At 44.4% G+C, this 72,089-nt stretch overlaps 1 long non-coding RNA gene and 1 pseudogene across 1 annotated transcript; one reads left to right on the forward strand and one right to left on the reverse strand.

Annotated features, from left to right (window-relative positions):
- The first annotated feature begins 13,246 nt into the window (after nucleotides 1-13,246).
- LOC123277816 (uncharacterized) lies at nucleotides 13,247-15,927 on the forward strand. Its single transcript, XR_006515030.2, has 3 exons — nucleotides 13,247-13,380; nucleotides 14,828-14,958; nucleotides 15,771-15,927. It is a non-coding gene; the product is annotated as an uncharacterized lncRNA (long non-coding RNA).
- A 16,272-nt stretch (nucleotides 15,928-32,199) lies between these two features.
- LOC139040859 (transcription factor AP-2-alpha pseudogene) lies at nucleotides 32,200-34,785 on the reverse strand (annotated as a pseudogene).
- Nucleotides 34,786-72,089: the final 37,304 nt, after the last annotated feature.

Below are 72,089 nucleotides of genomic sequence, written 5' to 3' on the forward strand. Positions count from 1 at the left end.
GATTCGCAACAGTTGTTGGCTCAGGTGCCAATCTTTAAGAAAAAAAAAAAGCTTGAAAACATGGACCCCAATATTGAAAGGTTTTTTTTTTTTTTTGAGGAAGACTGGCCCTGAGCTAACATATGTTGCCAATCTTCCTCTTTTTGCTTGAGGAAGATTAGCCCCGAGCCAACATCTGTTGCCAATCTTCCTCTTTTTGCATGTGGGATGCCACCACAGCATGGCTTGATGAACAGTGTGTAGGTCCACGCTTGGGATCTGAACCTGGGAACCCTGGGCTTCTGAAGCAGAGCATGTGCAGTTAACCACTACACTAACGGGCTGCCCCTGAAAGCTTTCAGTTAATAGAGAGGAATGTTCATGGTGCATTATCTGCTTACAAGCAAATCTATGATGAAGAAAAGAAACAAATCAAGCAAACCACCATGGACATTTCTGAAAAGAATGACACCTCCTTTAAAAGAACTTCAGGCAGGTTCTTCAGGAGGTGTTCCAGAAGAAGGCAGTGTTATCACAGGAGGTGACAGCTCTATGCATGTTATGGCCCCGAAGACGTTCCAGTGGGACAAGATGTGGAGTGGAAGACAGTGATATTGATGATCCTGACCCTGTGTAGGCCTAGGCTAATGTGTGTGTTTGTGCCTTAGATTTCTTTTTTCCTTTTTTTTTTAGTGAGGAAGATTAGCTCTGAAGTAACATCTGTTGCCAATCTTCCTCATTTTTTTTCTTTTTGCTTGAGGAGTATTTACCCTCAGCTAACATCTGTGCCAGTCTTCCTCGATTTTGTATGTGGGTCACCAGCACACCATGTCTTGACGAGCAGTGTAGGTCCACGCCCAGGATCTGAACCTGTGAACCTGGGCGCTGAAGTGGAGTGTGCTGCATTTAGTCACTTCGCCACGGGGCCGGCTCCTGGGTCTTAGTTTTTAACAAAAAAACCTTAAGAAGTAAAAAATAAAACACGAAATTTTAAAAATAGAAAAAAGCTTATAGAATAAGGATCTAAAGAAAGAGGATATTTTTGCACAGCTGTACAATATGTTTCTGTTTTAAGCAGTTTTATTACAAAAGAGTCAAAAAGTTAAAAAAATTAAAAAGTTTATAAAGTAAAAAAGTTACAGGAAGCTAAGGTTAATTTATTATTGAAGAAAGAAAAATATTTTTAATAAATTTAGTGTAGCCTAAGTGCACAGTGTTGATAAGGTCCAGAGCGGTGTCCAGTGATGTCCTGGCCCTCACATTCACTCACCGCTCTCTCACCGACTCCCCCGGAGCGACGTCCAGTCCTGCAAGCTCCATTTGTGGGAAGCACTCTATACAGAGGTGCCATTTTTTTTTTTTTTTTTACTTTTTAGTGAGATTATGATAGTTTACAACCTTGTGAAATTTCAGTTGTACATTATTATTTATCAGTCATATTGTAGGTACAGCACTTTGCCCCTTGTGCCCACCCCCCCCTTCCCCCTGAATCACTAATCTGTTCTCTTTGTCCATGTGTTTAATTTCCACCTATGAGTGGGGTCATACAGAGATTGTCTTTCTCTATCTGGCCTATTTCACTTATAATACCCTCAAGGTCCGTCCATGATGTTGTGAATGGCCCGATTTTATCCTTTTTTATGGCTGAGTAGTATTCCATTGTGTGTGTGTGTGTGTGTGTGTGTGTGTGTGTGTATATATATATATACACCCCATATCTTCTTTGTCCAATCCAGATGCACCATTTCTCAATCTTTTATCCCATATTTTTAGTGACATCTAGATATGTTTAGATACACAGCTGCTTACCATTGTGCTACAGTTGCCTACAGTATTCAGCACAGTAACATGCCGTACAGGTTTGTAGCCTAGGAGCAACAGGCTATAACACATAGGTGTGTAGCAGGCTATACCATCCAGGCTTGTGTATGTGCACACAACGATGAAATCGCCTAATGATGCATTTCTCAGAATGTATCCCCGTCATTAAGTGACACGAGCCTGTACTTACAGCTTCCTGTGTCTCAGCTCTGTGCTAAGCACTCAAGATACAAAAACAGTTAAAGAATGGTTCCTGTATTTAAGTAGCTGGAAGGACAGGCAAGTATAATGATAAATACATGCAATGTCATGCACGCAATGATACACATGTGTGCAGAAATAGTACACAAGAGGCCTCCAAGAATGCTTCGAAGTTTTCTAGCTCCAGGGACTTGGTGGCCGTCGATGTGTGTTTGGATCAGAGAGGAGAAACGGAAGAGGAGTAGGCTTCTCTCCAGGCATCGGTTTGATGTTCACGAAGCAGTTGGAACTTAAAGATATTCCAGCAACAGTCAGTCACACTCCAGCTCATCCTGGATTTGCAAGAGTTACAGAAAAAGGAGAAAGTAGTAGTTGTTTTTAAAAAACCAAGCTGGCATAATGTTTCTCCTTTTAAATGTTTTTGTTATGAATATAAAGAGAGAGAGACTATTAACTCCCTCTTTATCTCCCACAGTCCTAACTTGAGTTTTAAAAATTCATCCTGCACTAATTACAAGGGTTCTATCTATTCACTCTGAAAACTTCTGGTTCACTTCTTATTTTTTTAAAAATAGAAATTGCACTGAAGGCTAATCTTGTTTTTCAGGCAAGAGGATGATATCCTACGAGGGTCTCATGATCAGCTTCTAAAGGTCAGATGATGTTTACCTTACAGTGACCTCACCTAATGTGGATGCCACAGGGCTCCATGGGTAGAAGAGGTTTATGCAGAACCTTGCACAGTTCGCGAAGATTAATGAAAGAGGCAAGCGCAAATGCATTAACTTAACCAGCGCTCTGGAAAGCGAGTTTAACCGAAGGCAGAGATGAGCACAATATCAAAGCTAACTTAGAGACTATTCTGAAGTCTGTACTGTTCTTTTTTAAAAAAAGAATAGAAATTTCTTCTAGGGAGCTCAGAGGATTTGTCCAATGCTGTTCCAGTTTCAGCTCTCATCTGGAGCCTGTAACGTGCTGGTTCACTAGAGAACATTACCAGCCCTGATGTTAGGAATCAAGGATGATGTACTGTTATAGGTTTTCCATACAATAGTGGGAGAGAAGTTTTATGCATTGCCGTGTTGAGGGGGAAAGAGAGTGTAGCTTAGAAATGAGCATAAACAGATCTAGGACGTCGCTGTACGTGAGCATGAAGAAGGCGTGTGAAGCCAGCTGCCTTAGCATGGACCGGGGGTTCCACCCTTTTGGATCTCACTGACCTACTGAGTGCTGGGGTTTTGCAGGCAGGTAACCTTTTATTTTGCCAACACAAAAGCTAGCGTTTGCTCTTACTCTAATTTAGGAAAGGATGTTTTAACACGCAAGCGTGGGAAGGACTTTGTGGGTGATAGCCACGCACTCAACAAAAGCCACCGCTGGACTCCAGTTCCCAGCCTTGCAGTTGGATGGACCGTGGGGATGTGGCGGAAGTGAGGCTCACCTCTTGCTGTCCTGGCCCACAAAAGCCTCCCACAATCCTCCTCTCTTTTGTTCCCCAGGTAAGGAAGTGGTGCTCAGGTGACATTGATAGGCTTCGCAAAACAAAACAACCCCAAAAACATGAGCAAACGAACAAAACCCCAAAACAAGACCACAAAGGAGCATGTCTCTTATCCCCTCTCCAGCCTTGCAGTCTCCTTCTAGCACCTCCAACTGGCAGAACTTTCAGGAAACACTTGTCAAAGCTGAATGTGGTTTGCAGAATTCCAGTTCCAGCCCCATAAAGCTGGGTGTAAAAAGGTAGGTTTTTGAGAAGAGAGACAATAGCTTAATTACCAGCACAGTAAGAAGTATACTTTTATTGTATTGTATTGTATGTTACAGCAGCTAATCAAAACAGTGTCTCCAAATAAATTTAAATTGAATAAATTTAATTTCATGAAACCCAGTACATTTTCCTCTTTTTTTTCTTACTTCGTTGGGCATTTGGTGAAATCTTACCTGCGGGCACGGTGCACAGGGCGGTGTGCGGTAAGCACTGGTGCACATTTCTCTGCCCTCTCCTCCAAGCATTTGTTTCTATGCTCAGATGTTCGCAGAACTGTGGGAGAGGGAGAGGAAGGAAGGCTCGTGGCTGCGGGCAGGAGCAAGGCGGAGGGTGGAAGAGGAAATCATGATTTGGTGCCAGTTTCCTTTGGACTTCTTGGATTGGGTTTAAATTCCTCTGGTTAGAGGCGTAGGAGTGAAACTGACCTGATTCTTGTGAGAAATCTGATTGAGGGTGTGTGATCAGTAGCTGACAGAATTATTCAAGAGAAGCTTTGGGGTCCAGGTGACAGAGTGTGGCATAGAGCTGGGGAAGAGTTAATATTCTGTATGTATTTTGGCAATGATCTGGCAGCCAGCAATTGAGGGTTTTGAGTACATCCCAAGAAGGCACATGAGCTGGCCTCAGCTCTTCCCTTCTCCTCTCCCACTGCTCCAACTATACTGGTCTCCTAGATATTTCTGGGACAGGTTTGCTCCCACCTCAGGACATTTGCACCTGCTATTCCCTCTGCTTGGGATGGTCTGACTTCAGATTCTATCAGCTCATTCCTCACTTCCTTGAGGTCTCTGCTCAAAATTTATTAGGAAGTCCTTTCCTTATTGCTCTGTATAACCTCCCATCTTTCCTTTCCCACCCACACTCATCCTGGACTCTAGTTGCCATCTGACACATTATATATTTCTTTCTTTATGGACTGTATCTCCACACTAGAATATAGATGCTATGAGAGCAGGGGTTTTGTCTATTTTGTTCACTTCTTTATCCCTGGGACCTAGAACAGTTCCTGGCCCATAATAAGTCCTTAATAAATATTAGTTGAATTAATATTGTTGATGGCACTTCTGACATGGATATACTGCTCATTCCCATGACCTTTCTAAAATATGCCTCCTGTTTTGTCAGTCCCTTATTTAAAACTCCTCAGGCGGTTTCTCTTTGCTTTCAAAATAAATTTCAGGCTCCTTTCAATGGCCTGCAAACCTTCCTCAAGCTATGTCCCCTAATATCGCCAGTCCCACCTATGGCCACTCATCTCTTTCTACTCTACTCCTCTGCCGTATTGGAATACTTGCAGTGCCCAGTGGAGCCGTGGTCTCTCTGATCTCCTGAGTTTTGCACGTGGCCACTTTTCCTTTGAAGATACTTTCCACCCCTTTCATCCTTTAGGATTCAGCTTTAGACATCATTTCTTCTGGGAAGTCTTCTTACCCTCAAGGCCGGGTTAGTCCAACACTGCCCGATGTCTAGCTTCATCATGGCACCCATCGTGGTGCATTTTGATGGCCCACTTTATTATCGTTTAGCATAAGACCGTCTCAGACCGCTCAGGCTGCCATAACAAAATATCATAGACTGGGGGGCGTAAACAACAAAAATTTATTTCTCACAGTTCTGGACGCTGGAAGTCTGGGATCAGGGTGCCAGCAGGGTTGGTTCTGGTGAGAACTCTCTTCCTGGCTTGCAGATGGCCGCCTTCTCTCTGTATGCTCACATGGCCTGTCCTCTGTGTGTGTGTGTGTGCATGGAGAGAGAGAGAAAGAAATATCTCTCTTCCTCTTATGAGGCCGCTGATCCGGTTGGATCAGGACCCCACCCTTATGACCTCTCTTAACCTGAAGTGCTTCCTAAAAGCCGCGTCTCCAGATGCAGTCATGTTGGGGAGTTAGGGCTTCAACATAATATGAACTTTGTGGGGGATACAATTCAGTCCATAGCAAAGACCCGACTTCGAATTGCATCAGTGTAAACATCAAACATCCATAAAGCAGGGACTAATATAAGTATTTCTAGAAGAAGGGATTTGAGAATGAAATGGGGGAGAAAGACAGATGAAGCTGATCAGGAACCCAGGGGAGAAACAGAGGTTCTGTCCAGCATATCTGCCCAGTGGGATGCTTGGGTCTTACAGGACTCTCCACCCAGGTCACAGTGAATGAGGGCAAGGCTCAGGGTGTGACGGCTGTGGCCATCTTTGGCATGTTTCAGACAGCGTTTGATATTGGAAAGACAAGTCTAGAATAGCGATAGCCCAGGATCCCATCAATTAACAAACAAGGAAATAAACAAGACCAGGGGGCCATCAGCACTGAGATCTACGAGGAGGGGCAAGATCCAGCCCTCGGAGGTTGGGACCAGGGGGTTCAGGACTGTGGAACCACCCTTTTACTAAGGTGTTGGGCAGGGAAACAGAGAATCTGGGTCTCTTGTACCAAACACTTTGTTCCCGGGTACTTGGTTTGGTAACGGGGAATCAGAGGAGAAGCTCAGCTAGGAAGGCCCAGGGGTGCTGTGTGCCATGGGTTACGAGGACACTCCTGGGAATCCGTCGCTGTGGGAGCCTAGCAGCTGTGGCTGGCTCACTGGACCCCGGGATTGGAAACCTCACTTAACTCCTCGGGTTATTCCTATAGTCCTAAGGGCCTTCTTCCTTATGGTCATGGCATGCTGGAGTTTGCAGAGTAACCTACAAAAAGACAAAGAAAAAGCCATTTCATAAGAACTGGCAATCTTATGGTCATCAGGATGTCAAGAGCCTCCAGGGCAGAGAGCTGTGCACCCAGGGTTACAGTGATCACAGAAGTCTCTTCTCAGGAGAAACCCCTTTTCTCCAATAGGAGGGAAGACTTCTGATGTCAAAACTTATGACAATCAAGGCAAATAGTATGTCCAGATTCCTACTGCCTCAGGCCTTCTACAGTCAAGACCCGCACTGGGCTTCTGAGTATCTAATTGACTAACTTTTACAAACCATAGGGGAACATGAGGGGTTGTCAGGATGTCTTAACAGAGCTGTCTGTCCTAACAGAAGCAAGCAAGCGTTTATCTGTGGATTCGTAGGGCAATGAAATACTTCTGCCTCATTAACTACCAAATCCCAAGCAGTGGAAGGGATATGGGTAAGATTTCAAGATTGTTCCGAAATCGCTGTATGATTTGTTCCTACTCACTTTGTGGTTTCTGTCATTCTGATTTACTCCTCACAGCCGAGGCGCTCGTAGATCATGATGAAGTTACATTATTCTGCAGGCAGCAGGGTGGCACAGAGATTAGGAGTCCTGGGTCTGTGACATTTGGACTTACGCTCTTGAAGTCTCAACTTTCTTGTCTGGAGAATGAGTTTAATAAGATGTGTCCGTTATAGGATTGTTAATAAGACGATGCATGTCCATGGCCACATAGTAAACCATCCAATAAATGAGAGCTATTATCACATTCACGTCTCCCGTACTGGAGCCTACGCTCCATGAGGACAAGAGATATACTTATTATCTCCTGGTCATCACACATTCTGTAGCACACATCATGTGGCCAGTGACTGTGCAATGGAAAAGGAAATATTGAACTTCCTGGACGACCTCAGGCCACACCTGTTCCTTAGCTCTCTGCTAAAAGGTGGAGATTTGGGGATCTCTCTTCAGTGACAATAACATGCATTCTAAAATATCTTAAAGTTGTGCAAGTGCAACCTAAAATTTTAGTACACCATGATATTTCTTAGCATATACTACTGGTACGTAAACACTGAACTACTCTTTTGTTTTGTTTTGTTTTGGTGAGGAAGATGGTCCCTGAGCTAACATCTGTTGCCAATCTTCTTCTTTTTGCTTGAGGAAGAGTGTCACTGAGCTAACATCTGTGCCACTCCTCCTCTATTTTGTATGTGTGGTGGTGCCGCAGCATGGCCTGATGAGTGGTGTGTAGGTCTGCACCTGAGATCTGCACCCGTGAACCCTGGGCTGCCAAAGCAGAGCACGTGAACTTAACCACTACACCACTACTGTTCACTACCTGAACTACTGTTTTTAATGATCTCAAACATTTTTAATCTTAGCAATAATTTAATTATTTTGACTTGTCTGTGCACAGCGGTTACCTGATATACTTGTTAAGATGCAGAATCCTGGGGCCCATCACTAGAGATTTTGGTTCATTGGCCGGAAGTGGAGCCAGGAATGTGTATATTTCAAGAGTTCCCCAGGTATTTCGGATATAGGAGGGACTTGGACTAAACTTTGAGAATTACTGCTGAGTTCTCTCACACTCTGAACCACGCATGGGAAAAGCCATCCCCTCTGTGTCTGCTGTGGTTCAGCGGGGACAACAGAGCTGCGAAGAGTAGTGAGAACAAGAAGTGACTCTAGCAATTGGAACTTACACGGGTGGGAGGAGCTGAGGGAGTGAGTCTGGCAAGGGGTGGAGACCTGTGTCATTGCACATGACAGCCTGAAGCACTGGTGGTGAGAAGGTCATGAACGGCCGGAAGTCCCACAGCCTGGGTGGGGCCGGCTGCTGAAGTGGCCCTGCAGGGGAGATCTGCTTGTGGACTTACTGACAGAGAAATCTGGGGAGCTGCTGCCTCTGGAAGTCAGCCTGGGGCTGTTCTTGTTGGTGGGGCCAGCGTCAGAAAGAGGAGCCCGCCACTCACATCTGCGTCTGTCTGTCACCACGCCTGCCCACTGTGATCCGAGAATAGTGACTTCTTCATTTCTCCCACAAGTTCCTCTTTTTGTCCCCTCTAACCCAGATCTGTACAGGGAAGAATCTTCTGGAGAACATAGTTTCCATCTTTAGTCACATGAACATAGCACACTGCGACACCTCATTAGGATGCCCTAAAAATGAAGCATATGGCTCCCTTTCCATCCTGCTGCTTCAGGCCTCTGAGCGCTGGGGGTTCACGCCTTCTCTCGAGTTTCTGTGTATTTCAAGAGCACCGTGGAGAGAATTCCAACGTCTTTATTAGGGAGAACTTGCCACTCTTTGCAAACCTGAGTAAATTGGGCTTGTTGGAAGCATATGCACACTGAGCTGCATCCTTGAGCCAGCCTGCTGGTGATAAGTAATTTAAAGATGACAGATGTAGGTGTGACACCAGTGGAAGATGTTTAGAGTCATATCATCAGGAAAGTTAGCATTTTAGCATTCAGCCAGGCATATTTGCAAACAGGGAAACTCGTATGTTAGGTGTCTCTCACGACGGGCATCCCGCACCGCCTCAGAGGTGGTCTTTGTGAGTGGACAGCTCCAGGGCTGGGGGAAGCCTGTTTGCCCAGCGAAGGTGAAGGATGCCTCTAGTGGGCTGAGTAATAGCCCTTAGCATACCAGATCCTAATCCTTGGAACGTGTAAATGTTACCTTAGGGTCACAGATGGAATATGTTATAAAATTTTGTAATTTTTTATATTTGTAAAATATGTTACAGATGGAAAAACGATCTTTGCAGATGTGATAAAGTTGAGGATCTGGAGATGGGGAGATTATCTTGGCTTACTGGGTGGCTCCAAATGCCATCATGGGTGTTGGTAAGAGAGAGGCAGAGGGAGAATTGACAGAGAAGGGGAGGAGGCAACGTGATCACGGAGGCAGAGACTGGAGTGATGCGGCCAGAAGTCAAGGAATGGAGCAGGCACCAGGAGCTGGAAGAGCCGAGGGACCCATGCTCCCCTAGAGCCACCAAAGGGAGCGTGGCCCTGCTGGTCCTTTCTCTTCAGCCAGTGATACTCACTTTGAACTTCTGGCCTCCAGTACCATGAGAGAACACATTTTTTATTGTTCTAAACCACCAAGTTTGTGGTAATTTGTCACAACAGGCACAGGAAACTGATATAACATCTCTTTTCCATCCTCGCCTTCCCGTGCCCGGCCCCTTTGAATGGAACTCCCTTCTTGCTGCAATGGTGGGGCTGGCGGTGCAGGGGGACAGCCAGACTCCTGAGCCCAGAGCAGAGCAGCCACGACCTGCTCTTCATTCCCAAGGCATTTGACAGAGCACGAGCTGAGGCTGCATCCTGTTTGGTGGCTTTACTGCCCATAGACCCTGGGATTTTGGGTTAGTTTGCTTAGGCTGCTGTAACAAAGTACCACACGCTGGTTAGTGCAAACAACAGGTCTGGAGGCCACAAGTCTCAGATCAAGGTGCAGGCAGGGCTGGTTTCTCCTGAGACCTCTCTCCTTGCTTGTGGATGGCCATCTTCTCACGGTGTCTTCACATGGTCTTCCCTCTGGATCTGTCTCTGTCTTAATTCCCCTTTTCACTAGTCATGTGGGATTAGGTCCCACTCTAATGACCTCTTTCTAACTCAATTACCTCTTTAAAGGCTTATTTCCAGACACAGTCACATTCTGGGGTCCTGGGGGTTAGGACTTCAACATACGAACTCGAAGGGCACACAGTTCAGCCCCTAACAGAGCTCATCTTCTTGTGCTGAGGTAGTTCTTGTGAAGGGCTCAGGGCTGTGTTGGGCACATAGTAAACGCTATATAAACAGTGAGTTATTCAATTATAGCACAATCATTTCTGTTCTCTCATGCAGCTACAAACCACCGCATTTGTATGTACGAGACGCGTCTATTATACATCTATAAATATGTGCACATTTCTGTGTCACCTTCCTTGGTAAAATTTTAGTGATTTCATTCAGGTAGTATTTCTGGGTGGTTTGTCTTCAGTTTCTGAGAATCCTTGGAGATATCTAAAATGTATGGCAAACCCTCTAAATTGTCATTGATTCATCAAAAATTTATTGAGAGTACTGTGCTGGCCTCTAGGCTACGATGTTGATCAACACTGGGCAGGTACAATTCAGTTAAAGGTCATGGTGAAGCAAGTACAATGTCCCAGAGGAGGCTGGAGGAAGGGTCTTGCCCTGGAATAAGCTTGTCTGCAAACTCTTTAACTTTCCCACCCATTGAGCAGGAAATGTCCGTGTCCTCTCCCCTCGAGTCTGGCCTGGTGCTGAGACTGAGTTGACCAGTAGAAGGTGGCAGACGTGATGTCTCACCCAGGAGTGCTAGCTCTAGGGGAAACAGCTGCCGTGTCCTGGGTCTGGCTGTTCCGACACTGCCATGCTGTGAGCAAGCTCAAGCCAGCTGTGTGGAGAGGCTGTGGGAAGACAGAGGCCCCATGAGCTCAGGTCATTCAGCCATCCCAGGGGATGCCAACATCTGAGTGAAGGAGCCATCTTAGATATTGCAACCCCAGCTTCACAGTGTAGAGAAGAACTAGGAATTCAACGGGAATCCAGAACCAAGGCCTCAGACATGTGGCCCCATCAAGTTGGCCCAGCCACCTCCAGTTATTCAGCCATCTCATAGTCATTGCAGCTCTGGTGTGCGCAAAGTCTTCACTTGCAAAATTGTAAGCTTCATAAAATAGTGGCTATATTACTACTTAGTTTCCGGGTGATATGTTACATAGCAATAGGTAACTGGAGCAGGACCCTAATCTAGACTTGGAAGATAATTAAGAAATCCTATATATCAGAAATCCAACATTAAAGTGCAGAACACCCATAGACACAGAATCTTCAGAGGATGCCTGCCTGCAAAATCCAGTCTCTTTCTTTCAGTGTGAAGGCTCGAGGTGAGTGCCTCTTTAGGCCTCAGGTCTTAGGGTCCTTGCTCTGTTGATGAACTCTGTGGAAAGTGCTGATTTAGTTTCTTATATAAACTGCTACCTGTGTGGGGCCCGCTGGTCTCCTGGGGGCTGGTGCTGCAGTTTGCTACAGTGGCCACCTCCAGCTGCTCTGCGGGTCATTCCTGCGGGCTGCTTGTTCAGCCTTTCCTCCACGCGTGCTTCCGTGCCGCGGAATGCTACCTAATTCTGCTACCTAACCTGCTTCGCTAGAGGTCCTGCCCTTCCCTCTCTTGCTAATTATTTTTCTCTATCCAGAGCTCCTTTTTTTCTTTACTGGGTCCAAAGAGCCCTCGAACCTTCATTCCTCCAACTCGCCGTCATGCTACGTTGCAGAAAAGCAGCATGACAGAGAGATTCAGGCGCCGGCCCTGGAGTTAGACTGCCTGAGTCTGAAGCCTGATTCCGCCTCTTACGGAATGACCTTGCAGTGCCTGAGTCTGAAGCCTGGTTCTGCCTCTTACGGAATGACCTTGCAGTCTCTGTGCTGCCATTATTCTCAACTACAAAGTGAGGGAAACGGCAGTGCCTGCCTCATAGTGTTGGTGTGAGGATAAAAGAGAGCATTCATGGAAGATGCGCAGAACAGTGTCTGGCCTGGAGCAAGTCCCCAATAAATGCTGTTGACCTTTATTATTAATAACACGCATCTTGCAGTATGGTAGTAACGTGCCTATTTATGGGTCTGCTCACTCGATTCTCAATTCCTTGAGGACAGATAGCATCTTGAGCACTGTCGCCTCCCTAACGCCCTGCACAAAGTGTGACATAGGTTAGGCGCTCAACAACTGCTTCTTGAATGGGCGAAAGCCACAAAGACGATCGGAAGACTGTGTTCTGTCAGTGGAAGGCCAACAATATCCTCATAAGAGAGAGGCAGCAGACGGTGGACGGCAGCTTGATTCTGTAGAACGTACTCCACGTCCTTCTAAGAATCGAAAGGACAGAACACTGATTGGGAGGGTGAGTGTGAAACAACCGGATTCTCTGTGGGTTCCCGTGCATGGTTCACTGTTATGACCGTGTGCTTAAGGCGCCTGAAAACGTGAGGCTGTAATGACCAAGTTCCTGAAGAAGTTGGGTGTAGGGGTCTTGGACCTTTAACCCCTTGATTGTTCTTGAAAAGGCTGCATAAATGATTGGGAAACTATTTATTTTTGCATAGGACCCACCTTGTTTAAGAAAGAATTTAAAGCACATCCAGAGAATCTTGTAATAGCTCAGTGGGATAAAATAAAGGGAGGAAATTGAGTCCTAAGAAGAATGTAGATGAAAAAGCTGGATGAAGTGGGAGTGAGGTTTGCTCCCGAAATGCTTGCTGTGCAGTCCTATACATTTTCCAGAGGTGGGTCACAAATTTGAAGCTGAACTTGTGACTGGTTTTTACGTGAAAACCATAAAATAACTAATTACATGAGTCACACTTTGGAATCATAATGCTAACAGCCAGCGTTTATCAAGTGCTTATTGGTGCCAGCGGCGGCTCTCAGCGCTTTGCGTGTGTTAATTCAGTCCTCGCAGCAATCATAGGGGGTAGGCATTGGCCCAACTCAGGCAGCCGGTTCACAGTTTTGAAAGGAGGCCGACCAAGAGTTGAAACCAGGCACCTTGGTTCCATGCTTTAAAAATCTACTGATTGTTTAAAACAAGAACAACTAAATCTCATATTAAGAACCTGGAAGAAATTCTTTCTGGTCCTTGAATTTCCCTGGGAATCGTATCTGAGAAGCATAAGAGACACTGCAATCAAAAAGGAAATGGAGTGCACGCCCATCTATGGCAGTTCTCCAAGCTGACCCCAGATTAGCAGCACGAGTCTCGCCTGGGCACTGGTTAGACACGCAAATTCTCTCCATGTCTCTTTCCAGGTCGACTGCATCAGAAGCTCTGGGCTGGGGCTCAGCAGTCTGCATTTGAACAGGCCTTCCAGGGGCTTCTGATGGCTGCTCAAGTTTGAGAACTGCTGCTCTAAGGGGTAAGAGGCTTCCGGTGTGGAAGGAAATGTCTGGCTTCTCATGACCTTGGTGAGGAGCTTCGGGAGGTAGAAAGCTCATGAAATCATGGTGACAGCCTCAGAGACCAGAGGGTTGAAAGCTAGGAGGTGCCATAAAAACCAGTGACTCTGTTTCTGGCTAACCCATCAGGCTGTAGGGAGGGAATGTGGTAGTAACAGTAATGCCTCCTCATGCGAGTTAGAAACAGAGTTTGACAAAGTGCTGTCCTTGTATTTTCCCTTAAGAGTCTTATACCACCAGTGTGAATTAGAGATTTTCATGTTGAGAAGATGTTACAGGGGAAGAATTAGAAGCTGGGGGAGTTTGGTTTATTCAGGGTTGTACAACTGACACATCTCAGAGCCAGGACTTGAGTCCAATCTCTTCTACTTCTGACTATTTCTCAACGCTTTTCTCTTCTTTCCACCTCCCGCCGTGCCCGCTGTCTTTCACCGGCATTGTTAAGTAGCGTCCTTACTGGTCTCCCTCCATTTACTCTCATCCTTCTCCATCCATTCTTCTGAGTCACTCATTTAACATTTACCTTTGGAACACCTTCTACCTGCCAGGTGCTGTTCTCAGTGCTGAATTACAGCAGTGATCAAACTCTCGGAGCTGGTTCTCACAGAGCTGGCATAGCAGCCACAGAGATCCTCGTGAGTTAACGTAGATCGTGTAGCTTCTGTGTTTAAAATTGTGTGTGGGCTTCCCATTGTATTTAGAGCACAATTCAAATATCTTGCCATGGCCCACAAGGTCTTCCTGATCCGTCCCTGGCTTTCTCGCCTACCTCATCTTCAGCTCTCCCCCTTGTCCCTCATGCTTCTCAGCTCCTTGAACACCCCCAAGAACCTCTCTAACCCTAGATTTTTGAACATCCCTTTCCATTGCCTGGAATACTCTTCCACTTGGTCCTTGTTTGTCAAAATCCTTCTCATCCTTTTGGTCTCAAACTAAATGCCACCTCTTCAGAGAGGCCTTCTCCATCTGCCTTTGTCCATTTGGGCCACTATAACAAAATATCACAGACTGGTTGGCTTATAAACAGAAATTTATTTCGCACAGTTCTAGAGGCTGGAAGTGCAAGATCAGAGTGTCAGCATGGTTGAGAGAGGGTCCTCGTCCTGGTTCATAGCTGGTGACTTCTTGCTGTGTCCTGACTTGGTGGAAGGGGTGAGAGGTCTCTGCGAGGTCTCTTTTATAAGAACAGTGATCCTATGTACAGGGCTCTACCCTCATCACCTAAGCATCTCCCAAAGGCCATCACATTGGGCATTATTTCAACATATGCATTTTGGGGAGACCCAAATATTCAGACCAAAGCATCATCCAACATGAAATATCCAAGATGGCTTCTTTACTCAAGTGTTGTCACCTGGCTGGAATGGCTGAATAACCAGAGCTCCCTGGGCCTCTCTCTCCCCACAGCCTCTCCACACAGCTGGCTTGACCTTGCTTACAGCATGGCAGTGTCGGAACAGCCAGACTCAGGACATGGCAGCTGGTTTCCCCTAGAGGACCATTCGAGGAGAGGATGCTGCTACTTCTTTAAAGCCTTGGTAAAGTGTTACTTCTGCCATATTCTACTGGTCAACACAGTCCCAGAACCAGGCCAGATCCAAGGGGAGGGGACGTAGACATCTCCTGTCAGTGTGTGGGGGCAATGTCAAAGAATTTGTAGACAGGCTTATTCCATCACAGGGCCCTTCCTACAGCATCTACTGGCAGACTGCCTGCTTCACCATGACATTTAATCTGAATTGTAGCTACCCAGTCTTAGTCACATTGTAACCCCAGAGGCCAGCACAGCACCCTCAGTAAATCTGTGTTGAATGAGTGAATGAAAATTAAGAGGGTTTGCCCTATATTTTAGATATCCTCAAGGGTTCTGGGAAACAGGAAACAAGACATGAAACCCCATGAAGGACCACGTCTGTCTTGTTCGCTGTTGATCGCTCTGTGGGTGACACAGTCCCTGGTGCCTGTTTTAGGGTACCCCGCAGCTGTGTGTGGAATGAATGCGTGCCTGCGTGCATGCATGTGTGAGCCCAGTTCCACTGCTCTTTCAGTGGCACTAAAGCTGATTGTGTGTGAACCTCAAGGTGTTTTTTCTGCAAAGCTGCAGAGCCCCCTCCAGGTCTGCCCTTCCTGGTCTCTTACCCTCCAGCCCCAGGGAGCTCGATAGCGCCACATCCCCCAGCACCTTGCACTGTACTTCACACACGTGTTCTCCGATTCTTGAAGCAGGAGCAGGAGTGGAGCATTGTGAGTTTTAAAACATACTCAGCTCAGAAAAAACAGCCTTCAAAGCCAGGAGGTCTCTCAGCTGTGATGTTTAGACTTCTGGAGCCTATGCAGCCTTCTCTTGCAGGGCGCACCGGAAAAGAGGAAATTGGAGAAGGCTTTGGAGAAGGACGTGGAAAAAGTCCTGCGTGTGTGAAGCTCTTTTCTCCGTGCCCGGAGGAAATGCGAAAGGGGACCGTGTGAACATCTGGGGGAGCTTCTGAGAGGCTCAGGATTAGCGTCAATGCCGGTTATGATATTCTGCCTTTCAGCTCAATAAAATGATTTTTTGTGAGGCTTTTTCCTTTGGTCAGTTTACTTTGAGTATTTTGGATTCAGGGTTTGCTTACAAGGGACCAGGGCAATTGCTTGTGAAGTAAGAGCTTCTTCTGAATCTTTATCTTTGGTTTAGACTTCCTCTCTGAGCTTTAGGCCCGTATATCAGACTGCCTGCCATCGATCTCACCTGGATATCCCACAGCTGTGTCAAACTCCACTTACCCAAAATAGAATAAATTCTCTGTCCCCAGAAATGAGTTCTTCCTGCCATAGATCCTCTGAGGATCAAAGGCACCACCCTCTGTGCAGCCAGTCCCTTGAGAGAAGCGTGGACCTCATCCTCCAAGCTTCCCTAATATTGACGGCAATGGATACTGTTGACTGACAGCTTCCTGTTTTCAGGGCCTGTGCTAAGTGTTTTGTGGGCATTAACTCTCTTGGTCATCACTGCAGCCTACGACTAAGATGATGTTGCTATCTCCGTTTTACAGATGAGGAAACTGAGATGATTGCAAAAGGATCTTCTTGCCTGCAGTCCCTTTCCAGCCACAGTCTCTATTCACCAGAAGGCAGCCTGACTCCTTTTAAAAATGCAGATCTGGGGCCGGCCCCGTGGCCAAGTGGTTAAGTTCGTGCACTCCGCTTCGGCAGCCCGGGGTTTCACCGGTTCGAATCCTGGGTGCGGACATGGCACCGCTCATCAAGCCATGCTGAGGCGGTGTCCCACATGCCACAACTAGAAGGACCCACAACTAAAAATACACAGCTATGTACCCAGGGGCTTTGGGAGAAAAAGGAAAAAAAAAAATGCAGATCTGATTGTGTCCTTCCCTTCCTTAACAACCTTCACTGGCTCCCCGATGTCCTCAGAATACAATCCACACCCTTAGCCAGGAGTACAGGGCTCTTCCTGACCTGGTCATTGAGCATCCGGTCATTTCTAGCTGCTCCTACCTGCCCCTCGCCCCCCCATGCACTGGCCATGCCGAATGCCTGCAACCTCTTGAAATAGGCATGTTTTCCCCTGGCTTCATTCAATTCTTTGTTCATTCTACAAATCCTCTTGGGGAACCCACCTTGTGCCAGGCCTGGTCTAGGACTGGCGATGAAGCTGTGAACAAAACAGATCAAGCCCCCGCCCTCACGGTGCTTGGATCCTAGTGGAGCTGTCAGATAATACACAGGCGAATAGCTAAATATGTAACGTGCAGTCATAGTCCTGAGTGCTGTGTGGAGAAACAAGGCAGCGCGAGGGGCCGGAGGGTTCCGTTGTTTGTAGGATTGTCAGAGAAGGTGCTGTGCAAAGGCCCTGAGGTGGGAGCTTGCCTGGAATCTTTGAAGAACATGGAGGAGGTCAGTGTGGCTGAAATGGTGAACCCGGGGAAGGTGAAAGGGAGGAAGTCTCTGATACAGCACGGATCTGTCACGTGTGTCCTTAGCCACAGCGAGTGCTTGGGGTTTTATTCCAGGTGTGATACAGAGCTACTGGAAATTTGAGACCAGGGAGAGATGGAATCTGACATTTTAGTAGGATCACGCCCAACAGCCTGGCGTGGGGCCCGAGGGGGAGCAAGAAGCTGACGCAGGAGGCCCTTGTGTGCCTCTCGCTGCCATTTCAGTATCCATTCCCCACCCCGCTTCATCTTTGTCTGGTGACCACTATCGAGCTCCCCATACCAATCTCGAGTGTCTCCGTGCAAAAACGTCCTCAGTTCTCTTCTCTCTCCTCCCGACACAGACTTGTATCTTTCTTCGTAGTGCTGAACCTCACTGTTTTGCATTAATTTAGGTCTGCGTAATGTCCAAGGTATGTACGAGTGTGTGTCTGACTTTCTGACTGGCTCTGAGCTCTGTAGCGCGGACCTATTCTTCTGTTTCCTTGTGTTTCCAGCTCCATGGCGTGGCACCTGATACTTGAGAGCTCTCAACGTGGGTTTGATGAATAAATGAATGAACACATGAGAGTTTGGGTAACACTAGACATTCAAGTGCTTAATTGACTGAACAAAGGAAGGTTTTAAATAATGCGATTCAGTCAAAATGGACTATGTATGTACAGGGCAGCTTTAGATATAAGGGGCAGAGGTAAGGGCATCAGGGTTCAGAAATGGTTGTGCAAACCTGACTTGTGGAGACATGGAGTGGACCCTTCGATTACAGTGCCGTCTGCTGGGAAGAGCTCCAGGCTGTTCGCTCACCCACTGGCCTCGGTTCACGATTTCCATCACAGCTCATAGTGGGCCAGGGCCAGCAGACTTACATGCAGCCAGCATCAGCCAAACAGAACCAGAAATGTGTTTTTTTGTTTAGGTTGTCAAAGACTTCTGCAAAACTCACTTCAGCTTCCTGAGGGTGAAGGATGTGACTCGAGGGGTTCTCATAATGCATATGTCAAACAGCTTTCCATTGGTTTTCTGTATGTCGGTGCCTCCCGTAAAATAAACCTGATATAAGAAAATCTTTTTTTTTAAAAGATTTTATTTTTCTCCTTTTTCTCCCCAAAGCCCCCCGGTACATAGTTGTATGTTCTTCGTTGTGGCTCCTTCTAGTTGTGGCATGTGGGACGCTGCCTCAGCGTGCCGTGTCCGCGCCCAGGACTCGAACCAACGAAACACTGGGCCGCCTGCAGCGGAGTGCGCGGACTTAACCACTCGGCCACAGGGCCAGCCCCGAGAAAATCTTTTTTTTTTTTTTTTTTTAATACAAATGACTGAAAGGTGATTTATTTGATGAATGAATCAAATCATGATGGGATTCCTTTAACTAACAAGGTTCGTTAATGCATTTAGAGTGATGCTAGTTCTTAAAGAAAAACATTTACATGCAATTTCCAAGGGTCCTCCTGCAAGCAGCTTTGAGCGGTCCTAACCTGGAGAGTGTCCGTCAGCAGCCCTCCCTGGGCGTTCCCAGCAGGCTTCTCTGCTGGCGTGCAGGGGCTCCCAGAGGGTAGAAGACACCAGATCCTGGCTCTCAGTCCAGACCTGCTGCGTCTGAAGCGTAGCGCTAGTCCTATGTAGCTATTGAGCACTTGAAACGTGGCTAATGCAGCTGAAGAACTGAATTTTTAATTTAGTTTAACTTAATTTAATTATAATTAATTAAAATTTAAAAAGTGAAACTTGATTCAGCTACTGGAAAATTTCTAAGTCTGTTTGGAAACAACGTGGGTACATGGATTTGCTTTTTCAGCTATAAATTTTTATGAACTCTAAATACAGATCAAGTATTTCTGATGAAACTTTAATGTACCAGTTAAGATGTATTTTATACACATTATAAAGTCTGTATTAAAGTCTGAAGACTTTAGTACAAAAGGATATAAAATATCTCATTATTGCTTTTTTATCCTGATTACATGTTGAAATAATATTTTGGATATATTGGGTTAAAATACACTAAAACTAATTTCACTAGTTTGTTTTTACTTTTTAAAAATGACTATTGGAAATTTCTAAACTATACACCTGGTCCACATTATATTTCTACCGAACAGCACTGGCAGTCTGTTAGGAGCACCCACCACCTCCTCACCACCCACGTCCTGGTCCATGTGAGACCACACAGCCTGAACGAGACAGTCCAGGGCGCCAATCACCCCAGCGCTGTAATCCCGTCTGATTAGACGAGGGTTGGACATCAGCGCTGAGGACCAATGTTATAGTATTTGGTACTTGCGGGATCCCTGATGTGGGTCCTGTCTCTATGGATATAAAGAAAATATCAGAAATGTTCCACCATTCCTCCTAGAAAGTCCTTCAAGCTGGGCCAACTGAATTCTCTCACCTCGGATTTTGGAATCAAGACTTGCTAGCACGAAGCTGTTGGATGTGGAACTCTGAGGTGCGCCAGAGATAGACTCACGGAAACAAGCCTTCCTTGGGAGAGCGGGGGCCTTGCAGACTCCAGGACACCGTGTGGAGAGCTGACCCCCGTGCAGAGCCGTGAAGTCTGGGAGGAAACACAGCGGGGGCCTAGCTGGACCCCCACGTGGGGTTTTGTGAGACTCTGTTGTATTTTTACCATAAATCTCCCTTGGTTTAACCTAGCTTGAGTGGATTTCTGTTTCTTAAAGCTAATGATTTTCGTACACACACGATTAGGGAAACATGTCGGACATTTGTAAAAATAAAAAGGGCATCAAAATTGTGGTGATCATTTTGCAATATATGCGTATATTGAATCAATATGTTGTACACCTGCGACTAAGGTAATGTTATATGTCAATTATATCCCAATAAATTTAAAAAATAAATATAAACACCAAAATTAGAGAAATGAGCATGTGTATGAAGGAGGGAATGAGGTCTGAGGGGGGACCAGAAGGGGTCTTCAAAGTGCAGCCTGGAGATTACTGGGGGAGCCTGAAGACACTTTTAAGGGGGTCTCCATAAAGCCAAAATAAGTTTCCTAATAATGCTAAGGCATTCTTTGCTTTTCCTGTTCGCACTGTCTCCTGAGTGCACAGTGGAGTTTTCCAGAGACAGCCTGGTGTGAGATACAGCAATAGGTTAAGAGCAGACGCAAATACAAGCACGCAGCTGTCTTCCGTTAAACCGCACATTAAAGAGGTTGATAAAAATGTCCAGCAATGCCATTCTTCTCACCAATTCTTTTGATTATGGAAGTTATTTTTTATACAACTGTACTATTTATGTTAACATGTAAAGGGTTTATTAAAAATTTTAAGGTTTCTTCACTTTAATTGCTAATATGTTAAACATCAATGGATATAACCTACATAAACAAAGGCTCTTTGTTGTCCTCAGTAATCTTTAAGAGCGTGAATGGTTCTGAGCAGAAAATAGTAAGACAAATCAGCAGAGTCCGTGGAGGGAGGCTTGGTTTAGAGTTGCTCTGAGCTTTTCTTCTCTGTTTATAATACCCGAGTCTGAAGTGGGCCAAGCGAGAGTGTGATTATAGCGGTTCTCAACCTTGACATCAAAATCAATTTAGGGGACTAAAATAAACACAGATTTCCAGGCCTCTGTCCCCAGGTATTTGTTTGCTAAAGTCTGAGAGGAGAGCCGAGAATCTGTATTTTTAAAAAGTGCCTCAGATGTTTCTTCGCACAACATGCCAAAAGGAGCAGAGAAAAGACGCTATTTAATTACAAAGAGGTCAGCTGCTGCTGCTGAGAACCAACGAAGGGCCTGGCTCTGGCCCATCTGCTGGCGCTCTTCTGGCAGCTCTGTGGGGTGAACTGGAGGGCGTGTGAGGCTGTTTGTTTAGGTCAGAGGGAGTTGCATGCATTGAGGTGGCCCCTGCTCGCCCAGCTGCCTCCCAGGTGGCCTGTCGATGCAGCCCCCTGAGCTGGTGGCGTGGGTTCATTCACAGGTTCTCCGGGCACATCCCCAAACCCAGGAGCCTGCCAGAGATGAGAATTAGAAAAGATGAGATGCTGCAAACACAGGCAAGTCCTTGTGCCTTATTTCCAGAGTCTTGGCTCTTTAATAAATGTTCTCATGCCTGTAAGTGGGTTTTGAAGCAGAAGCTAGCTGTATTTTAAGAGGTAGGCTGGAATTTGTCATTAGTATAGCAAACCAGCAGAAGGTCTTCTTGCTGCATGCACATACGTGTGTGTGTGTGTGTGTGTGTGTTGGTCTTGTTTCCTTAAAGGAAAGAAGACCCTCCTCCCTGTAATACTTGCAGTCACATATCGATTTCTCCCGAGGGTTTAGAGTGCTGTGTGTCGCTCCCCGCTCCACCCCTATACACAGGGAAGGCATAGGGTAGGCTGGTGTGGAAGTTTCTTTTCATTTCTTCTCACTCTGGGTGATACATTGAGGTGGATTATGGGTTTATTTTGGCTCTCTAGAGTGTTTTCCCTTCATTCGCTTTCTTCTGGAAACAGACCCTACCTTCCTGGACACAAGGACACAGGGCTGTCCATCCATAATATCCTATCCTTGGGAATAGGGCCCCCATGTAGCACAGCTCTAGCAACTCCAAATGCTACCACTGACATAGACAGTCCTGTCCTGGAAATTGAGTGGACCGAGGGATGGGCATGAGACAGCAGGACCAATCAGACTCTATTCCCAGAATTAATCTATGGAAGTTAGGAGAGAAGAATTTCTCTTTCCACTGGGATTGCCAAACAGGGATGCTGGGAAATGACACTCTGCTGGTCATCCTCTTGACTGTGTGCGGGACGACTGCTGTTGGAGAAAATGATGCCAACATACAGGAAACAGAAATGAAACATTGAGAGAGAGACCAAATGACTAGTTCGAGCCCCTGGATCCAACTGAGCCTGAAGTGATACCCATTTTGGGACTCATCACCTCCATGAGTTGATAAATTTACTACTTTTCTCAAGCAAGTTCAAGTACTAGTTAATAATATGTTCTCATAGATGAGTTGATACATCCAACTTGGGTGGGATGCGGACATCCAGAGAAAAAGAAAAAAGCCCAACTCAGCGGAACATTCATATGTGTTAACTCTCCCACCTTCTTTTTAAGAAGCTTCTCACTTGGGGCAAACTTGTTCATTTTGATTTTGTTGGCTGCAGAGAAGAGGTTTAATACAGAAATAATATTGATGGAAAATAGAGAAAAATAAAGGCCACCGCTTGAAAGCATGATCTCAATTAATAAGAATATAAGAAAATTTGTATAACACTTTAAAGCTCTGTTTTTGAAAACAATTCCCATTTCTAAGTCTATCTCACATTTCATATGCATGATCACATATAAATATATATTGTTTTGCAAAAGTGTTTTCACCTGGTGAAATGAAACCAAGATCTGGTTTCATTTAACTTATCTCGTTGCTTTTATTTTCATTTCTTAAATTATTGGGGTGTTGAGAATCATTCCACACATTTTCTTGTCATTTTAATTTCTTTGCCCTGAATTAGCTATTGTTACGCTTTGTCCACCACTTAGATTAATTTGTGAAGCATATTAACCATTTTCTTCTAGTTTGTAAATATTTCTCCTAAATTTTTACTTCCCTTTATATAATCTTTGTGCTTCGCCATAAAAGTGCCTTTCTTATTTTCCACTGATTTTCAAAAATAAGAACATAATATAGCTCATCATAAAGCAATCGAATGCATGTTGTACATTCACCACTCCTGAATGGGCTAGACCAGTGCCGTCCAATACAACACGTAAATGTTCTCTGTCTGTGCTGTCCAATGATTAACCATGTGTGGCTATTGAAGTAGGACATCTAAGAGAGGAAATATTTAGTTTTATTCAATTTAAATTAACTTAAATTTTTTTTTAGTGGGGAAGATTGGCCCTAAGCTAACATCTGTTGCCAATCTTCCTATTTTTGCTTGAGGAAGATTGTCCCTGAGCTAAATCTGTGCCAAGCTTCATCGATTTTGTATGTGGGACACCTCCACAGCATGGTTTGATGAGAAGTGTGTAGGTCTGTGCCTGGGATCCGAACCTGCAAACCCTGGGCTAGTAATAACTAGATGCTTCAGTGAACGTTCAAGACCACTTTGGTGCTAGTAGTCAAAAGGACCATTTCATCAGATTCTAAGTGTCTACACTGGTTGTTGTTGCTTTGGGGTCTCACTTCCCTGCTCCCACGAGGCTGTGACACAAACAATGACCTACTCTTGTGAAGGGATCAGTGTGTCCACTCAACAGTCACAGAAGCTCAGAGCAGGAAGGAAAGCGAGCCCGCCCTGAACCGACATGCACTGCTTGTAGCCTCTTCTGACTGCACAGAGTGGCCAAGGGCGCCAGTGTGCTTCTCAGCAAATCTGATTAAACGCCTGTCTCACTGTTGCCGGGGCTCTCCTTCAGGGCGCTCATCAAGGGGTTTCTGCCCCATCACCTTGGAAATGCTTCCCAGTTCTTACCAAGTTTGACTGGCAGCAAGTTCCTCGTTAATCAAGGTTTCTCTGGATTCGTTTTGGCTCAATTCCTCCTCATGCCACATTGCCGAGAGAAGGGAAACTGCCGATCTTCATCCTCTTTTTGTCCTTTACATAGTTGAAGGTCTCAGCTTTCTCTCCTTTACTGAATTTGGAAAATAAGAATGCTTCTTTTTGGTTAGTCGTCTCTTCTAGAGAGATGTACTAGTTTTCCATAGATGCCACAAGAAATTACCACACTTAGTGGCTTAGATAAAATTTGTTCAAAAACGAATGTTTATTTTAATATAAAATTTACTCTCTTACTGTTCTGGAGGTCAGAAGTCCAAAATCCAGTTCAGGGAGCTAGAGTCCGGGGTTTCCGTCTGGGGCCTCTGAGAAGCAGATGGTGCTCCCCGTCTTTCTCAGCTCCTGGCAGCCGCTCGCATTCCTTGACTTGTGGCCTTTCTTCCTTCCATCTTCAGAGCGCGTCGCTCCCCTCTCTGCTCCCATCACTGCGCCATCTTTGTCTCTAACTTCGACTCCTCCCATGTCCCTCTTATAAGGACTCTTATGACTATTTTGGGCCCGTCCAGATGATCCAGGAAAATCTCTTCCTTTCCAGATTCTTAATCACATCAGCAAGATTCCTTTTGCCTTTTAAGGTAACATTCACAAGTTCCCAGGGTTAGGACGTGAGCATATTTGGGGGTGTCGTTAGTCAGCCTACCACAAATTAACGTGCCTTGACTAGAAGAGTTTCCTTTTTGGCTGAAGGTCTCATGGTAATTCTATTTTGCCAGGAGTGTCATTTTTCACTGATTACCCCACTCGCTGGGAAATTATGTTCCTGCAAAAGTAATGCACAGTCAGTGTAGAAGGTTTAGAAAATAGAGGTAATTAAGAAGACAAAAACAAATATGCATTTACTACTACCACCAGAGGCTACTTTAGTTTTTGGAGGAATCTGTTCACGCCCCTGAGGGATGCTCTGTAGGTCGCTAATAGTCCATGAAAGTTTTCTGGAGTTGTAATTTTCCCAACTGGCATCCTGATCCTTAGATCCTATAAAGATGATTTCATCCCATTGTTCCATGTTAAAAATGTGGAGTAGGAAGTTCAGAAATAGTAAATGACTTTTTCAAGGTCTCATAATTAGTGAAGAACGAGGTTAGAAATTAGCTGCCCAGTTCTCAGCTCAGGGTTGCTTATTTTCACCCATGCTAATTGTTTCCTTGAGGGGAGTGCTTCGTTGGTAATTAATTAATTCGTTCACTTGTCATTCCTTCAGTAAACAATATTAAGTGCCTCTTTTGTGCAGGTAATTTTGCTCAGTTTTGGGAATAAGATGAAGATCATAGTCTCTGTCTTGAAAGAGATTAGCGTCTGTGGGGAAACAGTCACGTAAGCAAAATATTAACTATGGTGTGATAAATGCAGCAACGGAAGCAGGTGCAAGGTACAGAGAGATCCCCGAAGAAGGAAACATAACTTTTTATTGGGAGTCAGAGAAGGCTTCTTGGAGGAAAAACACCTGATCTGGGCATTTGCTAGGTACAGGAGGCATTCCCGGCGGTGGACATACACGCAAAAGCAGAGATGCATGAGAAATAACATAATTTAGGGGCGACTATGTGGAGTTTGGTGTTTCTGGAATGCACATCTTATGGGTAGAGATGAGATTGTTGGGCTAGTGTAGAGGATTGAGGTACTAGCAGTTTTTCGTTTAATCCCTCTCGAATCCTGTTTCCCATTTTCTGGCTCTTGGTGCATCTTTCTCCCACTCCTGAGGCCCCTGGGGCTCTGTCAGTAATGATGTCCTGTCTCCCTCCACCCCTGTGACTGGTTCAGGGAGGGGCACACGGCAGGGACAGGCCGGGTGAAGTCTGCTCTGAGGTTGGCAGATGTTCCCTGGATAAGAGACACTTTCTTTCCCCTGCCGCAGATGAGCTGGGGAGGCGGCGGGTCTGCAGCCGCTAGCTGGGTCCCTTTGGAGAGAACCTGCCTGTGAGGTGAAGACAGGTAGACCTGTGGGATGGAGGGAGACAGACAGAATCCTGGTAATGTTGGTGGAGTTCCTGGATGCAGCCATGCCAGAAGATTCCTTTTTTGGACTTCCCAGTCATATGAGCCCAAACCTTGTTTTTGCTTAAAATGGGAGCTTTACATTTCCATCAGTTGCAGGCTGAGAATGAAGGTTGGTAAGACCAAGAGCTTCAACTTTACGCAACAGTCGAGGGAAAGCTATTGATGGATTTTAAGGGGAAACTCAAGGACCTAATATCTGGTGTCTTCAGTGTCTCAGTGAGTAAGAAGGTAGGAACGTGCGAAGAGAGAGGGTTCAGGTTGGACAGGATGTCAGCTGTTTGGAACAGTCACCAGCACACCAGATGGGAGCTGCCCAGTGTTTGTTGATCACTGTTGAACAGCCCAATGAGATTTAAGTAAGGGGCAGGTTTCTTGTTATGAAAGTGCTAACAAAGCCCATTCCAGTTGGGGTTTGTGGTGATGATTTTAAATCTACTCCTGAGATTTAAAAAGTTGCATTTTTTGAACATTTTCACTTTGAAGGTATTTTCAGTTCCTACCACCTCACGGTAGCAAAGTGTAGTGGATAAAAAGCTTGGACTTTCTAACCCAGATGGACCTAGGTTCAGATGATATTTCTGTTATGTACTTGCTGTGTGACCTAGGGCAAGTTGGTTAGCTTCGCTGAGCCTCTGTTTCCTCATGTATAAAATGTGATAATAATAACACCTGCCTACGTTGGTAAGGATGCTTTTGGTTGTATGAGACCAAAAAATTCAAATCAAATTATTTAAGCAATAAATCTCAGGAGTAATGTTAGCTTCAGGCAAGGCTTGATCTAGCATCTAAAATCCTTAATTTTCTCACTCTTTCTCAGCTCTGCTTCCTCAGCATTGGCTCTCATCCTGGAAGTATATCCTCTTATGGGTTCAAAATGTCTGCTAGCACATAATGGGGCCACATGCTCACATTCAAGCCCTGCAGGGAAGAAAACTGGATCTCCACATGCCTGGTAAATTCCTGAGGTTTCTTCTGACAGTACTGCTCAGGGCTTGTCTGCCCCTGAACCAACCCCTGTGGCAAGGGGCGGGGGCATATACCAATGGATGAAGCCAGTCAAGATCCACCTCGAGAGCTAGGGCTGAGGCCAATGCCACAAGACCACGTGAGGGAAGATGGCGAAGAGGCGTGGTTCCTCATGGGAAATTCAGAGCGCTGTTATCAGGAGGCGGAGGGAAACGAACGCCGGGCAGCTGACAGCAGGTGTGTCCTATCAAGTCTTTCTCAGCATTGTCAGCAGGATCAAATGTGGTCATGAACGTAAAGCGTTGAACACAGTGCTTGGCACGTAGGAAGTGCCCAATTAATAGTAGCTTAGTGTTTTAGTTATTATTCTCCCATCTCTCAAGTATATTTATATAGTGGTTGCTGATTGGCCAGGGGTGGACAGACCTGAGCAGTACAATCAGAAGAAACCTCAGAAATGATATATATATGCCCCCGTCCCCCGTGGTATGTATAGCGTAGAGATGGTACACAGTGTGGACCAGCAGAGTGCACCCCCACGGCTGTGCTCCTCCTACAGGGAGGAGACGGGCCCAGGGGGGCCTTTTTGCTGACAGGAGACTGCGACCCTTAGGGGGATGAGGACCAGCCAGGGGTTCCTGTGGGGGCAGGCTGGGAGCCGGCCCCCAGCCCCTTGGCCCCCAGCCCGGCTGTCATCAGCTGCCGCGCTTTCCCAGGTGCCTCTGTAGCGCTGGCCTCGGTCGCCAGGCTGACGCTGACATGCGGCCCTGGAGCCCCCGGGAAGGGTACTTTGGAGCCGCTATGATCACACAGGTTAAAGAGAGCAGCTGCATCTGGCAGCCTGTGGAAGCTTCCATCCGAGGACGTGCTGTCTGCCACTGTGTCCCCGCGTGTGCCCTTTCTGCTGTCATAATCTGCCTCAAGCTTGTCGTAATATGGGAAGCTGCCAATTAGGGAGCCCGCGTCCAGCTGTTCTCACCTAGGCCCGCTTTATAGGGGTTCCCTCCCACTTCCCCTGGATGTTTCCATTAGGGAGGGAAGGGTCCTCATGGTAAGATTGCTCCCTGACGGCAGCAGGACACAGAAGAGCCAAATTTACGTCCGGAAGCTGAGATCAGTGATTGCTGACAACAGGAATAACGTGTCTCAAACATGACCTAGCTTATTGCTCAGCACCTGGTCTGGGCTGATAAGTTCTTTTTTGAAAGACTGGTCATGCAGGCATCTGGAGGGAAAAACTGCAGCAGGACTGTGGCAGGCACAACTTCAGGGGGAGGGGGAGAGAGAGAGAGTGACGGGGGGCAGAAAAGCGGGCATATTATGCTCATTCATTACCAATACTCACTGTTACCAATAATAGCTGCCATCACTTATTAAGTAACAGGCACTGGGATACGTGTTTTAAACACATTTTCTCTAACTTTCACCACAGTTATGCAGAATAAATATTATTATCCTCCACCTAGTGATTAGAAAACCAGAGCCCAGAGATGCTAAGCAGTTTACCCGGGGTCACACAGCTAGTAAATGGAGAAGCCCACTTCAGACTGAGTTCAGAGCCCAAGCTCTTTTCACGTTGTGCTGTTTCTGGTTTATCATGTTCAGCTGGTGTCTTCTGGGTCTCTTTTAGGAAAGGGCCACTAAAATGGCTTCATACACATCCCAACTAGTAGTGGGCTTAAAGTCTCCTTCGGCTTTTGAGAAGTGGAGGGTTCCTGAGACAGCAGCCCGGAGATGCAAAGGGGAGGGTGTGCAGGCTTGGGTGTGAATCTTGGCTGTGCCTGTGCCTGCTGTGGGTGCAGCGTGTATCTGTGCCGAGATTTCATTAACTGTGGTCTTCCATCTCCGCTGGCAGCCCCGGGGTGATCCTGAGGCGCCAGGCTAGAAAGTGACTAATGAGAATAATTTCTGGATCGATGGGGCTGTTCTTTCTGCATTTAAAAGGGCCTTGTTCAAATGATGGAGTCTCATTTTCATACTTTATCTTCAATATCTAGATATAAAAATCATAAAGAAACAAAACATCCCAGCCGCTTGGAGGACGCCTCGGGAGCCAGGCTTTCCTCTCTCCCCGGCACCCTACGCCAGCCGAGCCAGCAAAGCACGAGGCCGCGGCAGCTCTCAGAATCCAGCAGTGCCAGATGCGGTTCTGGGCAGTCGTTCTCAAGTGCTCACCCTGCCTTCTCTTTGCTCTCATCTTTTGCTTGCACACATCTCTGTCCCTAGTACGTCACCGTTTACTAACTGAGCTCCTGGCATGTGCCTGCCGTTTGCCTCTCTCTCCTCTTTGCCGACAGCTAAGCTCAGCCGTGAGCCTCCTGGTGGAGCGGGCAGTACCCCCTGGGCAGGAAGTCGTGGCCCACCTTTGGGAGATAATTTGAGGCTCTGATCAAGATATTCTGCCTTAAAAAGTTTTTTTCTCTCCCTCAGCCATCATGCCCAAATGTTCATCCTTAGCCATGTATTTCTTTTAACATTGAAGAGCTTTAATGTTTGGGGAAATCTTGCAAAATATAAATAATCCTCAGAGGAGGAACACCTGAGGGACTGTCCGTCAGAACTCTTTCGAGAACTCCCTGAGTGCACACGTCCTCGGGCGTGGGAGGTAGATGAGGCGTCAGGGACGGGGAAGCACAGACAGGCATCAGGAGGGGCAGAGAGGCGAGAGAAGGGCACAGAAGACAGGATCTACATCTTAATTTTGTAGAGAGGTGGCTGCCAAGAGTTAGAGGAAAGCCCCAGAAAGGGCTAAGGATCCTGTGAGACAGATGCTAAAGGACTATATGGCAAAACCGTCCTTTTGTCAGGAAAGGGCAATGCTTCTTTATAAAGAGGGTCACGATTTTATATCCCTGTCAGGATTGTTGGAAAATGCCAACGGAGAGCATCCCGTATGGCCCCCTCCTTCCATTGATTGGAGCCCTGAGCAGGGTGCCCACACGGGCTGGGCTGCCTGTCAATCTGGTGGAACAGGAAGGAAATGATCTCTTTCACAGGGTGTGAGGATGAAATGAAGTGAAGGATGAGACGCCCTAGAAGAGTGTGTTGTTGGCGTCTCACCAGACAGGAGATCCTTGACCTTGTCTCCTTCTTTTGGTGCCTCTGAAATGCTTGCTGCATAGTAGGAGTTCAGTAAAGGTTTTCTGAAGGCAGCGAACAAGTGACAAGCTGGGGATGATTAAGGAGTGCAGTGTCATTTAGGGTTCAAGGGTCATGTTTAAGGGTAGCATCTATTTTTTTAAATTGAGGTATATTTGACAACATTATGTTAGTTTCAGGTGTACAATGTAGCAATTCAATATTTGTATGCATTGGGAAATGATCACCACAATAAGTCCAGTTAACAATAAGTCCAGTCTGTCGTCATACATAGTTGCAAAATTTTTTTCTTGTGATGAGAAATTTCAAGTTCTCCTAGCTGCTTTCAAATATGCCACACAGTGTGAGTAACTATAGTCACCATGCATGTACACCCCAGGGCTTATTTATTTTGTAATGTGGGCAATTATTGATCAAAATATTATTCTTACAAAATAAATAGTCCTGCAAGATTCTTAAATATGCTCATGGTTATTAGGGCATTCCATCCATTCTTTTGTCCATCCATATAACTATCCCTTATCCCTGCATCCATGCACCCATGTATCTGTCCATCCATCCATCCATCCATCCATCCTCCACTGTTTACTGAGTGCTTGCTCTTTGCCGTGTTACTTTTAGAAGCTGGGTCTAGATTTTTTTCTGAACAGGCAGTTCCTTAAGCCAAGTAAAGGGCTTTGCTGCTGGGTTGACAGTACGTGTGCGAGATCCCTCATCCTTTCAACATCTGCTACTTGAGCACCTGTTGTGTGCCAGGTCTTGTGCCGGCTGATGGGGATACAATGGTGGGCGAAACTCGACGTGCCCCTATCCTTAGGTAGCTTACAGTGTGGTGAGAGTAGAATCAAACAGTGACTCCAATGTAAAATTATACTGTGGTAAGTGCCATGAAGTGCAGGTTCATGGGGCTGTAAGAAAGGATGCTGGGGGAATTGACCTAGTCTGGGACGTTGGAGGCAGTTTCTAGGAGAAAGAGATAAATGAGTTGAGATATGAAGGAATAGGAGGGGCTCAGGGTGGGGCTCCAGGCAGAGGGAACAGCATGTGCCAAGGCGGGAGTGTATTAGTTTCTTGATGGCTTACAACAACACAGCTCCATTGCCTTATAGTCCTGGAGGTTGGACATCTGCAGGGGGTCCCACAGGGCTCCAGTCAGAGTGTCGGCAGGGCTGTGTTCCTTCTGGGGGCTCTGGGGGACCATCCGATGCTTGTCTCTTCCAGCTCCCAGAGGCTGCCTGCACGTCTTAGCTCATGGCCCCATCCTTGCGTCCCTCCAGTCTTGGCTTCTGTTGTCACGTCTCCTCTGATTCTGATCCTCCTGCTTCCCTCGTGACTACGTGGACCCACCTGGATAACTCAGGACAATCTCTCCATCTCAAGGTCCTTAACTTAATTACACCTACAAAGTTCCTTTCGGCAGGTAAGGCACCATGTACACAGATTTCAGGGCTCAGGGTGTGGACCTCCTGGGGCGATGGAGTATTCTCCTATAAGGAGGTCTGGTGATACTTTGAGTAACTGAGAGAAGCCCATGTGGCTGGAGTGACAAGGACCAGGGCAGGGGAAGCTGGAGTGTTATGCAGTGGAGCAAACGGGCATTTGTCAAGTTAATGACTGTCCGCCGTCTGTGGTCATCTTTCCTGCATTTGGGGAGTTTCCACACTGTGCACTCCACCCTCCTAAAGTAGACACCAGAATACTCATCCTCAGCCTTCCTCACAGCTAGGACACAGCCAGCTGCCTTCTAAGCTCCAATAACGAGAGGCCACACGCGGAGGTGAGTTCTTTTTTTTTGTATTTGTGTTCAAGTTTATTCACAATACTGATAAAAATGTCATTATCCTTTTTGCCTTTTTTTTTAGTATGGCTACAATCTGAACTGAAGTATGTAAGGGAAGGTGGTGATTCAGTCCCATGAAGCTCATATAATTTTTTTTTTTAAATTTTTACGTTCTTTTTTCTAAAAAAAAAAGTTATTACTTTTTTTGTTGTCGTTGTTGTTGATTTGTTGGGGTTTTTTTAAAAAAGGTTCACAAACTCGGACAGAACTTTTCTTTGCTGGCTTCACGGCCTGTTCTGTTCTCTTAGGCTCCACATGAGGGTAAAGGGGAGTTGGTGCTGATGGGGAAGTCGAGGCAGGGCCTGAGTCAGCAGGGGCTGCCCCACTGGCAGGAGAGAGCAGTCCCCCAGACTCCCGAGGGCCGAGGGTGGTGGCGGCAGTGGCGGCGGCGGCGGCAGCAGCAGCAGCAGCAGTAGCAGCAGTGGGGGTTGCTGACCCCGGAGCTGTCACCTGCCGGCGGTGGTAGGTGGGGCAAGATTGAGGGGGTGGGCGCGCCGGGGCTGGTGAGGCGCGGGAGGGGGCAGGGCGGGAGGAGAGCCTCACTTTCTGTGTTTCTCCTCTTTGTCACTGCTTTTGGCGCTGTTGTCCGTGTGGCTGTTGGGGTTGTTGCTGAGGTACATTTTGTCCATGGCCTTGAGGGCCTCGGTGAGATAGTTCTGCAGGGCCGTGACCGCGGCGCACACCGCTGGGCTGCCGAAGCCGTGGGAGATGAGGTTGAAGTGGGTCAAGCAGCTCTGGATGCCGGGCTCCAGGATGGGGTTGGGCCGCGAGTTCCCCAGGGGAGATCGGTCCTGAGCCAGCAGGTCGGTGAACTCTTTGCATATCTGTTTTGTAGCCAGGAGCATGTTTTTTCTTGTCACTTGCTCATTGGGATCGGAATGTTGTCGGTTGAGAAATTCAGCTACTGCTTTGGCAGGAAATTCGGTTTCGCACACATACCCAAAGTCCCTGGCTAGGTGGACGGCTTCTCCCTCCACTAGTGATGTGAGCAGAGTGACGTTGGCAGCTTTACGTCTCCCTGCTAGCAGATTTAATCCTATTTTGTCCAATTTTTCTCTTAAAGATCTTCCTCCATTTTTAGACTTCGCCCTCCGCAGCACTCCGCCCAGCAGTGAAGCGTTGAGACACTCGGGCGGTGAGAGGCGCCGCTGTACTTCCGCCACCGTGACCTTGTACTTGGAGGTGGAGCTGAGGAGCGAGAGGCGACCCGGAACTGAACAGAAGACTTCGTTGGGGTTCACGACGCCGCCGAAGAGGTTGTCCTTGTTGATGGGGATGGCGGAGACGGTGTTGCTGTTGGACTTGGACAGGGACACGGGGCCTTTCTTAATTACAGTTTGATCTGGGATGTTAATACCCGGGTCTTCTACATGCGGGACGTCCTCGATGGCGTGAGGTAAGGAGTGGATCGGGAGGTCTCCGAGTCCTGAGCCAAGCCCGTGGGGGCCGTGCAGGAGGTCCTCGTGCCGCCGGTAGTCCCTGCGAGGATCCAGGCCCGACAGCTGGTGGGGCAGCCCCCGGTGCGTGTGCAGAAGCCCAGACTCCTGGCTCTGCCTCTGGCCGGGCCAGCCCGGGTGCTGCGGCTGCGGCTGGGCGTGTAGGGGGTTCAGGCTGTAGGGGTCGTTGACGTGGGAGTAAGGATCTTGCGACTGGGGGTAGATAGGCTGGTAGGGCGGGGGGAAGTAGGGGGGCTGGAAGTCGGCATTGGGGGTGTGGGACAGCGGCGGGGCGCTCGTGTAGGGAGATTGACCTACAGTGCCCAGCTGGGGCAACCGTGCCGTCCCGTTGCTGGTGCCGTCGTGACGGTCCTTTTCCGCTTCCTCAGTTAGGAGCCTTTCTCTGGACAGGGTCGATTTTTGATTTGGACGGGGAGAGGGCGACGTCAAGTCAAGGTTTACAACAGAAAGATTCAGCCTTAGTGGGTTTAAAAGAGAGAGGTGCACCCCGGGGCAGAGGCCCCCGCCCCTTCCACCCCAGCCCCGAGTTCTTGTTCTAAGAGAGGGAGGCGAGGCGGTGGGCGCCCTGCAGGGTGAGGGTGGTGGCAGCGGCAGTGGCTTTCAGGAGCAGCAGCGGCGGAGGTTCTGGTGGCCGGTGCTTAGCAATAGAGGGGTGCTGCCTGGAGGGCTTCCTGGAAGCGTCTGGGCTAGCTAGGGTGGGCTGTTGTTCCTGGCTGTGGAGTCTTCAGTCTCTCCCGTAGGTTGAGTTACTGAATATCCTCCGATACATTCATTTTCTCCCCAGTCCAGTTAGCATGGGTTCTGTCGTGAGCAACTGTCTCCTGACTGCCCTAAGAAGCCAGACTCTGGAAGGTCCTGCGAGTCCTGCTGAGGATCTTGATCTTCACCCTAAAAACAATAGGAAGCTACAGACATGCTTTAATTAGAAGCTTTGGGGAGAGTGATGTACTCAAATCCACCCAAGAGCGTTCAAGTCACCCTAATATATCCTGGATGATACAGTATTTTATAGGCATGCTGTGGCAAAGGGCAGCCGGCGTTTTCTATACCATGTTGCTTAGTCATGGTTGGTGGGCGTATTTCTTCTGGTAGAAAAGAAACACAGATGCAGTTTCAAGGTCAGACGGGGGTGATGAATGGGTTTATATCAGTGCTCCCCAACATTTCCAACACCGTTTCGGCATCAGGTACCATAGCACACATAACGATGAGTATATTCCTACAGCACGTGGGGGGAAATGAGGAAGACTGCCCACAGCCAAAGGCAACTGGCCCGTGGTCTCCAGCTCCCCCAGGTCCCAAACAGTGTGGAGGAGTTCAACATCTGAAAGCCCCTATACGTCATTTGTTGCAGGCCATGTGCTTGACCCTGGGGTTGGGAACCCTAGTTTAGAGGGCACGGGATGGATTTTAACTCTTGCATACCTTCACGGATCAGTCCACCTCTCCATAGTCTTAGCATTGCCACATCCAGGGCATCTGTCCTAAACACCACGTGCTGCTTTCTATACGTCGCGTGTCTGAGGTCTGATGGGCTGTCTGTGACGTGGTCCATGCTGGACCCTGCCTTTCCTCAGTGTTCAGATTGCAGAAGCTGTATCCCGTCTCTGCTGCCTCTTCACCACCCCTCTGTTCTACAAGTTCTATTGGTGGGGAATTCCGTGTTTCTGAAAAACCATGGTTCAGTCATCTTTCAATTAAAATTAATAAGAAAAACAGACCTTCGAATTCTACCGGTGGGAAAGGGCATCTGAATTTGGAGAGGCGTCAGAGGCACTGGGAAACAGTTGGTTTGAAGAAGCTCACAGATTAATTAGAAGGGGGCTTAGTTAAAGCTGCATGAGCATCTGGACAACTTTGCCAACAAAGGAGATCATCTGAGTATCTTTGGATGTCGCTTTCTCTGCTGGGCGCTCATTCTCTGGTTTGAGCCCTGGTTGCAGCTGCTGTGAAGACTCCTGTGCCTGAAAGCTTTTCCAAGTCAATTATTCAGGCTCCTCTATGGCTGGTTAGTTCGGTGAGAGAGCTGTTCTGATGAAGTCAAGGCTTGATCCCCATGTGGGCCCTTAGTTTTAATCTGTTCTGCAGGTTATGCGGAAATATGACTACATGCTTCCTCACACGGGAAGAGAGCACACTGCTTGGGCATGGAGTGAGTGCAGGCTTCGGGCAAGTACTCACGTCCCAACCACCTATCTCTTTTCTTCCTGTTGAGGAGGGCGTGGCTCCATGGGCCATTTGAATTATGGAGGTTCTCTGCTAGTGTGTCCCTGTAGGAAACTGGGTGCTAGAAACTTGTGAATAAATTTGACTCTGACAAGAGCACTAGCTTACGAGGTGGCCATGCTCATCCTTTTCTTCATCAAATCTCATTCTCCACCTGGCTGCCATTTGGAAAGTAGCTGATGAACTAATTCATACTAAGTTGGCAATGGCCAATGGTGGCTTAGAGTGTGACCTGTATTAGAAATGTTTATGTTTTTGACAAGGGCAATGCGTTTTCTAAATCAGTGATTTTCAAACCATCATGGAGGTGTATTTAGGGTTGGGTGGCCAACCATCCTGGTTTGCATGGAACTGAGCCGGTTCCCAGGATGTGGGACTTTCAGGGCTAAAACCCAGAATGTCTGGGCAAACTGGGAAGAGTTGGGCACCTAAGCTGGGGTTTTTGGGAGATGGGAGGATTAGGCCAGGATGGCCACGCCGAGTGGAGGCTGAACACTCGGAGCTCTGGTCCTGCCTCTGCTTCAGTCAGAATAGCAACACTTTTATTTGTTTCATAGTTCAAAGTTGTGAGTAAGATTTCCTAAGAAAAGCATTTGAAAAACCTTGCTGTCAAGCAATGAGGGTCAAAAGGGGTCTATGAGGAACAAGAACAGGGGGAGATGTCTGGACAGGAAGTTCTGAGGCCCCTACATTGTTCCAAGAAGGCATCGCTACCTTGCTGACATGAAAAACAGGGTTTGGCTGTAGTCACAGCAGAGAAAGGAGCAGTGACCTTGTGTGAAGAATCGAAGAGAAGGGACTGATTTAGGATACTATTTGACATAATAATTTGTATTTCTCTCTGTATTTCCCCCTTCTTTCCCCCTACCCCTTTTCCCAAGTGGGTGCTAAGTTTCCTTACCTTAGGAGAGCTTGTGTCAAGGTGGAAAGCAGAAGCCGCCTACGATGCACTTTTCTTCCAGACTTTTGTTTTCCTCACCCGTGCCGCCATCTTGAACCCCTCTCGGCAGGTCTCACCTAATTGATGCAATTATGTTGTGTCTTTGGATACAATGGAAGGGAGTGGAGGGAAGATTTCTGTAAACTTTAGGGGATGAAAGACTGGAGGTCTTTAACATCAAGGCTCTAAAAGAGACGGTAAGATCTCAGAAGACAATAGCCCTTTGTGCATGTGAGACTTTGGATCCAAGCTATATATATACATAATCTCAAATGTAGTGTGAAAGGATGAACCTGCCTCCCTCTGGAGGCTGTCAGGATACTTGGTAGTTTTCCTCAGCCACCACGAGAGCCCAATCTCCCAGGTTACCCATTGTCACCTTGACCCTTAATGACCATATTCTTCTGCCCCACCCTGTGCACTTCCCTGCCTCTTTGCTGCCTCCCTTTTGTTATGCCTTCAGAACTCTCAGGTTATCATTATCTAATGCCTCTGTGTCCTCAGCATCTTCTCTGAGTGCTGTATTTTTACCCTAAAAGAAACAAGCTGTCCCCTGATGATATCGCTTGCTCTGCAGACTTCTTGTGTGAAGCTTACATCTCTCATAAATCACAGCCTGGAAGTCGAGAATGTGCCCTTCATATTTCCTTTTGCTGACTCCAAACTATTTCTTCTCTATCTTAAAAAAAAATCTCCTCCTTCTAGTTTTAAAATAGTAGAATAGGGAAGCATGTCTTCTGTGCTTGCATTTAAGAAAAAGGAGAATAAGAAACAGAAAACTTACATTCCATCTTAAAGAACACTAGGAGATATTTGTAACTCTGAACCGTAATATTTGAGGAAGAGATGTCAAAAGTGGTAAAAGTCACAGCGGGGTCCTTCCATCAAGAGAGGATGTCTTTGGCAGCTGATCTCAGTCAGGGCTTTCAGAGCAGTTCTTCAGTCAGTGACACACCCTTCAGGACAAAGCTTTGTTGTTTTACTTAAGATTAAGTTCAAGCGAGTCTAAGAGAATGTCCAAAATAGAAGATAGAAGTCTATTTCCTTCTCACATCAGAGTAGTCTGGAGCTTGCTGTTCAGAGCTGGTGTCGTGTCTCCACTATTAATCAAGAAATTGGATTTTCTCCTTTCTGGCCCCACCATCCTGTGTGTGGCTTCCATCTTTATGGTGACCTCTCGATCCAAGAGTTTGCTGGAGCATCAGCGATTGCGTCTTTATTCCAGGCAGTAGTAGGGGAATTAACAAAGCTTTCTCCAGGTTTCTATATTCTTTTTATAGAGACTTTTGTTAAAAAGGAGACAACAGGCCCGAAATGGAGTCCTTTGTGTTAGGCCCAGCAAACCAAGAATTAATACCTAACCTAATTACCAGGCACGTGGCCTTTAACCTGCCAACCTGGAATCTCCTGGTCAGCACCAGGAGGCAATCAGCTGATAGACCCTTCTGGTCCCCGTAGGAGGGTGACTTTGCTTAAAACAATGCATTCTTTGCTAATAATATCCTTTTTCCCTGTTTCTTCTCTGCCTTTAAAAACTTACTGCAGCTTGATGAAGCTCTTTTCTGCTTGCTAGATGGGAGTCTGCCTGATTCACAAATCATTTAATAAAGCCAATTAGATCTTTAAAATTTACTGGGTTGAACTTTTATTTAACACTTTTGAGGGGGGGAGAATACACCACCCCAGAGTGCACCACTTTGGCATGTGGATTATTTCAAGCTAAAGACGATCAGGGACTCAGTAGCCTCAAGAAGAGTTTTTTTACCTCCCCCATCACTACACAAAAGACTTCAGATAGGGGGCCTGTCCCAGGAAGAGAGCTGTCAGCAGAGATCACTTATCATCACAAAGGCTCATCTACATGGCAGATGACCCAGATGCCTACTCCCTGTTTCCTTAACTCAAGATGGTGTATAAGCCTCAATTACTTGACTTCTGGGGAGTCTCATTTTTTTTTTTTTTTATGCTGAGGAAGATCTTCCCTGAGTGCTAACATCTGTTGCCAATCTTCCCCTTTTTGTATGTGAGCCACCACCACAGCATGGCCACTGACAGACGAGTGGTGTTGTTCTGCATGCAGGAACCACACCCAAGCTGCCGAAGTGGAGCATCCCAAACTTAACTGCTAGGCCATCAGGGCTGGCCCAGGGAGTCTCATGTTTTTTATGGGGCTCCCATACATATGAAATTTCTTTTTCTCTGGTTAATCTGTCTCATGTGAATTTAATTATTAGACCAGCCAAAGAAGGGAAGAAGGGAAAAGTTTTCCACCCTGACACTTTCTGAATCCCCTCCCAGTGATAGCCGCTAGAACCTGATTCTATGGTCACATCTAGCTGCAAAGGAGTCCAGGAAAAGTCATCTTTTAGTGGTTGATACTGATTCCTCCAATAATACAGCAGTTCTGATACAGGAGGAAAAGAGAATGAATGTTAGTAGCAACTCGTGGTCCCAATCTCATTCTTGTTTAGAACAGGGGGAGTATGTGAGGACTAGCTGCAGAAACTTTTTGAGGCCTTGATGGTAAAGACGACGGCAGGCGGGACTGAGTGAGAACTTACACAGACAAGGCACATGGACTGGAAACAAACCGTGGATGAGGCAGGGTGGGAGAGAGGGGCTCCAAAAGACCCGATGGCCACTGATCACTGTTGACTCGGGGAAAGAAAAGTCTAAGAAATTTAATTCCACGTACAACTTCACGTAACAGAGATGCTTCCTGGTCTGGCACAGAGTCCTTGGGGAGTCCTCTAGATATTTTCTGCAAATAGTTAATTTAGTGAAGACATATAAACATGTGAATGAAGACATATCAAACATATAACCATTAATAAAAAAACAACTTAATGAAGTAATTGCCTCTGGAAAACAAGGATCAGAAAGGCGAGATACCAGGAAAAGAGGCTGCGTGAGGCGCCAGAGCTCAGGGAAGGCATGGGGAAGAAAAATAAGTTTAAAAAGGAATAAATACAGCCCTGACCAGGGTGGACACTGGTGAAAATAAGGCACAGCAAAGTGAAATGTAAATTAACATGAGCATTTTTAAAAAGATTAAGACAAAGATAACAGATATAGAAGTCGGACACCGGAAATCATACCCCTACTTGGTGTTTGTGACAAAGGCAACCTGAATAAGGAAATGGAACTAATATTTAAAGATGTAATTTAAGAAAACTTTTCTGAAACAAAAGGAAACTTGAATCTATCGGTAGAAAAGTCAGGTCATATCCCAGGAAAAAGGGCCGTGTTGTGAAAAAAAGCAAGGCATAGATTAGTTTGACAGAGGCCACACTTTATGTAAATAAAAGAATCTTTTGGTGCATTGATTATCTCTGAAATTATCTCCCAAAACTGGCAACAGTGCTTACCTCTGGGGAGAAGGAGTATTTTTTTTTTTTCGACAAAGACTGCTAGCTTCTTAGCTGACATCCATTCTCCTGTTGGATCTCAAAACACAGAATCCTGACTTTACTGCCTGGTGTTAACCACCTTCTCTCAGCTCCAGTCAGTGGCTCTCCACCAGGGGTGCCCCTCCTCCCACGGGAAAGGAGTCCAGGAAATGTCACCTTCTAGCAGGTTGGAGATTTAGCAACATGTGGAGATATTTAAGTTGTTACAACTCAGGGGCCGAGAGAGGGGTGTTTTCTTCTGGAATCTGGTGGAATGCGAGCAGAGATGCTGCTAAACATCCTACAATGCACAGGACAGCCCCCCCATACCAAAGAATTATCTGGCCCAAAATGTCAAAAATGCAGAGGTTGGGAAACCATGGCTTAAGTTATGGGCAATGGGACAAAAACAGAAATAATGTGTGGAACTTCTGGGAAGTCTCATTAAAATGAGGAGGGCATTGCCTTTCTTCCTCCTTCCTTAGTCCTGCTGCTTAGAATGTGAATGTGAAGTCTTAAGACTGAGGAGCTATCTTGGGCCACGAGGACAAGGGTCATATCCTGAGGATAGCGGAGTGGGAAGCTGGAAGGAGCCTGGGTCCCTGATGTATTCCTTCCTTCTTTCATTATTCATTTATTTACCAAACATTTATTTCAAGTCTACAATGTTCCAGGCACTGCTCCAGATACTGGAAATACAGTAGAAAACAAAACAAAATTCATGTCAATTTGAAACAGTTTAATTTGTTTATAACAAAACAGCAGATAAGTAAAATACATAGTATGTTAGATGGTGGTAAGCACTATGAAGGACAATAGAATAGGGAAGTGGCTAAGGAATGCCTGCTAAGGGATGTTTTGAATGTTAAATAGGGTGATTAGGAAAGTTCTCAAGGACAAGCAGAGAACTGAAGGGTAGGAAGGAGTAGACAGTGTGGATATCTGGCGGGGTTTCCAGGCGGAAGCAACAGCAAATGCAAAGCCGTGGGGTGGGAGTGTGCTTGGCATGTGGGAGGAACAGCAAGGAGGCTGGGGTGGCTGGAGTGGAGTGAATACAGGGAGGAGAAGGAGGGGTCTGAGTGGGAGAGGTGATGGGGCCCAGTGCTGCAGGGCTTGTGGGCAATGGTAGGCCTTGATTTTCACTAAGTGAGATGGAAAACCACTCGAGGTTAATTTTAAGCAGAAGAGTGACACAATCTGACAACTTTTTTTTGGTGAAAATTGAACAATAAGTATCTATTTTAGCAGACTTGACACCTTATCACACAGATTTCAGGATTCATCAGACATTTTCCTTTTTTTATTTGAAAAAATTACATGAATATTTGCTAATTATGAAAAATTCAATACTCTGGGTATAATCTGAACGGTACGGAGTTTTCAGCAGTATTCTTCTCTTACTGTGACTGAAGTTTGCATCTGCTTCTCTTTTGTAGGCTGGACCACATTGTTGCCTTGCAATTAAGCTTGTGGTCCTTTACCTAAGAATTGCTCCTAAGTCAGATATTCTCCGTCCTGAGCCAATGCCTTCATTTGAAAACTAAACTAAGCATAGGAGTCAGTACATGCATCCATTTAAAGTTTTACCCATTTTGTAAGATACTTTAGGAATCTTGAATACTAATCCTTTCAGATGTAAACACACACACATACACAGGCCCCTGAATACACCCCAGATAAGCGTCTTCTAGTCTGTGGTTGTCTTTCCTCTATTTATGGTACTTTTGTTGTAGAGAGACTTTTAATTTTAATGTCTGACAACATTTTAAAGGATGACTCTGGCCGCTGGGATGAACTAAATTGGGTGTTGAGGGAGGAGGGAGCACGTGGAGAGAATTATTGCAAAAAGTCGTGCAATCAGTGATGTTGGCTTAGACCAGGGCAATACTGTGAAGATGGTGAGAGTTGTCTGGTTTTGGGTCTATTTTGAAAGTAGGCCTGACCAGGTTGGTGTGTTGATGGATGGGATAACGGTCTTAGAGTTGGAGAGGAGTCAATGATCACTCTCAGGTTTTTGGCCAGAGTGGAGGAAGGATAGGATTGCCCAGTATTGAGATGGGAAGATGGAGGAGGGTAAGATCTGGTTTTAGATAAGTTATATTAGAGATGCTTATTAGAAATACAAATTAGGCAGTTGATTTATAAGTTGAGTTACATGAAATCACCCATTTTTGACCTATAAAAATGGCAGTTTTGTTTGATTTAAGCTATATAATTCTGAAGTTCAGTGGAGAGCTCTGAGTTGGGTTATGCATCTCAGAGTCATCAGCATTTAGATGTCATCTGAAACCATGAGACTGGATGAGGTCATAGAGGACATGTGCATAGACAGGCCCTGCTAAACAAAGAACAACATGTCAGCAGAATGGCCATCTTTACCAGACTGGGAAAACATTTTCTTGTGTCTTCCTCAAACACTGAGGGAAAATGATAGAATTTTGCATCTGTGGGCATCACCATTGTTTGGTGCTGATGTTTGAATGGTCTCAGGACGGGGCTGCTTGGCATGTCACATGGAGTCGTGTCCAATTGGCAGAAAATAGTGACCAACTTTGGACTTGTTTCAATTCATTTATTTTCTGAGCATTTGCAAGCACTTTTCCCTTTACATTCTTTCCCTCTTTTACCCCAAATTTAAAACTTCCTTATGAAATGTAACACACACATGGAAAAATACATAGATCGTAAATGAATAGCTCGACGAATTTTTGCCTCGTGAACATATAAGCGTAATCAGCACACATCAAAAGTACATTTTTTACTGGCATCCCAGAAACTTCCCTTGTGCTCCCTCTCAGTCATTACTATCCCCACAAACATAATAGCTATCCTAACAATTAACACTGTAACACAGTTTTCCATTGTATGAATTCTGTCGTTGACGGGTGTTTGGGGATTTTCTAGGTTTTGGCAGTTACGAGTCACGTTCTTCTGATTGTTTTCGTTCATGTCTTTCGATGAATATATGTATTCATTTTTGTTGGCTGTCTGCCTAGGGGTGGAATTGCTGGATCACAGGGCATTCACATATGCAGATTTAGTGGATACCGTGAGGTTTTTTTAAACGGGTTGTATCCACATATTATCTCATCAGCAGTGTACGGGAGTTCTGGATGCTCCACACCCTCATCAACACTTGGCATTTTCTGTGCTTTTCATTTGAGCCACACTGTGCTTTCAATTTGCATTTTTTGAGACTAGTGAAGTTGAGCATCTCTTTCTATGTGTCCTGGCCATTTGGCTCCCCTCTTTTGTGAAGCCCCTGTTCACTTACGTTGCCCATTTTTCTATTGGGTTACCTGTCACTTTCTTGCAAATATTCCTTATTTATTCTGAATGTGAGTTCTTTGTAGGATATATATATATATTTCAAATGTTTCTTCCCACACTATCACCTGCCTTTTCACAGTCTTAATAGTGTCTTTTGATGAGCAGAATTTCTTATTTTAGATAGTATTCAGTTTATTGTTTCCTTCCTTATGTTCAGTGCATCTTTAACAGTGTCCTGTTTTGAGACATTTTGCTTACTTTAGGGTCATGAAGATACCGTCCTTTCTTTCTTCTTTAAAGATGTATTATTTTATCTTTCACATTTACATGTGCAGTCTGTCTGCAATTGACTTTGTGTTTGGTATGAGTTATGATTCTAGCTTCACTTTTTTTCTTTATGGATACCCAATTGACCTTCATCATTTATTGAACAGACCATTCTTTCTCTATTGCACTGTGATATCCTCCTTGACGTAAATCGAGTGATTGCAGACATAGGGTCTGTTTCTATGTTCTGTTCCATTATTCTATTTTTCTATGCTTGCACCTATACTGCACTGTTAATTACTGTAGCCTTAGAATGTTCTGGTAGTATCAGTCTTCCAATTTTTTTCTTCCTTCTCATCATTATCTTGGCTATTCGTGGCCCTTTGTTTTCTATATAAATTTAAAAACTAGAATGCAAATTTCCTAAAAAAAAGCTGCTGAGATTTAGATTTTGACGTATATTGCATTACATTTACAGATCAGTTTGTGGAGAATTATAATATTGAGTCACGCAATCCATGAGCCTGGAATATCCTTCCATTTATTTAGGGATTTATTAAATTTCTCTTAATAATATTTGGTAGTTTTCTGTGTAGAAGTCTTGCATGCCTTTTGTTAGATATAGTCTTTGGCATTTGATTCTTTTTATGTTACTATAAATAGTGTCTATTTGAGAATTTCATTTCTTCGCATTGGTTCAGTCTTTAGTCCAGAGCCTGAAACCTCAGAGGCTGGGGATGCATCCTTCCTTTTCTTATATTGTGGCAGAAAGTCAGGTGAAAGAGAGGGAGAGACAACAAGCAATTTAGCCAGCAGGATAAAATCTAGAGTCATTTGGAAAATGGAACAACATGATGCAGGCTCAAGTAGGAGCACTTGAAACATCTCCAGGAAGACGGCCACTTGCAAAACTCCAGGCTTGATGGGTGCCTATGACATTGCGACCATGCACTCTCCTATGGGGCTGCTTAGTTTTGTGAAGAGGAAAACGCAGCTTCTCAGAACAACCTCTTAAGTGAGGACCAGCTCTGAAAGTTTTTTCCTTTTTTTGGGCTTGATTTTTATTGCTTTGATTTTCCTTTCTGCTTGGGTTCTTCTCTAAACTCCTCATGATCAGATTTTATAACAGTCAGTGAGATCATTTCAGCTTCAGAGACAAATGCTTTTGACCCTCAGCGTAAACCAGGCTTTCTCTGCTTCACACTGATGACCTTTGAGACTCAGGGAGGCTGCGTCCTTTCCTCTCCTTGTCTCTTCCAGCCAGTTAATTATCCTTAAGCCATCAGATAAAGAATGGCAGCATATAGTAATCTATTTCTCTGAATGCAAATATAACCTCAGACTTCAGGGTTTGTGCCTTATTGTTCCTGGGAAAATGTTGCCCAACAGAGAATAATCAAGATGGATAATGCAGTTTCTTAAAAGACTTGAGAAAATACACTACTCAGGCGGATACCATAGATAGTATCTCATGATGTTGAATAAGTTCTTGTTTTTGCTCATGAGTGTAGTAGATACATTCATTTTTGTCTTCCAGCATCTAATACCCACTCTTCTTAAACAGGACTCTGTTTTTATCATAGGTAACCACTTCTCCTTCACTATTAATCTATTTGCTTTGGGTGGAGTTGACCGCACAGGTAGCATTTAACTCCAGCCTGGCTGACCAGAGATTTGTGTTGCCCTGTCAGAGCCAATGGGACATGAGGAGTCATTTCTGGGAATGTTGGTAGAGAAGCACACTTTCCTTTGTGTTGAATTCGATACTCAGAGGTTTTGTTCTGGAAAAGACGGCGGCTGCTTTCACCAAGTGGAGCCCTGAGAATGAAGCCAACGTGTTGAGAGCAGAGCCAGGAGATGGAGGCTGTTTTGTGAGCCACTGCATTTCCTTTTCTGCTTAAACCAGTTCAGGGTTTATTTTGTGATTTGTGTATATCTCTGTGTGTGTGTGTGTGTATATGTGTATCTGTATGTGTAATAAAAATATTTCTAACTGATATGGTGGCAGTGGATGAAAAAAGGAGGCTTAGCTATGAAAACTTTGTGTAGGTTTCCTTTACTTGATTCTTGCCCATATTATTCTGCTATGTTAACGTTGCTGAAAATATAACATAATGATTTTGAATTCAAATGTAGCAGCATTTCTAAAGGCCCCCCTACCCCCCCAGCTTCCCCATTCTCCATCACCATGCTGAGGCCAGAAGTTACATATCCGCTAGAGCTTTTGTGTCTGTGTAAAAAGAAGCAAGTCTCCACTGCGTGCAGCAAGAAGGCATGACAAAAAGAACTACACTCTTGTTCCAGTTTCCAATGTAACCAACATGACTTTGGACAGGTCCCTTAATCAAGGTGGGGCTCAGTTTCCTTGTCAAAAAAATTGGGCTAATAATACCCGTCCTGTCTCTAGGTTATTGTAAGACTCAAATGAGATTAATGTAGAAATATTTCTAGCAAGGATCTATTCAAATTTAGTGTGTCATTATTATTAGCCTTCATAAAAGGAAGGATCAAGCATGACTTTAGACATGCTCATGTTTCAGTTAAAAAGGAAAATTTGTTTACGCTAGATTCTTGAAATGTTTACTTATATTTCTTATCTAGCTATTAGTATATTTTTTCCAACGGCAGACTTAATTCATCTGATTTTGCTTCGCTGGGATTAGGCAAACCAACCAGAGTGGGTTTACAATCTTATAGATATCCTGAGGGCAGCTTTTTTCATCAAATTAATGGCCTATTTGAATAAAAAATTAAAGAATCAAAGATGATCTTTGGTGGGCCTTGTTGATTACCTACTCAGCATTCCTTCCCCCCAACTCCTGTGGAATCCCATTTTTGTCTATATCTCCATCCGATCCCCAGCTCCAGGAGGCACCCTGATATTTAAGCTGATAAACACATGGCTTTCCCATGATGACAGTTACCAGTCCAGGGGTGGAGGGATGCTCTGAGCTGGCCCAATCAGAGGCAGAGGCTTTTCTTCCTGTCCTGCTTGATGTAGACAGGGATGTGTGTAGCTCCAAAAGTCATGGAAGCCACGTTGCCACGAAGAGGGAAAGCAGCCCTTGGAGGAAGCTGATGCTGAGCAGAGCAGAGAAGAGCAGTGCAGAGGACCTGGGTGTTTATGGTGTCATTACGTTTCTTATTATTTAAGCCGGTCGAACCTACATTTTCTGTTGCTTGCAGCCAAAGATGTTCTCAATCACCCCACATATTTTTAGAGCTTTCCTGCGAACACTCAAGGTGGAATTACAGCAAGAGCTATGTGTTGGAGTACTGTTTTCCATGTTTGCTAATCTGGAGTCAGACTTCTCTTCCTTTCTTAGAAGGACCAGAATGAAGATGTTAGTAATCCCTTGGATTCCTAATTGAGAAGGGATCAATCATTGGCATATTACTATGCCAATCTATTATTGCCACTTAAAACCTTGTCAATACATTTTAGAAGGTTCTCATTTTATCTGAGAACTGCTAGAGGGCAGTCAGACAGGAAACACCAGGGAATAGGGTTGCCAGATTTATCAATTAAAATACAGAATCCCCAACACAATTTGCATTTTGGGTAAATATTTTTTAATACAAATGTCTTCCATGCAATACTTATACTACACGGCATATACTTACACTAAAAATTATTTATTGTTTATAAAAAGTTAAGAATTCTGCAGCTAAATCAATGGCTGAAGTATTTTTAAATCTATGCATACAATTCTGAAAATGAAACTATGGGCTAAAACGGGTAAATCTTATTTCCCTTCAGCTTGTGCCTGAATGGCTAAGTGCACATCAGGATTACCTAAATTTAGAAATACTCTTAAAACAAGGTAATTATTAACACACATTTATAAAATGAATCTTTAATACAAGACTTTTAGCTACAGGGTGAAGGAGATGTTTTCAGAAGGTCTCACATGTCACACTACGCAAATAATCTCTTACAGTCTCTTTGGGTAAAGTGTGCCCAGAACGTAGAGCAATTATTCTATTATTTCTTTCCAGACAAATGTGAGTCTGCGCTAAATTGCTTGGTGTATATATATTTATGATTTATTATTTATTTATTTAATTACAGTAACATTGGATTATAACATTATATAGCTTTCAGAGGTACATCGTAATATATTTTGAATTCTGTGTAGATTACATCATGTTCACCACCCAAAAACTAATTAGAGTCCATCCCCTCACATGTGAGCCTAATCACCCCTTTTGCCCTCCCCCCCTTCCCCTATGGTAACCACCAATCCAATCTCCATTGCTATGTGTTTGTTTGTCCCCGTTTTTATCTTCTACTTATGAGTGAGATCACACGGTATTTGACTTGCTCCCTCTGACTTATTTCACTTCGTGTAATACCCTCAAGGTCCATCCATGTCGTCACAAATGGCCGGATTTCATTATTTCTCATGGCTGAGTAGTATTCCATTGTGTATAAAGACCACATCTTCTTTATCCATTCACCCCTTGATGGGCACCTAGGTTGCTTCCATGTCTTGGTTATTGTGAATAATGCTGCAATGAACATAAGGGTGCATGTATCTTTATGTGTTTCTGTTTTAAAGTTCTTTGGATAAATACCCAGCAGTGGGATTGCTGGATCATATGGTAGATCTATCCTTAATTTTCTGAGGATACTCCATACTAATTTCCATAGTGGTTGCACCAGTTTGCACTCCCACCAGCAGTGTACGAGGGTTTATTCTCTCCACATCCTCTCCAACACTTGTTGTTTCCTGTCTTGTTAATAATAGTCATTCTGACTGGAGTGAGGTGATACTTCATTGCACTTTTGAGTTGCATTCCCCTGATAGCTAATGACGTTGAGCATCTTTTCATATTCCTGTTGGCCATCTGTATATCTTCTTTGGAGAAATCTCTGTTCAGATCTTTTGCCCATTTTTAAATTGTGATGTTGGTTTTTTTGTTGTTGAGCTGGATGAATTCTTTGTATATTTTGGAAATTAACCCTTTATCTGATATCTGGTTTGCAAATATCTTCACCCAGTTGTTAGGTTGTCTTTTTGTTTTGTTGATGGTTTCCTTTGCTGTGCAGAAGCTTCTTAGTTTGAAGTAGTCCCATTTGTTTATTTTTTCTTTTGTTTCCCTTGCCCAGTCAGACATGGTACTTGAAAATATGCTGCTAAGACCGACATCAAAGAGTGTACTGCCTATGTTTTCTTCTAGAAGTTTCATGGTTTCGGGTCTTACATTCAAGTCTTTAATCCATTTTGAGTTGATTTTTGTGCATGGTGTAAGGGAATGGTCTACCTTCATTCTTTTGCATGTGGCTGTCCAGTTTTCCCAGCACCATGTATTGAAGAGACTCTCCTTTCTCCATCGTATGCTCTTGGCTCCCTTGTCAAATATTAGCTGTCCATAAATGTGTTGGTTTACTTCTGGGCTCTCAATTCTGTTCCATTGATCTGTGTGTCTGTTTTTGTGCCAGTACCATGCTGTTTTGGTTACTATAGCTTTGTAATATATTTTGAAATGAGGGAGTGTGATACCTCCAGGTTTGTTCTTTTTTTCTCAGGAATCCTTTAGGTATTTGGTGTCTTTTGTTGTTCCATATAAATTTTAGGATTCTTTGTTCTATTTCTGTGAAAAATGTTGTTGGAACTTTGATATGGATTGCGCTGAATCTATAGATTGCTTTAGGAAGTATGGTCATTTTAACGATGTTAATTCTTTCAATCCAAGAGCATGGAATATCTTTCCATTTGTTTGGGTCTTCTTCAATTTCTTTCAACAATGTTTTATAGTTTTCAGTGTACAGGTCTTTCACCTCTTTGGTTAAGTTTATTCCTAGGTATTTTATTCTTTTTGTTGCAATTGTAAGTGGGATTGTATTCTTAATTTCTCTTTCTGCTAGTTTGTTGTTAGTGTATAGAAATGCAACTGATATTTGTATGTTGACTTGGTATTCTGCAACTTGACTGTATTCATTTATTGTTTCTAAAAGTTTTTTAGTGGATTCTTTTGGGTGTTCGATATATAAAATCATGTCATCTGCAAAGAGTGACAGTTTAGCTATTTCTTTTCCAGTATGGATCCCTTTTATTTATTTTTCTTGCCTGATTGCTCTGACTAGGAGTTCCAATACTATGTTAAATAAGAGTGGTGACAGTGGGCATCCTTGTCTGGTTCTTGTTCTTAGAGGAATAGCTTTCAGTTTTTCTCTGTTGAGAATGATATTTGCTGTGTGATTGTCGTATATAGCGTTTACTATGTTGAGGTATTTTCCTACTATACCCATTTTATTTAGAGTTTTCATCATAAATGGATGCTGTATCCTGTCAAATGCTTTCTCTGCATCTATTGAGATGAGCATGTGATTTTAATTCTTCATTTTGTTAATGTGGTGTATCACGTTGATAGATTTGCAGATGTTGAACCATCCCTGCATCCCTGGAATGAAACCCACTTGATCATGATGTATGATCTTTTTAATGTATTGTTGTATTCGATTTGCTAGTATTTTGTTGAGAATCTTTGCATCGATGTTCCTATTGGCCTGTAATTTTATTTTTTTGTGTTGTCCTTGTCTGGTTTTGGTATCAGGATAATTTTGGCTTCGTAGAATGAGTTAGGAAGCCTCCCCTCCTCTTCAATTTTTTGGAAGAATTTGAGAAGGATAGGTATTAAGTCTTCTTTGAATGTTTGGTAGAATTCATCAAGGAAGCCATCTCGTCCTGGAATTTTATTTTTTGGGTGGTTTTTGATTGCCGTTTAGATCTCCATACTGGTGATTTGTCTATTCAAATTCTCTACTTCTTCTTGGTCAAGTTTTGGGAGGTTGTATGTTTCTAAGAATTTATCCATTTCTTCTAGATTATTCAATTTGTTGGCATATAGCTTTTCATAGTATTCTCTTATTATCTTTTGTATTTCTGAGGTGTCCATTGTAATTTCTCCTTTTTCATTTCTGATTTTATTTATTTGAGTCTTCTCTCTTTTTTTCTTGGTGAGTCTAGCTAAGGATTTGCCAATTTTGTTTATCTTTTCTAAGAACAAGCACCTGGTTTCATTATTTTTTTCTATTTTTTTAAAATTCCCTATTTCATTTATTTCTGCTCTGATTTTTATTATTTCCTTCCTTCTGCTGATTTTGGGGTTTATTTTTTCTTCTTTTTCCAGTACCTTTAGATGCTCTTTTAGATTGTTTATTTGAGGTTTTTCTTGTTTGTTCAGGTAGGCCTGAATTACTATAAACTCCCTTCTTAGAATCACTTTTGCTGTATCCCACAGATTTTGGCATGTTGTATTTTCATTTTCATGTGTCTCCAGGTATTTTTTTTTTAAAGATTTTATTTTTTTCCTTTTTCTCCCCAAAGCCCCCTGGTACATAGTTGTATATTCTTCGTTGTGGGTCCTTCCAGTTGTGGCATGTGGGACGCCGCCTCAGTGTGGCTTGATGAGCAGTGCCATGTCTGCGCCCAGGATTCGAACCAACAAAACACTGGGCCGCCTGCAGCGGAGTGCGCGAACCTAACCACTTAGCCACGGGGCCAGCCTCTGTCTCCAGGTATTTTTTGATTTCTCCTTTGATTTCTTCATTGACTCAATGGTTGTTCAGTATCATTTTCTTTAATCTTCACATTTTTGTGGCTTTTCTGGTTTTCTTCCTGTAGTTGATTTCTAGTTTCATACCTTTTTGGTCATAAAAGATGCAAGGTATTATTTTGATCTTCTTAAATTTATTGAGACTTATTTCGTGGCCTAATGTATGATCAATCCTGGAGAATGATCCATAGGCATTTGAAAAAAATGTATAGTCTGTGGGTTTTGGATGGAATGGTCTATATTTCTACTGAGTCCATCTGGTCTAATGTGTTATTTAAGGCCAGTGTTTCCTTATTGATCTTCTGTTTGGATGATCTATCCATTGGTGTAAGTGGAGTGGTATAGTCCCCTACCATTATTGTTCTACTGTCTATTTCTCCTTTTACGTCTGTTAATAATTGCTTTATATATTTAGGTGTTCCTATGTTGGGTACATAGATATTCACAAGTGTTATATCTTCTTGTTGGATTGTTCCCTTTATCTTTAGGTAGTACCCATCTTTGTCTCTTGTTACAGTCTTTGTTTTAAAGCCTATGTTGTCTGGTCTAAGTATTGCTACCCCTGCTTTCTTTTCTTTGCCATTTTCATGGAATATCTTTTTCCATCCTTTCACTTTCAGTTTGTGAGTCTTTTTAGGTCTGAAGTGTGTCTCTTGTATACAGCATATACATGGGTCTTGTTTTTTTATCCGGTTGGCCACCCTATGGCATTTGATTGGAGCATTTAATCCATTGACATTTAAAGTAGCTATTGATAAATAGGTATTTATTGCCATTGTGTTACTTTTTTTCTGGGTGTTTTGGTAGTTCTTCTCTCTTCCTTTCTTTTTCTCTTGGTCTCTTCCCTTGTGGTTTGATGGCTTTCTTTAGTAATATGTTTGATTTCTTTTGTCTTACTTGTTATAACTTTCTGATTTGTGATTACTATGAAGATCTTATAAAATATTTTATGTATATAACAGTCTATATCAAGTTGATGGAGTCTTTAGCTTGACTTCTTTCTAAAAGCTCTACTTGTTCATTTCCCTCCTCCCACATTTTATGTTTTTGAAATCATATATAGTCCCTTGTTTAGTGTTTGTCTATCCATTACCTTCTTATCATTGAAATAGGTAATTTTAGTGCATTTGTCTTTTAATCTTCATATTATCTTCACAGGTAGTTGATCTGCTACCTTTACTGTATTTTTACATTTACATGTGATTTTATTGCCTGTTTTTTTTTTTATAATTTTTTATCCCTATTTGTGGTCATCACTTTCCCACTTAAATAAATCTCTTCAGCATTTCTTGTAGAACTGGTTTCTTGTGATAAACTCTTTAATTTTTGCTTGTCTGGGAAGCTCTTTATCTCTCCTTCCATTCTGAATGACAACCTTGATGGATAGAGTATTCTTGGCTGTAGGTTTATTCCTTTTAGCACTTTAAATATGTCATGCCATTCTCTTCTCACCTGTAGGGTTTTGGCTGAGAAGTCTGCTGATAGCCTTATGGGCTTTCCTTTGTATGTCGCTTGTTGCCTTTCTCTTGCCACTTTTGGGATTCTCTCTTTATCTTTAATTCTGGACATTATAATTATAATGTGTCTTGGTGTGGGCCTCTTTGGGCTTATCTTGTTTGGAGCTTTCTGTACATCCTGTACTTGGATGTCTGTTTCCTTCCTTAGGTTATGAAAATTTTCATCTATTATTTCTTCAAATAAATTTTCTGCCCCTTTGTCTCTCTCTTCTCCTTCTGGGACACCTATAATATGAATGTTAGCACACTTGATATTGTCCCAGAGTTCCCTTGAACTGTTCTCATTCTGTCTAATTCTTTTTTCTTTTTTCTGTTCAGCTTGGGTGATTTCCTCTAATCTTTCATCTAGCTCGCTAATCCATTCTTCTGTATCCTATACTCTGCTATTGAGTCCCTCTAGTGAATTTTTCATTTCCAGTATTGTATTCTTCCTTTCTGATTGGTTCTTTTTTATATTGTTCAGTTCTTTGTTGATGAGCTCACTGTGTTCATCCAGTCTTCTCCCAATATCTGTGAGCATCCTTATGAGATTTGTTTGAACTGTTCATCAGGTAGGTCACTTACTTCTGTTTCATTTAGTCCTTTTTCTGGGGTTTTGTCATGTTCCCTTGCTTGGAATGTGTTTCTTTGTCTCCTCATTATGCTTCTTTCTCTGTGCTTATTTCTATGTATTAGGTAAGTCAGCTATATGTCCTGATCTTGGAGAAGTGGCCTTATGTAAGAGATGCCTTACAAAGCCCAGCAGTGTGCATCCCTTTTCTCATCAGTCCAAATGATCCAGGAATGCCCCTTTGTGGGCTACTTGCGTCTTTCTTCTGTGGCAGGGTTGCTCTTGATGCAGGTACCCAGGGAGTCTAGTCTTTCCTTCCCTGGCCAACTGTTTGTAAACCTGGTTTGGGGAGCCTCAGCACCGTTGGTTACGAAGTCTATCAGCACATTCCTCTTGCAGTTTTCCTGCTAATTGGGTAGTTACTGAGCATAGCTGGTTACTAGGCTCAGGGGCTTACAGGTGCTATAGGCCTCTGGCCTACAAGGCTGTTGTCAGTTCTCTTAGGAGTGCAGCTGAGTGGGGCTGGTCCCAGGCACAGGACCACTCAATTGTTTCAGGCTTTGGAAGTTAGAGCTGATCCTTTTTATGGCTATTTGTGAAGCACAGGTCTTCTGCACTGATTAGCCTCACTCCTCACAGGACCACACACACCGTCAACACAGTTCCGGTCTGTGCACTCTTCCCAACCCCATGGAGCGTACCCTGACGCCACACTGCAGAGGCCCCCACCTCTCCACCAATGCCCCTGACAGTTCACCTGGTCCTCACACAGGCCCTGCCCCACAGAGGCGGACACACTTGCCTGCCTGTAAAGGATCAAGTCATCCAGTCAGTGCAGGCCGACAAGTAGCCTGAGGGCTTGCTGTTGGTCAGGGGTTGTCCCTAGGGTGCACTGCCTGCCCTGACTGAACTGGATTAAATCTGTGCTCTGGTGGGTGTGGCAGACCCCTGGGCTAACGGGCCAAGGGCAGAACCTCAATGGTGTCCGCTGGGGTCTGTGTCAGCACTTCTGGACCTGGTCAGAACAATGGCACCCTCCAACGTCTCCTTCTCCGGAGAGGTCCCTCTCACCGAGATGCCCCCAGAGCCCAACAGGTGAGTCTCTTTTCAATAAAGGATGTCAGCCTTCTCTCTGGTGGTGTTAGGTTGCTGAGATGGGTGAGTTTGTGTGTGGGCCCTTTAAGACTGAGGTCTTTTAGGCTTTCGTCTGATAGCTTTTCTAGGGGTGTCCTTGCTGCAGTCAATAGCCAGCGAAGCCAGGTAGTAAGACCCTTGTCTCAGTTGTGCTGAGTCTGAAGGATTCTTACAGCAGTATTGGCCCCTGCTCTGGACCTCACTCTTCCAGGGAGGGCTGCGTACCTTAGGGTGGCTCCTGCCTGGCCAGCTGAGAAACTCTGCTGCTCCTGAAGGTGGCTTTTTTCCTCTCCAGCAGGAATTTCTGCCTCTTTAGCCTTAGTCAGGACTGTCCCTTGTTGTGGGGGTTCTTTTTATCTAGTGTTTACTTTTCTATCCAGGGTAATTTTCCCAAAAATAGTTGTAACCTGGTTGTGTTCGTGGGAGGAGATGAGTTCAGAGTCTGCTTACACCGCCATGTTGACGAGACCTCTGCTTGGTGTACGTTGAAAGGACAAGTCGGGGAATTCAACGTCAGTCAACAAGCGCACAGGGAATGAGTAGGGCTAAAAAAGGGAGACAGAATCAAGAGTCAGGACATAGAAAGTTGCACAGAATTGTTTTGGGAATGCAGTGGGGAAGGTTGTGGGTCATTGCTGAAAACCTGGCCAAAGGCCCCAGGTTTCTGGATCACCTTTTGGGTCATTCACACAGCATGTGCATCATTCAGGTTGCCATTCAGGGTGCAGTATCAGAAAGAACACAGTTATACTCAGAATTCTAAGTAATTGTCCCTGGTCTTTCTTAAAATAACAGATCTTATGTGGCTCTCTTCCTATCGTCTTAGAATTTGGGCAGAGGCCCTATAGGGTGAGAAAAACACAATTAGTTTCCAAATAAAATGCCGTCGTAAAATGGAGTTCTAGGCTGTCCATGCAGGCCATGCCAATGAGATTATGAAATGGATTTTTCCAGCACTGGTGACCATCAATCCACCTCGAGTCCATATAAGAGGCTTGGGAAGAGTTGTCGGCACTGTGCATTTCCCCCACACTGGGGAGGCCAAGGTGTTGCTTCCCTTCATGTTAGGCCCAAGGAGGGGGGCTTCCAGGGGACCCTTGGAAAGCTTGACACATGGTCTCTGGAATTTAGACAGCATAAGACTCATATTGAATACGCCATGGGTGAAGATCAGAGGGGAAATTCTCTGGCTGGTGCTGCCAGCTTGGCTGCATTGCAGGTGAGCATCATGGTGAATAGGTGCCTGTCATCCTGGGGCCTGAAGTGAGGAGCCAGGCTCTGTGTGTTTGTGTGTGTGTTTTGAGGGCTTCCTCTCAAAATGACTGCTTGGAGGGACAAAAAGACCCTATTGGAGGGAGTCCGTGTGGAATGGACATAAGGAGAAGAGGCATCTCCCTCCTCAAAACAGTGCCAAGTTTCCCAGGAGGAGGAACTCTGAAAAACTGCCCAACTACCCCATTGAAGAACCAGCTCTGTGCTCTGGGAGACCACGACCAAATTACAATGGTCCCTGCCACAGAGACCATACCTGCTCTGCCATTTCCCCCTCCCCCTCTCTCCATCTGAGCCCACACTTAGAGAGCTGAGAAACCCCTTCTAGAGACGCACATGTGGGGAGGAGTGGAAAGTGCACCCTGGCCCTGCTCCCGCTGCACACAGGCTCCTGGCCTGAAGCCAGGGCACAGAGAGGGGGAAATGCCATATTGGAGAAAGCTTTGAGTTTCTGTGATTACTCTGGAGGAGCTGTTTTAATGACTGAAGTGAAAATATTCTTGACTTGAAGGGACTGGGAAGCCATGGGGCTACCTGGCTGCTATCCCAGGCTGGGATTGGAGGGACTCAGAGTGAATTTACTGGGCACAGGAGAAAGACGAAAGTCTCTTTTTGGTTGCACCCTGTTCCATGTAGCCCATTCAGTACAGGGATGACATCGGTAAATTCAATATCCCTCTTTACAGCACTGCTCTGGAGGCCAAATGTTTCCTGGAATTCTTAACAAGAGGGATTTAGGTCAGTCTCATCTCAGTCTGTGTGTCTCTATGGGACTTTCTAGTTCTTTCTATTCACTCTCTGTTGGTGGTAAAATAGATAATAATTATAATCCTGCAAACTAGAGCTCTGAAAAGATAGAATACTTTTTATTTCCGAATTTTGCTGTTATAAGAAAGAAACAATTTGTAATATTCCTTATAAAGATTTGTTCCACAAAGACGTATAAAAAGTGTGAGATCTGGGTTTGAAAAAGATGCAGCACAATTGCCTACGTTTTCTAGATCACATCATGACAGTAAGAATTGACATTTACCATAATAACCACAGCGTACTACAGGGTCCTGAATCCTAGACATAAATTCTTTTAAAGTCCCACCCCCCCCGCACTGTTACTCTACTGAATCTAGTTCCAACCACCATGATCTTGCACTTGAACTCTACAGCCGCCTCTGAATTGGTTTTCCTGCTTCCAGTTTTGTCTTCCTCTTGATACAGCAGCTGGAGTGAGGTTTTACACTTACTATCGTGAGATTATGAGTATTAACTAGGGGATTGCCTATCACAGAGTCTGGCTGATTATAGATGCTCAATAAATGCTCACTCTATTCTGCAGCCACATCTACCATGACCTGTTTGTTGTACAATGACAAATGACTGTCACGACAGCCCACTGTTATCATCATCATCACCATCATCATCATTTCCTCCCACGTCTTTCAAGTCTTGTTAGGATCAAATTCAAACTCCCTAATGGCTTACAAAGTCCTTCATGATCTTTCCTCTGCTTATTTTTCAGGACTCATTTCTTTCCACTTGTCTACTTGCACGTGACACTCCAAACAAATTGAGCTTAGTTCTTCAAAAATTCCATGTTCTTTTTCAACCTCATATTTCTCTACATATGCTATTCCTTCTGCATTGAGCGTTCTTATTCTCAAGCCTCTGTTTGGATATCACTTCTCCATGGAAACTTTCCCTGTTCCCTAAATCCTGGGTTAGGCACTGTTCCTATGTGTTCCCACGAGCCCTCCACTTCCCTTGTCATAATGTGTGTCCTGCTGTATTGTGATTGTTCCTTTTTGCCATAAACTTTGTGAGTGCAAGCACTGTAACAAATCCGTGTATGTCGGTTCCACAGCTCCACAGTGTCCTTTACTGGATGCTCCATGAGTGAATGAATAGATCCACAATAGTAGGAAAGAAGAATTAATATTTGTTGTGATGCTGGTGTGGTATTATAGGATTCAAAATGGAGAAAAATTCAAAACTATTTCTGCAAAATAAGAAAAAGAAAGAAAAACTCTTGAAGGAAAAAATCATTAAGGATTGGAATAAAAAATAATTTTCCTTGACAGTCACTTGACCAGAAGGTCCAAATACATTGGACTCTTCATGCCCACCATCCCCCTCCATTCCTGAGCATGTCTACTGACGAGAGTGTGTTTATTTATTTTCTAAAGATGAATATGCTTGGACCTCTGAGGTTTACTCCTTCATCCTCAGAGGCTTTATCACTGAATTTGAATCTTTACATGACCTTTCTCCTGTTTGTCTAATACGGCTTTCTCAGTTCTCATAAGATGGATGCAAGGTAGAAGCCTTGATATAGAATCAGAGGATTTTGGATGACGTTAAACTCTTTCTCAACAAATAGTTAGAGAAAAATACATCAATATCACAGATTCATGGAGCCGTAAGGGAAATCTATTGCTTCTGCCCTCCTGCCCGCCACTGCTGGACATTCCTTTTCCAGAGGTGTAGTGGAAATGGTATGAATCTTTGGAATAAAAAACTATGGGTTTAAATTCTAACTCCTCCAGGGAAAATTACTTAATCCATTTAATTTTCAGTTTCTTCATTGGTGAAAGTGAGACAATAAAGTCTACTTCTAAGGGTAATTCTGAGGATCGACCAAAGTCACACAATGAGAAGGCCTTCTCCAAGTAGAGCTCTTGGCTACAAGCAACAGAAACAAATTCCGGATGATTGAAGCAAGAGAGAACTTATTGGAAGGGCATGGGAATACTCAACATTGATGATGGACTTGAGGGTTGAATTTGGGATGAGCAAGAACTAAAGGATATCTGGAGAGCAAGAAGCAGGAAGCTTATACTTAGAATTGACTAGGTGATATATAGTTACTACTGTAATTAATGCACTGTAAGCATTCCTTTTGCCATTGCAACACTGTTTCAAGATTCAGAGTCCCAGGAGAGAGTGTCTGATTGTCTGGGTTTAGGTAATGACCCTTATTCTGGCCAAGGAAAGCTCCAGACCTGGGCATTGGGAAGTAGGTACTAGGATTTACCAAAAATACACACAGTGTGGTGGTGGGGGTTAGATCCAGTAATTCACTGATTGTCACCAAGGACTTGGTTTCAGTAGGTCTTGCTACTCTGACTTCTGAGGGTCATTTCATCCTGAGGCTGGCTCCCACTGCTATCCCAAGGTGGTTTCAGGATTGTCCAGGATTCCATATTTTCTACTTCACATCCAGCTGCAGAGACCCACATTTGCTGGAACGTTTCCAGCCAAGGTAGATAATAATCGTCATAGACTTGGATCCCATTTCAAGTGATCTATACTGGTGCTACCACTTCCACTCCTGTTACATGCTCTTCTTTTACCTTATGGTCACCACTCCCATGACCACCACTCCCACCATCTCTGGTCTGAGGACTCCATGTGTATTTTCATATTTAATCATAACCAACGGCTGCCTTTAGTGAAAGTCTGATATTACTCTGTTAAACACCTGCTGGTGTCTTTATGTGTCTCTATCCTCCACTAAAATTGTCAGCTAGGTGAGGACAGCACTTACTCACCTCCGTATTTCCAGACTTCAGTGCAATTTTATTTTTGGAGCTAAGTTTTCTCATAGGCAAAATAAAAAAGCAAAACTGGATAACCTCTAAGGAAAACATCTAGCTTCAAAGATTCTATATCAATTTTAGGTCAGATGTGGTAACTCTCACATTATCTTTTCGGCATATTGAGAGTTTATACTAATGGAAATCATTATTGTTGATGGTAAAACAAGAATATTTGCTAGTCTGTATCTTTTTCATGGCTGTTTCAGCAGCACCCAGAACATGCTTAGCAGGTAGTAAATGCCTAATAAATATTCATTAATTGCGAGAATGAACTACTCATTATTGAGAGCCTTTGGCGTTCTCTTGTGTAGGGGCTTTGCATATATTATCTCACTTAATCCTCACAAGAACTCCCAAAGACGGGCATTAGCCGACCCACTTTGGAAATCAGGAAGCTGGAACTGAGTGAGGCCCAAGAAACTGCGCAGGTTTTCACAGCTAACAAATGGCAGAACCAGGGCGCAGGCTCAACTTGGACGAACTCTGAAGCTTGTGCTCTTTCCACAGCATCATGCTGCCTATTTGTGGCATTTTAACTTCCTGATAATCTCCAAACTAAAGTTTGGCTGACTTCCTCCTGAGGTTTCAAATCTGGTGCCTTTTTGTACAAGAGACGGTAGTGAGGAGAAGGGACGAGGAAATCACAATAATTCTCATTGTAAAGGTCCCGTAGTAATGTAAAGAGATCTACTTAAAAAAATAATAAACCCTAAATAAAGATAACACAGATGTAATCCAGCTAGACAACTACAAATTTCTTTGACGTTGTTATCTTGCAAGGAACAACTCAGATTCTCTCAGAAGAAATGAATCCCATATTTCTCCTGCATATAAGCAGGGCCGGGCAGGCAATTGTTGGCATTCCCTATGAGCAAGCTCACAGCATCAACAACCTCCCCTTTCCTTCTTATCTCCTCTCCTGTTATCGGCAAGTCCAATTGGAGCCAGAGCACTGGGGATATCTTTTTATTTCTTTTCATTTTATGATACTGTTGTTATCACATAGCTTATGGTTCCTCTTGTATCTGCCATGCAAGCTGGCATAATTCAGCTGCTACGTCACTTTCAGTCATTTAAAGCTTTTTGAATTTGCTATGAATTCTCTAATGATTTGTCCACAATGGAATACTTTTGAAAGAAAATAAATTAATTTAAAAAGTTTTACTTGTCAAAAAATGTGGCAACTAGAAAAGTTTCAATTCCACATGTGGCTCACATTATGTTTCTACTGGACATCAGTGGCCTGGACCCTGAGCCAGCAGCATCTCTTGGCCCCATCACCTGCAATAGACCAGCATTGTTTCTTAAAGGTGCAAAAGTCCCTGATTTCTCTGCCTCCATGTTTTCACTCACGGTAGTCCATTCCAGCTGCCCAGATTGTCCCTCTTACCACACACTGAAATCCAATCCCTCTTTAAGGACTAGCTCAAATATAATCACCTTTGGAAATATTTTTTAATGACCCCCCTCAGACTCTCTGTGGCACTTTGTTGATATTTCTAGTTTGGAACATCTATTCCAGAGCAGAGCCCTGGCATCCACGCTGACACTGCCATCTTCTTTGTCCACGGCAGACAATGCTAATCTATCACAGCACTCTCCTGCTGAACCTGATCTTGTTACGAGAATCCTCGGTTCAGCATTCTAGGCAGCAACCAGCAAAGGATCAAGTAGAGACAGGGTCTGAAACGCTGAAGTGCATTTGTAGGCTGGAGGCCTCAGAGTGTGAACTGTGTAAAAATTTCCCATTCAAGCCACATTCTCAAAGAGGGATCCAATATCATCGCTCTCAAGAGAGAATAGCTGTGAACGATCACATATGTGCATAATATCTTTCTTTTTCTTTCTTCGGATATCCTAAGTAATTGTTTTACGATAGCTTTTACATTTGCTGCATCTTTCCTTATGTGTTTCCACCAGCCTGCTGAAAATATAAAATTTAGGCAAATTGACATCTTCAAAGCAGATTGGTCGCTGAGGAGTCTGGCCAAGGACTATTTTGGGATGTTGTAAACAATTGAATACCTCATGGTGGGAAGAGACCCGTGGGTAGTACAGTCATAGGAAACGTCTCTGTTGTCCCTTTGTTATGAGGGTTGTCCAGGTGATGGGAATTAGAGGTGGGAGAAGACTGGAGAAGAGAGAAAAGTTTTAGGAAAGTTCCTTTTTGCAGTAGGTTTGGGCATTACGCATCTCTTCCTGCGGAGTGAGTATTTTGTGGTTAACATAATTTCCTAACTTTTTTGAGTTAACCATTCACTGTTACCCTCTGGGACTCGAAGGTGTTATAGCTACTGGGTGTCAGTACTGGTAATAGAAACCTACTTATGACTCTGATATAATTCTTTTTCATGCAAATCTCTTCTACAGCGTGGGAAGCTCATGAGGGCAAAGCCTGTATGTGGGCAGTGTCAGGTGCTTTACTTTGTTCTTGTGCATGTGTGTGTGATTTTAGTTGAGTGACCGATAAAGGTAAAGAAATGCTAGATGCTTTGGCTGAACACCACCACCAAGACCCTTGACGCGGATAACAACATGACACATTTTGCTTCAAGGAATTTGAGATTTGGCTGGTGCAGTGAGACAAGCACAAGACAAATTCCAAAAACCTAAACAACGGGGTGAGATAACAATATAAAGGATGTACTAGGAAACAGTGATGTTGCCAAACACGTTATGCCGACTCTAGGTGCAACGGTTCATTAGAGAGAAATATCCCTGCGGGGGGATTTTAATAGGAGTATGCCCTTCTTTGGGTATCCATGCCAAAGGACACCTCATAAGGGAAACAATGTTGTAGCAATAAATTGGAGCCCTTGGTTAGCATCCAAGTCAGAACTACTGGATTCCCAGCGTCTTGATGCTTTAAAACCCAGTGAGAGAGGATTGGCTCTAGACTTACAGGGTTGCTGGAGGATAACGGGAAGAGAGAAACCTCTCTTCTGAGCAGAGGAGTGTTTCTTGGAGGGTGGAGAAGAGGAGAAGCCAGACTCACTAAAGGGATTAGATACAAGACTTCCTCGTTCACCTTTTTGGCCTAGTTCTGGCCTCCTGGAGAAAGAACCGGATCTGGGTTCAAGTTCTTGTTTACACAGACCACTTGGTTTCCCTGAACCTCAGAATTGGCTTCCATAAAACAACGATAACTATCATTTATCGAGCATTTATTAAGTGTAAGCACAGCATTCTAAGGACTTTAAACACATTAACTTGGTTCATCTCCAAAATAACCTCATGAGCTAGGTCCAATCATCCATTGAAAGTTTAGAGTCAAGGAGCTGAGATTTAGCAAGACTAAGCCATTTGCTCAAGGTGGTAAGTGGCAGAGCCAAGACCTGAACCTGGGCCGTCTGACTCCAAAATCCACTCTCTCCTCTACTACGTTATACTGTTTCTACTAAAGAACTTCTCAGCTCCATTTCTACAATAAATGTCAGTGATTCCGTGAGCACTTATTCCACCATGTAGTGACAGCAACTACCTTCAGAGCCGTGAGTTTTGAGGCAGGCTCTTGTCCAATCTGGGTCTCACATTTTTTACTCATTGGAGTTGTTCTAATTTTCTGTGGTGTACGAAGACATATAGTCATACTAACATTAATGCTTGTGTGTGTTTCAAATTAAAGAAAACCAAACTTCTTGCCCATGGAGTTTTCCATTTAAATAAGATTTCCATGTTTTTACAGCAGACTGTCGAGGTAGGAAAAGGGCAGGGTAAATATTACTATCCTTGTTTTCCAGGGGCTCAGAGAGTTAAGACATTTAGCTAAGGGTACTCACCTACTAAATGTTGGAGCCAGGACTAGAATCCCGGTTTTTCTAATCTACTGCATTATGTTGCTTTTGCGTTGCTAGAAAAATGCCTTTTCTCTTCATTGATCATGTCCTATAGCACAACGGAAGAGCTTGGAAAAAGCCCCTGGAATGAGTTTTTTGGTGAATACTAAAAAAAAATCCCTCTTCTTCAGTTTCTCAGATGCATTTGAGAGCTTCTGTGTCCACTTCCAGGTCAGAATTCTGTGAAGCTTATCCAGTCTTTGCCTGGTGGCTGGGCCCTGGATGAGAGGTATACAGCCCCAGGAAAGAGAAATGGAGAGGTAGAGCTATTTCATAAAGGAGTCCTGATGGTGATTTTCCCAAGGCAGATGTCCCATTGTTCTGCGGTGCTCTTGTCGGGGAACACGGGCTCTCCAGCCAGGCAGCTTAGGCGTAGTGGGGTCTGGACACAGCTCAGTCACCTTTCCCCAATTACAAGGAGAATTAAGGTTCTTAATACCAGAGCTTCTGATCCCTGGACAGTAGTTCTGACTGAAGGATTTGCTGCCCCCAGGCAGCCTCTTTGCCGTTTTGTGACACACTTTGTGATTTCCTTCCACCAAGATGGCTGGAGGCTAACCATGCCTTTCTACCAGACCCTGGCTTTGCAGTTTTGGAGATAGGCACTTGTTTTCCCTGGATCATCTCCAAGCACTCCAGGGCCTGCCGGTGTTCATTCTGGACATCTCATCCCTTGGCAAGTAGTCACTTCATCCATCAAAAAAAGCAGGGACAGCAGAGGCGCCCGAGGATTTGCTCTAACAGGGTCTGTGTTAGTCTTTGCCGGGGTTCACACTGTGCTTTGGCTGTGCAGATTAGCGAGGATGATCTAAACCCAAATCTGATGGTACCCAAGAGGAGGATGATGAATCTCTCCCATATCACTTCCACTGCTACCCCTACCACATGTGTCCTGGGAGCCTTGGAGTCAGACGGTCTGATTTATTCTTGGCAGCAACCAGGAGGCTCCTTATTTTGATGCCCCTGGTGGATCTCACTTGGCCTGGAGCTCTGACAGCCCTGATCTCTACCATTATTCTTCTCTATCCTGGACCCAGGAGGCAGCTCTTTGTTGTCTAAATTCAGGCCAGAATTTAGGAACCAGGTGACATTTCCCTTTCGGAGTGGAGAAACCTTGTGTTGTCTTTGACAAAGTACCTGTGTTCGCCAAAGCCATAGACATTAAAATGAACACTACTTTACTCTCAGCAGCCTTGAGGGGAACGACAACCTCTCTCACCCAGAAAGTTTCCACAGTGCCGCACTTCCGCCCACCTCTTTCCTTAAAAACATTCATTAGTGGCATCTTATAAAATGGTGAAGCTTACTAATGGGAGCCTCTTATTCTGACATGAAACTTTATACTTTCCAAAGCACTGTTACATATATTATCGTATTGGATTCTCAAATGTTTTTAAAATATATACAGTTGTTAAATATTCTATTCTCACCCTCAAAGCCAAAAACACTTCCACACATATAGCATATCAATATCTCCAAATTCTTAAGTTTTCATCACTTCTGCCTTTTCCATTTTCTGCTCCTCTCTGTGGGACTCGACCCCTTGGTTGCTGTTTACTAATGAAGTATACATTATCTAGTACCCCAAATGAATTAAGTATCTTAACGCTTTAAATGCAAGTGAAGCAGGTAATAATAAATGCAGAAAAGTCCCAAACCCCCTAAACCAGTGGAAAAGAACTGGGTAAGAGTACAGTACCTTAGACTTGGAAGATGTTTCTCTTTGGGGAGAATGGTTGTCCCACGCTCAACAAAGAAGGAAAGCAAGCAACTTAAGAAGCAAGACAAGCTATTAAAAACACAGCTCAATTTTCTCAGAGGAATAGGGAAATAAAAGAGGAAATATTCCAGAGGGATATGCCACTGCTGCAAGAAAAGATGTGACAGATGAAAATAGTTCTGCTGCCTTTGAAATGGTGCTCAAGTCCTCAACAATAACAAGCCAAGCAAAGGCTAGGCTTTTGAAAGGAATGATGGCAGAGATTTGGTTCTCTCTGAGCTGTAGGGACACAGGCTTCTAGAAACATCTCTAACAGCTTTATTTCAGGAACCTGTTGAAGGTGATTCTCCAGCAGAAAAATAAAGTGGGGATGAGGAGGCAAGTTTCATTGGCTCAAATGATTCCAAAGCCTCTGGCTCAGGGCTAAAAGAGTCTATCCTTAAGGCTAACTCACATGACAGAGCTCACTCTCCGTTTAGCATTGAGGTGCTCCGGACACAGGGCTCAGAGAGGACCAGAAACAAGAGGACTTCTACCTGCGGAGTCAGTTAGTAAAGCATCTCTACTGGAAAATACGGTGATTGGGGCTGACATCATTGAAAATTCTTAAATTTTGCAAGAAGACATGAATATCTGAAATGTTATTGCCTGAGAAGACAACCCCACCCCCATGTGTGGTGACTATAGGGTTATAATCAACATCTTATGATTAACGTCTTAATGAAAGTTTTCTCATACTTGAGTGTAGGGTCAAATGTAGAAATCTAAAGACTACGGTAGACTACCTGGTATCCTGATAAAGTTGAAACCAAGACATGACCCCGTCTTCTCTCCTTCCCCTAGGCACCCCAAGACTCTGTTCTGGTCCTTGTCAACAGCAGCATGGGGTCAGAGTGCTCCACACACTGGTTTGGGTACGTCATTGTCATTTTGCAGCTGTCCTAGGGCCTGGGATTGAGTTGTGTTCTGTTTAACGTAGGAATGTAATTTGGACTCATGAAAATTTGAGATTGAGTAAATTCACCTTCAGAAGTTCTTATGGTTAAATTCAAAACTTAAATGAAGAATTTAAGTTTTGAATTTAACTCTCTTCCTGTAGATTTGATAATGGGCAGTGGTAGTATCTGAACTTTTGTTTGTTGCTATTGTTGCTATCGAAGGGTTGTCTTTAGACTGCCTTTTGATTCTCCATGATATCAGGGAGCTATAGTGAATAGAGTAACTGCATAACTTGGGATGGGAGTTTAGCTCAGGAGACGGCACAGGCTCGGATTTAATTTAATTTGATTAATATATTAGTCAGCTATTGCTGCAATAATGCTGAGTGACAAACCATTACAAAACTTAGTGACTTATGACAATAAGCATTAATTTTTCTCATTCATGGCCTGGCAGGTCAGCTGGGACACTTCTGCTCAGGCCGCTGGTTGGCTCCAGCTTGGGTTTAGGTTTGCTCCACGTGTCTCTACAGTCTTCCTGAATGAAGCAGCTGCCATATTCTTCTCATGATCAGTGGCAGGTGCTGAAGAGAGAGTACAGAACAACCTCTTAAGGCCTTGATTTGGAACTGGACAATGTCATTTCATCCAGTTCAACCAGTTCATCTGATTCCTTTGGCCAGACCCAACATCATCAGAGTGGGGAAATATACTCTGCCCACTCTTGGGCACTGTGAGGTCTTATTACAAGAGGCTATGAAGAATTGAGAACAATGATCTAATTTACCACAGTAATATATTCTTGTTTTGTTGCATTTGTCATTTTGCCTTTTACCCATTCAGAAGTACAGTCAAAAATTTACCCAGCTTCCCTCAAAAATCTGCCATAGTTCCCACACACTCAGGCTCATTAATTGTTTGCATCAGGACTTACCCCCAAATTATTGAGTTAGAATCTCTTTGGATGGGCTGCAGGAATTTCTATTTTTAATGATCTTGGCGGATGATTTCAAAGCACGGTTAGATTTCAGAAACTAGTCCACTTAACCCAGGAACTCAGTTCCTATTTAAAAATGGGATTACTCTACTTTATCATCTACTCGTTAATTATTAACTGGCTGAAGAAACGTTTTTTCTCTTGTGTTTGGAATTAGCTTAAGCTACGTTAGAGCTCTCACTGTTCTTTTGCTCCCACCTCCAGAAAACTTTCACCAAAGTGTTCCTGTTTAAATTCTGCTCCAACCCAAACCATATATATCTTAAGGTTAATTTCAAAGGCTACTTTTCAATTCATGTTGTCTTACTTTGTGTTCCTGTCTTAACTATCAGGTCCTGCCTTTTCTGAAAGGTAATTGTATATAGATCTGCACCTCCAGATTAAAAGCATCTTGATGGCAAGAAGCTGCCTCATTGATCTCTGTCCTCTTGAGTTCCTCACAGGTTACATTTCTCGTCTCAAAGCTTGCCTGTGTTCCCTTTGAGTTCCATCCCCACCTGTGACTGTTTTCCTCACCCGCTCCCCACCCTCCCTCTCTCCCTTCCATCTTGCTGATTTTAAGACCCTGTGGGTGGTGACTTAGGTTTGTGAGCCTTCCTTCTTTTTATCACTCTGTCTACACAAACCGCTCACTTGCTCTTTGATTTTCACTATTCCAGCTCCAATTTTGCCATTTTTGTCTCTCCTGGTTCTTCACTTCACTAGGTACATTGCAGCAGGGGATATAGATTTTTCTCTTTGAAGCCTCTGGCTTTAGTCTTCCCTTGAGAGCTTTCTCTATATTATTGCGAAAAACATGTCCTGCTGTTCTCTATCCCTTGAAAGAGGAGGAGGCCTTCCCACTCCAGTTTTGATCACTGGTTTTAATCACATTTGAAAATTTCTTCCAAATCCAACTGGGAGAATTTTCTCATTGTCTACACATTTATGCCAAATTCTCCAGCTTTTGAGCAATTAATTCTGGCTATTTCCTTAGTGTGATCTGGGCAGGGGGGTCTTTTTCACTTGACATGTTACTACTTTTTTCTTGCACATAAATCTTAGCGATTCTGAAGAGCCACATTCTTCTTTTGGTAAGTACATTCAGGATCATTAGGAATGTGCCTCTGATTCTATAGTGCTGGCAAAGGATTCGAAATTTTCAGCTTTCCAAGATCACTTTTGGATCACTCCTAGCCTTGCCACTTTGCACTAAGACATAGTTATAATCTCTTCCCAAAGCCACAATTCTTTTTGTCAGTAGGGAGAATATTATTCCCTTCAATATATTTCATTCCCTTTCCCGTTTTGCAGAAAAAAGTTGTGGGGGAGGGCACAGGCTTCCCCAAATTTTATGTACCTGGTCTTTTGAACAAGACAAATGATGATGTAACACAGGTACGACCTTACCTTTTTATAACTTTTTGGTCTCCCAGCATCCCTTTGAAGTTATTCAGTAGGGGAGACTTCCCCTGCCTCCTTGTGCCTGTGACTTTTCTGATCCCTCTTAGGAACTAGAAAGTTCTCAGGTTGCTTAAGTTGCAACTAATGCTCGAACACAGAAATTAGAATGTCAACTCTAAGATGTTAAATAATGAAGATTTAACGTCAAGTTCTCTCCCTTTCTTCATTTGGGGCTTGCCTCTGGCTGGCAGCTGGCAGGGGCCGGAGTATAGGGGGCTTCTTTTCTGTGTTTCTACATTCCACTTCTCCTTTCTTCCCAGCTTGCCAGCAGGCTGCCGACTCTTCCCAAGTTCAGAGTGGTGAGAGAGAAGAGTGCGAAGGGAGAGGAAAGATCTGTCTTAAGCTGGTTTCTCACTCACTGGTATGGCGGCTACTTACAGCTGATTTTTTCTCTCTAGGGCAATAGTGAAGTTTGTTTCAGGGAGTCTCATCCTGGAGACTTTGCTCCATAGTTCTTTTGACCGGGGAGCACACATTCCCTCCTCCACTGGTGCGTCCTTCTGCAGTCCCTAGAAATCTAGCATTCACCTCTGGCTTTCTGCTGGGGTCCCTCTGCCCTTCAGGTAGCACTATGGGACAACACCCATGGCACCCTCGAGCTGGCGTTCTGTCTGTGTGGTCCCATCTGGTCATGTCAGCCAGTCCTATCGCGTACCCCATCACTGCGGCCTGCTTAGCTTTCTCAGGCACCCACCCTCTGCTTCCCGCTCCACGGAGCACCTTCAAGCCACTATCCATTTACTGGATCGTCAGTTCAAGTGTGTGATAAAATTGCTCTTCCTTCCAGGGTTGTCTGGGGAAAGGGCCAAAATGGGGTTCTGTTCAGAAGGAGGCAGGTGTGCAAACAAGATCAGGGCTCAGAAAATCCACACTCCCACGATTCTGCTTTATTTGTCATGACTCATGGAAGTTTTCTTGCTCCCTCGGGCTGTGGCCAGGCCTGTTCTCGCTTCCTGCCTTTGGTCTGCAGGCAGCTAGTGCAGCGTGCCCTGAAGGCTCCAGCTTCCTTCACTTCCCCCTAGTGGCCACGCGGTGTGCTCCCAATGGGCATCTCCTGTTCACAAGTGAGGTTCACTTGATGTGTCACAACAACCGTGTGAAATGGTAGACATGGGAAAAATGAGGCCCAAATGTCCAGTGATGTGCTCCCACTCTGACAACAAGTCTTCACTTGTGGTTCTAAGCTCTTTATACCAAGTTGCCACCTGATACTGACCAGGTCCCTACAGACACTGGCCTGGGTGGGTCTCTGGCTCTCAGGACATGTGAACAGATTTATTGAGAACCTGGGAACCATCAGCACCATATAGAATTTGGTAGTTTCTTCTGGGCATAGCAACAGGAGCCCTTCCTTTCTAGGTTGGTGATGACGCAATTTAAATTTCATTTTTTCCATTCAAAGATCTCATCTTCATTGCTTCCAGCTGGCCTACCTCCAGTCCTTTAAGATCTTACCATTCTATACTGGACCCCTCCGGTTGCTGGGGCACCTTCTCTCTTCACATGAGTTGGCTGCAAACACACCCAGTGCACACCTACGTGCAGCCTTGCTCACCTTGTGTTTGTGTGCATACCCAGCTTTGCTCACAACAAGCAGGTGGGACCCAAGGCCTTCATCCTTTTGGAGACACCCTTGCCCTTATCATCCAAGTAAAAGCACTCTGTTTCCTTTGACTGTAAGAAGTCTAAGCTCCTTCACAACCGTTTCTGAAGATTCCTGGGAGGCGCTCACCTATGCTTGCTGTTTGTAGCCTCTTACCCTGGACTTTTCCTCTGAGCCCCTCTCCGATCACTCTGTCCATTCCACAGTACGCCTTCCAGGCGGTTCTCTTCTCCCCCGGCTGCTGGTGGACCCACGCAGTGAAGCACTTCATGACTCCTAGGGGCGCTTTTCACGTCAACTGTGAGCTGAATGGCATCCGCCCCAGTTGAACAACACGGCATCTCGGTTCTCCCTGCGTGGCTTTATCCCAAAGCGTCCCAACACAAAGCTGGTTTGTGCAATAACAGGACACGAGAACTTAAAATTCGTTGTCAGGTATCATTTCACACAAAGATCGTTAGTTTTTCTCTTTGGGTGGTGTCTCTGACTGCCGTGTTTTTCCCCAGGCCCCCAGCCTGCTCCTATGTTGCTAAGCCCAGTTTCTCCATTGGGTCAGAATCTCCCTTTCCTCTAATTTCCTGAAGAAGAAATGGATTGGTTAACAACCCAAGGCCCTTCCAGGGCTGCTAGCTCTACCAGACTAGCTCCCTTCTTGTACCTCCCTGCCTCCCCTCGCCCGCTCTTTCTTCCTCAAATATTGATCCATTGACTCCTATGTGTCAGGAGTGATTCTAGGTTCAAGGGATTCAGTGTTGAAAGATGAGACAATATCCTTGTCCCCATGCAACCTACATTCTTCTAGTAGGCAAGCAACACATAAACATATCATTGCCGATAGTGGTAATCATGACGAAGATCAAGCTGGAGAAGGGGATAGAGCGTTGATTCTCAACCTTGGCATCACATTAGGATCAATGGAGGAGCTTTGAAGAATCCCCACGCCTGGCACCGCCCACAGCTCCTGGCCTGATTGGCCTGGAGGGAGGCTTTAGAGTTTAAACTCCCAGGTGTTTCTATCGTGCAGCCGCGTTTGAGAAGCACTAGAATAAAGGATGGTGTATGTGCTACTTTAGGTCAGGTGGTTAGGAAGCTTTTCTGAGATGGCGCCTAGATAAAGCAGGGACAGGACGAAGCAAGATTTCTGGGGTGACAGTGGAGTTCAGGTTAACCACTGGCTCTCCCAGAACAAGAGCACTGACTTGTAGGTGTTGCAGATTTCCACGATGTAGGTACTCCCACCATGGTCAATTTCAAACTACCGCTGTGGCTGCGCTGAACAGTTGGGGAGAGATGCTAACATTTGGTTTGGGGGAGCCTGTCAGAGCTGACTCCAGCACACCACTGGCTAAATAGTCCAGACAGAGGGACCTGGCTGTGCAAGAACCCCGCCACTTCCATTGTTATGTGGCGTGCTTTGGCACCTATTCAGCTCAACCCCTCCCTTCGGGACCAGGCTTTGAGCGTTTTCTTTATATAATGAAATAATCCATTGAGGTCATCCTTTCTCCCTACCAACACTCACAAATGAACAGACAAACAAGAAAACCGGTCCTTTCCTAAAGCTGGCTTCTGTGTCCCCTCCAGAGTTTTAGAGATGGCTTTAGATTTCAAAGTGGCTCTCCTTGTTTTTTCGTTTCCTTTTGCACAGAGCATCCTACATATCTTCCATCTACCGGATCCAGGTTTGCTGTTCATCTCTGCCCCCACAGTTCCTACAAACTCTTGACACTCTGAGTAATGACTGTGTTAGTTCTCCCTGAGTCTATCCATGGTGGTAAAACAAAAAAACAAAAACCAAGAGGTCTTACAGAGATGAAGACTTGCAGCCTTCCTCAAAAAGAATCCTCAGGTAAGAAGTAAACAAAAACCCCTTATTTCTTCCACTGAACACAATTGCTCCTCTTTTGGACATCTTCTTGAAATAATATTAAAGCAAACAAGCAGGATCAACAATAAATGGAGAGTCATGCACAGGACCAGACATAATCGGAAGCGTGGGGAATTATAATGAGTGGTTCTTCAATTGCATAAGATGGACAATTCTTACTGTCGGGAAAGTACGCTTTTTTCCGTGTGAAAGCAGACAGAATGTCAAACACAGGTTGAATTGGGCTATGTGATTTACATACAGATTAATCCGTTATTAGTCTAAGTGAGAATCTTGATTCAGCAAGACGGTATTTATCATCCAATCGCTTTGCTCACATAATCCGAGTGACTTCATAACTTTAATTGTATTGCATGTTCTAGAAATACTGCCTGTGAATACACCCTGTTTGAAATAATTAGGTGGTAATTAGCATTACAAGTTTCATTTAAAAATACTATCATTAGAGAGATTGCTAAATGAATTACCTGGCGCTGGGGAATAGATTTTCTTGGCGTAAATACCTTTCTCCACAGAAGGTGCAGTGATGTTAAGGGCGTTCTAGAGCCTGTATTAGTTTGAAATCACTACTGTAGGACATTACCACAACTTTAGAGGCTTAAAACAACATAAATTTGTTATCTCACAGTTTCTCACAAATGTGTTATCTCACAGGACAGAAGTCTGGCAGATTGACTGGGTCTTTGTTTAGAGACCCAAAAGTTCAAAATCAA

This window comes from Equus asinus, chromosome 17 (genome assembly GCF_041296235.1).
Source record: "Equus asinus isolate D_3611 breed Donkey chromosome 17, EquAss-T2T_v2, whole genome shotgun sequence".
NCBI classification, from domain to species: Eukaryota; Metazoa; Chordata; class Mammalia; order Perissodactyla; family Equidae; genus Equus; species Equus asinus.